The 60,948-nt window shown below is 43.4% G+C and overlaps 3 protein-coding genes and 2 non-coding genes across 6 annotated transcripts; 3 read left to right on the top strand and 2 right to left on the bottom strand.

The window, feature by feature from the left end:
* Positions 1-311: 311 nt before the first annotated feature.
* Positions 312-9,630, bottom strand: DENND10 (DENN domain containing 10). 2 transcript variants are annotated; one of them, XM_074158972.1, is made up of 9 exons: positions 9,541-9,630; positions 8,735-8,931; positions 7,411-7,490; positions 5,768-5,916; positions 5,465-5,576; positions 4,998-5,098; positions 3,734-3,841; positions 3,392-3,486; positions 312-2,707 (listed from the first exon to the last, which is right to left on the bottom strand). In XM_074158972.1, exons 1-9 carry the CDS (start codon positions 9,584-9,586, stop codon positions 2,531-2,533), a joined length of 1,065 nt encoding a protein of 354 aa, XP_074015073.1. In that variant the 5' UTR covers positions 9,587-9,630; the 3' UTR covers positions 312-2,530. The 2 variants fall into 2 exon arrangements, with proteins under 2 accessions (XP_074015073.1, XP_074015074.1); XM_074158973.1 differs by lacking the exons at positions 5,768-5,916; positions 8,735-8,931; positions 9,541-9,630 and having other exon boundaries at positions 7,411-7,438.
* A 2,802-nt stretch (positions 9,631-12,432) lies between these two features.
* Positions 12,433-47,879, top strand: EIF3A (eukaryotic translation initiation factor 3 subunit A). Its single transcript, XM_074158857.1, has 22 exons — positions 12,433-12,607; positions 16,404-16,594; positions 16,792-16,928; positions 20,068-20,231; positions 21,553-21,752; positions 23,145-23,353; positions 24,132-24,303; positions 25,341-25,445; positions 26,242-26,340; positions 27,035-27,151; positions 28,183-28,368; positions 31,103-31,450; positions 31,998-32,102; positions 33,364-33,477; positions 33,761-33,883; positions 34,871-35,024; positions 36,055-36,239; positions 37,971-38,059; positions 41,890-42,701; positions 44,036-44,210; positions 44,669-44,838; positions 46,590-47,879. The coding sequence occupies exons 1-22, from the start codon at positions 12,559-12,561 to the stop codon at positions 46,829-46,831; spliced, it is 4,146 nt and encodes a 1,381-aa protein (XP_074014958.1). The 5' UTR covers positions 12,433-12,558; the 3' UTR covers positions 46,832-47,879.
* Positions 25,923-26,046, top strand: LOC141472312 (small nucleolar RNA SNORA19). Its single transcript, XR_012463534.1, has one exon. It is a non-coding gene; the product is annotated as a small nucleolar RNA SNORA19 (small nucleolar RNA).
* On the top strand, positions 26,695-26,827 carry LOC141472311 (small nucleolar RNA SNORA19). Its single transcript, XR_012463533.1, has one exon. It is a non-coding gene; the product is annotated as a small nucleolar RNA SNORA19 (small nucleolar RNA).
* Positions 47,880-55,625: 7,746 nt separating the features above from the next.
* NANOS1 (nanos C2HC-type zinc finger 1) lies at positions 55,626-56,417 on the bottom strand. Its single transcript, XM_074159117.1, has one exon. It carries the CDS (start codon positions 56,415-56,417, stop codon positions 55,626-55,628), a length of 792 nt encoding a protein of 263 aa, XP_074015218.1.
* Between the last annotated feature and the right edge of the window lie 4,531 nt (positions 56,418-60,948).

Raw genomic sequence — 60,948 nt, 5'->3', positions numbered from 1 at the left:
TCTAAACCTTTTTTTTTTTTTGAGAGGAAACAGCAGCAAGTCATTAAGAAAATGCAGGATCATTAGGACAATCTTTAGAACGTCCTGAAGCTGAGGGAGGCCAATGCATCTTTCTCAGCACTGACAAATCGGCACAGATGACACAAAGCTGTTTGACTGGGCAGTAGGTTTCTGACCTAAACATCAACTGTAGCTTAATGTCAGTATTGCAAAACTGAGAGCCAAGGCCCGTGACTCAGCGGTCACAACTATTCAAGAATACATTTACATAAATTAAAGGGCAGACTGTTCAGGATTTTTTTTTTTTTTTTAATAGACACAAGCGTGCTAGGAGTCCAGTTCCTTAAGTGCAAAATTACATTTCATTTGCTTCGCACAAACGTCAGGGTACAAGACCTAACACAACACCAAGATTTTCAACTTGAGCATTTCCAAAAGAGAAAGCAAAGCAAGCGTTCGATAGTCAGTCTGTAACTGAGCTTCTCTGCTCTTTGTGCTTGTCCCCAACACCCTCCCTACCTTAGTGACACACCTTAAGGCTTTTTGTTAATAAGAAACTACGTGCATTTCTTCACAGTTATACCGTGGCGTTAAGAGAGCTGACAGAGCACCTTCAGGTTCTTCTTGGTGAAAGACTTTTGCTTCAGTGGACTTTAAAGTAGGTCCCGAATGGAATTTTCAGCATAATTTTTCACTTGTGCTATTCCGACTGTTGAGTCCCAAACCAGAAGCAGCAAGACTAAAGAACCATATAAGAAAAAACATTAACAGGCAAATGGGGAACAAAAAAAAAAGCTGCAGAGCACTTAGAGGTAAACAAAGGCAACTGCAGTATTTCCTCCAAGTTAAAAAAAAAAAAAGAAAGCCTGAAATTCTGTGTTCAGAATTTAAACTGCAGAGTAAGTGTTTAAGTAGAATTTTACACCCCTGAAAATAGGGGATTATTCTGAAGCACTTTCATTTACTGACTGTAATAACTACCCATTTTATACATAGATACCACACTCCTTATCCACATTTGAAAATAGATTTCCTTAACGTATGATACATAGCAACAGGACAAGCCTTTTTCCAACCAATATTGCTTGCACACAGTTATTCATGAGCTCTATCTGTCTCAGAATAGCAAACATCCAATTATTTAACAGTATAAATATTGGCTACTAAAGTTGTAATCATAAGTATAAAATCTCTATGTAAAACCACATGCTACAGCCTACCTGTACAAAGGCCAGGAAAAAGGTTATTTTTTTTCTTATATCAAAGTGCTGCTGCAGAATTGCCTGATTTGCCGTGGACGTTTCTGAAGAAAAAACAGCTTGTTTGGCTCAGAGTATTTCCCTACAAAGACTCTAAGTTCTTCTCAGAAGACTATAAAGCAGTTAGTTTCAGGTTGCTCAATGTAAAAAAAAATAATAAAAAAAAAAATCTCTTGAGTTATGGCTATGCAACCAAACAAGTAGGCAAATTTGCATTTTCTCTAAACTATTTCCTAGTTTTTTTTACTACTACTTCCAAAGCCTCCATCTCCATGTAGTTCACACAGAGCACCATCAGATAGTATCTGTGTTACAGCTCAGGCAGTTGAAGCGGTTGGTGCTCTACCTGTGGTTCCTGCCCACCTGAACATTTCTGCTCCACTAGGCTATAACTCATCTGATTTTCTATCAAATGGACGAGGAATGAATGGCCAGGTCAGCAGGGAACCCCAACAACTTCTTAAAAGACTCCAGCTGTAAAGCAGCACTTGTCTGTGACCCCTCTAGGAAGCCCCATTTTAACTACAGCAATCCTGTCCTCTTTTCCCTCCATCAGAGGCATGGGACGGAGTGAAAGGAGGAAAACCTCTAAGGCAAGAGTCCAAAAGAGGTGCTCAACTCCCACTTGAGCTTTAAAATACCTCTTCCTTTATATAGTAAGGCTACCACGTCAGATTTTCCCAGTCATCCTTTTTAACACCTAGACACTTTCAAGTAGAAAGAAGAGAACTTGTCCATTTATTTGGGGTTTCCAGGTATCCGAGTGGCTGAGACACCTGGAAGCCCAGAACGAGTGCTCAGACCCACAGCGTGCTCAGTGCAGCCCCGTGCAGAGACTGGCACATCCAAACCCCGCTGGTTTTACAGCCCGGGTGCTGCAGCCCGCGTTCCAGACCCCAGGAAGACAAGTCAGAAGAAGAACAGAGCTGGCCGACACCTGGAACCTGCAGGACAAACGGCCATCACCATAATGTCTGGCACAGCCTGGACACACGGGCCCACGCTACCTGTATATGCACCCACGTTGCGATAGGAAATTCGGGAGCCACGTATACAAAGTTATAGTTGGGGAAGATAAGGACACCAGGAAGGTTCCCAAAGATTACCTCCATATGTTCCAGGTCAAGCTCTGATATTCTGCATTATATCACGGTAAATCTGACATTCACTCTTAAATCTTTTAATTTTTCCATATAAAATATCAGGTATTCCTAGCTGTATGGCAAAGACAGTATTTTTGAATTGGTCCGTAACACTGCAGTGCATCAAAATCAGATTTTGAGCATTTGTTCAGCAGCTGCTAAATGAAAAAGGAAGTTTTCTGTAGCTGGTGGAAACCGCTTTTGTTTCAGGGCTTCAGAGTTAAGGGTTGGTTTTTCATTGCCGTCGGAAACTTCAGTCAGCGAGGCTAAAGTAGCTAAGATTTCTTTTGTCTTCAGAGAAATATCCTTGAAGAACAGAAAAACAAACAACTGTGAATATAGCATTAGGTATTATAATATTTTAACATGCAGTTACAAAAAAAAAATTAAACTCAATACAGAACAAAAAGAAAATTATAAATAAATTGTTCATTTTAAATAAAGACCCCATTTTAAGGCAAACTTGCAACAGCTCTTCAGCCTGCTCTTGTGCAATGTTGAATAAAGCCACTCCACAGGCTCCTTTCTCTGGCCTCACTGAGCTCTTTTCACTAAAACCCTCACTTGTGAAACGTCTAATGGTTTATTAGACAGGGGAGGAAGTGAAAAAACCCATCATAAAAAACAGGCTTTACAACTGAGAAGCCATTCCTTGGTAGTTTTTTTTTTAAGGTACTGACAACATTATTGAGAAGGTATTTAGCAAAATACATGCTGTGTAGAATAAAACTGGGAAACTAATTTTACTGGAAGCCTTATAATCAATACAATTTTTGAAGTTTCTTCAGCAATGTGGTTACCCCTGAAATAATATAAATCAAGTATGTCATCCTTAAAAACCTGTACGAAGAATAAAAATGCTCATTTGTAAAGAGGCAGAGGGTAGAGAGACTGACTGGTTCTCAGGGATAATCTTCCTCCTACTCCCCCCCTTCCACTAAGATTTAGCAATAGAAGCCATTCGACTAGATTTAAAAATAAAATATTAACCTTAATGACTTGGCTGTCTGATTTATCTGGATCTTCTGCAGATTGAACAATTAGTTGTCCAACTTCTTTGTGAAGTTTTCCCATTGTCATTGCCTCTGAGTAAGAGAAAAAAAAAAGAAAAAGCACACATTCACATAAAATGACCATTTCTGTGCTATCTAGAAGTGTATATAAATAACAACCCAAAACAAGGAGTCTTCTTCATAACTGCCGTGTGAAATCCTGAAACCTGGATGGAAGAAGGATCAAGATTACATTACTTGACCTACAGCAAGGTTTCAGCAATTACTATCAACTCTCAAATACACGGTCTCAAAACCCAAAATATAAAAAGCAACCAACCTTTTACTACAGGGGAAATAGTGATCTCGCTGTCTGCCAAGTTCACATACACGTCGTAGAGGTCTGGTCTGCTGCTCACTTCAGAATCTGTAAATCCAGCAATGTAACCTAGAGAGCAGAATGTTGGCAAGATTAGGATCTTCATAAATGAAACCAAACCAAGATATTGTAGAAAATCACGGTCCTAAAGTCTGTCCTAAGTGTATTTGACTATACTCATTGGATCCAAGAGATTGCTCTCTTGACATTATGTCATTAGATGAGTGTGTCCAGCAGAATGTTTCACTTCTGATGAGCTTAAAAAGCAGCTTCTAGAATTTCCTTGATCATGGATGAATCCCTAACAGAATGTGTGATACAAACAGGTTATGAATTTGAAATTTTAAACTCTCTACCTTGCTACTAAAATTATTCATTTGCAAATGAAAAAGCACTGAACTTCCTCTTTAAAAGAATCTCCACTCAGGAGCCCCTTGTCACTGTCTAAGTTAGTATCAGACTGCAAAGGAGGAATAAAACCAGCAGATTTTATTATTTATAGCACACCAGGTGAGCAAACTTAAGAGCAGCTTTTCTCTGTGGAAGATGTTTAGTGAACCGCAACAAGCTGTGTTGGTGATGTGGCAGAAATACTGAGGACGAGTAGTCTCCTTGCTCATCATTCCATACAGAGAAGCCTCTCCATGCGTCACATTAACCTCTGCATACACCAAGGGCCTCTTCCTGGATCCTGTGTTAAGTACGAGGCACACACAGCGATGCGTCACACAGATCAGACTCCTACACGGCTGAGAAAGTCTACCTGTCATTAGGAGCCAGAGGCTTCACTGGCAGCAGGCAGAATAAAAATTTGAAACTTCAGAGTTAGGAACTGAAAAAAAAAAAAAAATTCCTAAAAATTCAGTTACTAGCCAAGGGTAGAAGTCGGGGAAAAAAAAAGTGGCTTATGTAAAATGAGCTGCTTCTGTACAAGAGTAAACTTTCAGTCCCTCTGATCATAATATCAAAAAAGTCTCAAAGCTGCTTTGCATCTGCAATTAGGGGGAGACTGATGCGAATGCACCCAGAAACACCAGATAAAGCAGTTATCTTCTGACACAGTAGTTTCCTTTTCTAAAGAAAATGATGCTGTTTAACTTTTAACAACAGCATTCGTAGCAAAGTAACCATTATTTTCTCCCAAAGAGCACTGGTGCAAGACCTTGCAGCAATAGAAACTGAAATTAAACTTTCTTTATATTTTTGATTAATAAATTATCACTACCTGTGCAGGCTTTTAAGGCTTCCACTTCCTCCTCATTTAGATGTACATACGAATGAAGAATTGACCAGTCTTGTCGATGCCACACTAAAGCAGGCAAAGTCCTAGGGAAATGAGACTGGTATTTGACACACGGTAGATTTTTACCTGTATTAATTAAAGTTTCGCAGTATGAAATGCATGTCATAAGAAAAAAAAACTAGTAACGACGAGGTCTCATTTGGCATGTATACACATGAACTACAGACATTTCTGCTCTAAGTACAAGCAGAGTTTACCACTCATTCTACAGTTAAATTTCTCTGAGTTGATGTAACGTGTGGCTAAAGCCTTAAGAGGGATTTAGCAGGATTTCACCAAACAGGTTTAAGATTATTTTTTTTTCCCCCCTAATTATGGGCATTTCTCTCAATGAAGGTTCAAAATTTGTTGGACTTTGGTGGGCAGGAAGGTAGGGATTGACAAAGTACCTGGTAAACTCCTGGATAGCTTCTATTCTGGGATGGTACACTACAATTCTCTTCTTTAACATCAGTGCTGTATATAGGATAACTGTTTCCATTCCAAACTGGGATACTATATCTAGAAAAGAGGGGAAAAATATTTTATAGAAAATATACATGCTGTTATTATGATTTATTTTTTGAAGAAGCTTAATAGTAACAACACAGATAATACTGCTAGCACTATTTACTTGAAGAACGTATGAAAACCGGATTCTATTTTATATTGTACAGAAGAAATCAGAATAGAGACTTCTGGTATTAATTAACCTTTGATGGAACCAGCAAGATAAGCCTTCCGGGCATCAAAATCCTTGCTGAGGAAAGATCCGTTCTCTTCGCTTTGGCAGATGCCCTTTGTAAGGACTGCAATGTAACTCTCCATCATTTTAACTGGACTTCCATGCTTCAAGTAGATTCTGTGTGAAAAGAAGAAGAGTCTGGTATTTTGACTGCAACCTGTACCAGCAGGCATATGGAAAAAAAATAATTAAGCACAGTATCCCAAATAGTAGTACTATTGGCAGGAATTCTTATTTTGGACACCTGGTTGAGGTTTTAAATACTAAACAAGAAGTCTTTCAACATGTACATAAAAACATGTCTTTTAGGATAAAAAAAAAAAAAACAAAACTACCTTGTATTTTTACTTGAGTTTCCATTTTTATGGAAGAACCAACATTAACAACATAGAAACGTAGCACGAAGATGTAAGCAGGTGTCCAGACTAAGGACTCTGCAGAGTTGAAAGGTACCTGCTTTAAGAAAAAGCAACTACTGCAGTAGCTCCTGTTATTACATGCAGGCCAGGTGACTAGTTAGCTTTTCATTTTTTATCCAAGACTCTCTTCTATACTCTTTGCTAATGATTAAAGAAAACTATAAACATATGTCCTTGATAATCATTAAAAAAAAACAAAAAACACCAACCACACAGCAACAAAACCCATGCACTTTCAGCTGTCTTCCAGACAGCAGAAAGGCACCATAACCTATTTTATGAGTTAAGGTACTTCAGGAACAGTGCTGAAGCTCTCAACTCTCCGTTTTCCATATCAGCTATAGCACAAAGCTATGTCACATTTGAAACCCAATTACCATGTTTAGAGGTATCCACTCTGGATTTGAAAAGAAGTATTAGCTGATACATCAGCATCAATGTAATCCACAGTGAATCTAAATATTTTATGTATCAGTGAAAAAGAACAATCTCAGTTTTTCAATCCCCTGCAGAACTGGTCTGTGATACAATAACCTCACAACTGCATCCAATTAGCTGCAAAATCTCAGGGAACCCTCTTGGTATCAAGAATCAGGTCCCAACTAATTTGAGAATGGAAGGAAAAGCAAAGACAGATGTAGAGGGAGATCATGAGAATGGGGATATGGAGGAAAGCGAGCAAATGGGACAAGGAAGGAGAAGATGGTAGGCTGGTTGGAAGGAGGCAGAAGGCTCTCATTTTCCTAAAGGAAAAGCAAAAATGTCTGTGGGCGCTGTGCCTCGTTCAGAGAAGCTGCAGGAAGCTCGTGTAGTAGAGATGTTGTGGAGGGATGCAAGGTGTCCACCATACACATGGTGACCTTTGACTACACAGCACTGATGTCCTCCTAAATGTTTATACTTTTCAGAAATATGTTCTCAGAGAAAATGAGTGCGTGGGTGGGTGGTGGTGTGTGTCTGAAGAAGACACATTAAAACCTTCTGGGCATCTGACACTCACCCTACACTTACTGCATGAACTCAAGATAAATTCAAATCAAGAATTTATATCACCTGATTCACAGTTCGTAGGACTGAGTTTCCAGCAGATTGTTAGATCAAACGCAAACACAACACAATGAAATTTAATCTTCTGCCTTGGCAAGATCTAAACACACACACAGCAGCGCCTCAAAACAGCTTTTTCACAGACCTACACAGTATCCTAGTGAAGGCTGCATATTTCTCTGGGTTGAAGTCTTTGGCCGTCAGAACAATGGAGAAGTGGGTCACCTGGGTAAGACACACACACAGAAAAATACAGAGTTTATTTAATGACTCCAAATGAACAGTCTTTTTCACATTATTGAATTTACTGCAGTCCTCTCACAAGGTGTTTCAATTAAGAAAACAATGCGTGGTAGCAGCAGATCCAAGTTATTAACTGCAGAAAAGGTCTGGTTAACGGATTTCTGATGTGACTCATTTCCACTGAGCCAGATCTATCACCTACTGTCTTTTGCTTAACCTACTCTATAGGAATTGCTTTCCTTTAATCTCATGAGATTATTTTAAAAGAGAGAAAGACATCTTTTTTTCCTCACAGCAGGTAGGAAACTTTCAGAATTTGTTGCCAAAGGAGCCTGTGGAGGCAGACAGCATCAACATACTTTTAAAGAGGCTGGAAAAAAATTGCACAGATAGCAAGCCCACAAACAGAAATCCTCTTTAACTTCCTTAATCGAATGACTGTGGGCTGGGACAGTATGACGCCAAAAGTCTGCAGTGACCAGGCTCATGTGTCTTCCTTAAATAGCATCTCCCACTGCCACCGTTGGAGACAGCACTGGGACACATTATTTTTATTTATTTACACCTTCAAGTTTCATAGGAGATGTAAGCGAGGAAAGGCAGGCAACATTGTGCTGTGCAAATGCAAAGTTATGACATTATCTTTCTACTTAAAAATATAGCATGATATATGAAAACTGAATAAACTTAACAGACAATTTAATGATCTTCACAACAGGGAAAATATAGAAGATTCAAGCATATTTGCAGTATTGCAGTTATCAATGCAGCAGAAAAGGAAAGTACCGATATCACTCAACCCTTTAGGAAAAAAAAAGCATCAAGTTGGATATGAACAAGACTTTGGACATTATGAAAGACCCTTTAAAGTGCTTTTTTGACAAAAAAAAAAGAGGGAGAGACAAATTGTGATTCTGTAATTGCTGAATTTGAAGTGCAGACTAGAAATAATGGTGTGAAATAGCATCTTTATTTTAATACAAAGAACCTAAATTGTGCAATGAGTATCTCGGTCTCCCTGCACCTCCATCCAATACACATCTTGGTGAAAACCTGAACACGTGGACTAGTAAACGTGGGCAAGAGCTGCATTTGTGAGTACACAAAACCTCAAACCCCTTCCCCTTCTCTCAGCATGCAATAGGAAAACACCGCTTAAGCTGCCAGAGGAAGCTCTGCAGAAGCCTTCCCTACGTTCTACCAAAACAGAACGGAACGAGTCCTACCTTTTTCAAGGCTGGAGAATCTTGAACTTCCACAGTTGTGATGTAGAACCACGACCTTTTATACTGGCCAAAGACAAACGTGTGAAGCAGTTTATTTTCATCTGTAAGGCAGCATTTTCGCAGCAATAGACTCCTCAGTTCAGCTGTTACGGATGGATAACACCAAACCCACAAAGCATCTCCGTTGGTGTCTTTTTCTATGGTGGAAAGATGTTCACTGTGAGAATGCCAAACAGCAGCAAGGAAGTAAATCGATGGGTTAATCAGGTTTGTTTCCTGGATTCAGATTAAAATTCCACCTTACTCTGAGCCTACACACCCAGTTCTGCCAATACGGTGTAAGCCGTAGGGCAGCCCTTGTGCTATGGGTTTCATTTCTTTAAATGTTAATAAATATCCACTCTAGATCTGCTTCACGAGGGCAAAAAAGTACTAGGAGTTTGAACACACATTCATATGAGCAAAGTATTGATCAACAAGCACCCAGACCATTTACAATTACCCAGAGCGTTATTCCTTATTTTCCCTGCTTTTCCTATTTCTGATTTCATAACGGAAACCTCTGAAGACGTGAATTTAAGACATTTCGGCCGAGTCGTGCCCGGTTCAGGTCTGTACCAGGCAGACCGAGCCACCCCTTGGCACAACGGCCGGCTGCCAAGCGCCCGGCCGGGACAGGCCCCGCGGCCGCAGCTCAGCGGGGCGCCGCTACCCGCCCCCTCCTCCCGGCCCCAAGCCCCGGCCTGGTCCCCCCAGCGTCCCCCCCCTACGCCCCATCCCTTCCCCAGGCCCGGGAGGGCCCTCACCGATCAGCCCCACCGCCTGCAGCAGCTGCGCCTCGGGCTCTGCCATCTTCCCCGCCCGGCCCCGCCGCCTTCCGCCCGCCGCCACCGCCCCGCCCCGGCCCGCCCCGCCCGCGCGCCGTGTCCCCTCAGAGCCCGCCGCCATTTAGTGCGTGGCGGGGCCTGTAGCTGGCGGCCTCGCACAGCCCGGCGGTAACTAGGAGGGGAATAAAGATTTTTGTAAAAATATGGTTTTTTTGTTGTAGAGTGGTTTGGGTTGGAAGGGACCTTAAGGATCATCCAGTTCCAACCCCCTGCCCTGGGCAGGGACACCTCCTACCAGACCAGGCTGCTCAAAGCCCCATCCAGCCTGGCCTTGAACCCCTCCAGGGATGGGGCAGCCACGGCTTCTCTGGGCAGCCTGGGCCAGGGTCTCACCACCCTCACGGGAAAGAATTTCTCTGTAATATCTAATCTAAATCTACGCTCTTTTGGATTTAAAACTCTTCCCCTTCATCCTGTCACTACACTCCCTGACAAGAGTCCCTCCTCATCTCTCCTGTAGCCCCTCTAAGGGGCTCTAACGTCTCCCCGGGGACGTAACAGCTATTCCTGAATAACTCTATGCATCAATATGTTTATTTGAGAGTTAAAAGATCTTATTTTCAAGACTGAATGAACCCAAATAGCACATATGGAAGCCACAGTATGCAAACACCGCCAAGGGCACAGGGCTGCCACTGGCTGGGAAGAAGACCCTTCCAAAACGCCTGGGATCACCACAGGAGCACCAGAAGCTGCTGAAGAAAACATGCAGTCCTGGGAGAGAGGCCAGGCCTGCCAAGGATCATGCCTGGCTGGGGAACACATTAAAGAGTAGCCTATCATCTGATTTTCATGAAAGCATGAAGTTAAAGCACACACATTTAATATACTTAGCCACCGTGTAGAGAGAGACGTGAGGAGTCAGACCATAAAAGCTGCTCCTGACACAAAATCATCTGATTCAATCCTGGAGGGCTTTTGGGAACTTCAGAGAGATTCAAAGAAGTGGAGCGTGCTCCCGAATAGCAAAATCTGCTACAAACCAGAAATAAAGGGATGCCCCCCCCGCTGAGAAGGCTGCGAGGCCTCAGGGGAGGCGCTGGCTCCGGCGACACAGCGGCCTGTGGGTGCTGGGCAGCGCTGCTGGCACTCCTCCGGCAGACTTTTAAATTAATTTTATGAAGACAAGAAAAAGGACTTGTTCAGCACTATAAATAGCTTAATGAAGACTCTACTGCATGTATAACCGTGGCTTGAAACAGGAACATCTAGGCTGCCAGAGACATTTCACAATGCCGGCCGTACTAAAATACCACTGTATAATCAATAGTGTGGCCTGATGGAGAACACTGTGTACGGTACCGGCCACTGGATCTCAGAGGTACCAAGGTCACAAGGACATGGAGAAGCTCCCAAGTGAAGGAAAGCTGCTTTTTTTTTTCCTTTTTTTTTTTTTTTTTTTTACCTCTAGAATGGAGGCTTGTGCACTAGAGTGAAAAGGGATCAGTGTTACATGGATACACTGGTGGTGCTAAAGCTTCCATACAGCGACCATGTCTTTTTTGATCTTAGTTTTAACTATTTTTCTGTTTAGCAATAAAAGGTGATTACAAACCAACCTTAAAAGTGAATTTTTAAATGGGTTGTGTAATAGTTACGGAACTTTGTTGTGGCCATGCAAGATGGTTAATGTCAACAGAATGCAAAAAGAAACGAAGAAACAAATATACAGAAAAAATGTACCAAAACAGAAATTCAAAAGACAAGAACAGGCTGTCTTTAGTCTCCATAAACAGACTTCCTCTCCATCTACCTATGTATTTTTTGAAAAATCATGCTTAGACCTACTTAAGAAACCAGTGTGAGACAGCCGGGTCTGCAGAGGGTCACAGCTACAGTCACCATGTCATCAGTGATGTAGCTGCAGAGGTGTGCGTTCCTCCTGCCAGACTGAAAAGCACCTTGTGTTCAGTGCCTTACGTGGAGACACGCCATTCCCCTGTTCACTCACCCAAAATAGCCCCTTAGTCACACATCCACTTGCTGCTGTTCTAGGACTTGTATGTAATTCACACACCTTCACACAGCTCTGTCCATTGTCTCTCCATGTGCCAACGGAAATTTTCACATCAGGACTTTCGAGAAATACACACTGGCAGTAATAGTTGTCACAGGTACACTCATATGAATATTGCTCTTACTATTGTGCTTAAGACTTAAGACAAATGTCTGAGTCCGTCTGTCCCTCTGAGTTTCCCAAATTTTTAAGATTAAGGATAAAACCTGCAGCTGATGATGACTAAGTCCACACAGAAGGGCCTTGCTGCAAGTTCTTAACTGCCCCGATGTACAATTTCTGACCTGGCAGAACAAGTTGTGACAGGTAAAGGCTCAGCGTACACAGTGACTTCTTTGCCAAAATATTCTTCTGCACTGAATTATTTAGTTAATCCAAAAGTTTGAGGCTAGGTTTTTCCAATGGTTTTCTGGAGCTCCACAAGCCCACTCCCCGACTCTGAGGCCTGCGGCCACCATTGAGGGCCTGATCCAGCCGGGGTCTGCCCTGCACTGACGGGTACACGGGGCTGGTGGCACCCATCCCCGGACAGGCCGGTGTCACCGGCCTCTGGGACAAACCGAGACGGCTGCCTGCAATGGAACCCCTCGAGTCCCTGATCCTCCGCCGGCCGCCTCACGATCGCCTCACGATCGCCTCACGATCGCCTCACGATCGCCTCACGATCGCCTCACGATCGCCTCACGATCGCCTCACGATCGCCTCACGATCGCCTCACGATCGCCTCACGATCGCCTCACGGCCCCAGTGCCGCCGCCGCCGGCCGTCCCGCCCGCGCGCCGGGAGGGGTTTCCGCTTCCGCCGACGTCAGCGCGCGCGGGTGCGGGGCCGCCCTCCCTTTCCGGCCTCGCAGGCTGCCTGGCTGGAGCACGGAGCGAGCCGCCGCTGCCGCCGCCCTGTGAGGAGAGGCCGCCGCCATCATGCCGGTGTACTTCCAGCGGCCCGAGAACGCCCTGAAGCGGGCGAACGGTCAGTGCGGGCCGCCCCCCTTCTCCCTGCCGGTTCGCCTCCCGCTCCCCCTGCTGCGGCGGGCAGCGTGCACCGCTCCTGTCCTCTCCCCTCCCCGGGCCGCGCCGGGCCGTGCCCGCCCCGAGAGCCCCTTAGCCGGCCCCTCGGCGCGGGTCCTCGGCTGGCGCCTCCCTGTCGCTGAGGAGAGGCCGCCCGGGAGCGGCGCGGCGCCGTCTTGCCGTGAGGAAATGGCCGAGGCCTGCCGGCGTCGGCCGCGCCGCATGGCGGAGGCGAGGCCCGGGCGGCGGCGGGGAGCAGGCCCGACCCGGCTCCGCCTCCCTCTCCCCGGCGGGGCCCCTGGCCGCGGGTGGAGGCCGTGGCCAGGCTCTGGGCGATGGGGGAAATCGCAGCGGAGGGGGCCTGTTTTGCCGAGGGCAGCGCGGCCCGGGCCGCGCCGCAGCCTGCGGCCCTGCGCCCGTGGGAGCCGCGGCGAAGCCGCCGCTGTGGCCGCTCCGGTCGCTGTGGCCGACCGGAGAGGCCTCTCCGCTGGCCCCCGGGGCTTGGTCTGAGGTGTCTGACCCGGATTTCCTGCCCACCCCGGGATGATTTCGAACGCGGCCTGATCCTGGGCCCTGTTTTTCCATGTGGGCTTGGTATTTAGTAGTCCCATCCTTCATGTGACTCTGGTGAGAATGCAAATGATTAAACTACTTAAATGTCGCCCAGGCTGATGCATAAGTTTGCCCCTGGAATAGAAACCAAGGAGGACTGCACTGTAGCTGTCTCTCACTGCCTGCCACATATAAAGCCAAACTAGTTACATGTATCAGCTGTCTCCTTTCAGGCTACTTTTTTTATAGTATCCTATTTTAAGCACTTAGCAAGATCATTTAGACCCTTCATTGTCATAGGGCTGATTGCCCGATGACACTTAAAGGCATCCAAAAATTACAGATGATGTACGGGTCTTGAAACGACAGCTGAAGAGGCTGTGTAGTCTGGGGACTATACATAATTCAAGTACTTGGTGCCTTAACAAGAAAATGTTAAATAAAGTGCTGCACGTCCTCAAGATTTCTAATCTAAAATTCACTGTAAAAATCATTGCCCCAAAGATAAAAGACAAAGATAAAAAGATGGAAGATAAAATCAGCTTCCAAAGATGAAGTTGTGTTTTAGCAGTCCTTTTACTGGAAAAGATGAACATACTGTAGTATATAAACTTTAATTAAACTTCAGAATTCTTAGGTACAGTAAGTTGTACTTACTTGTTGAGCAAGTAAATACACTGGTGGAATATTGACCTGAAACTGCTTAAATCTGTCACTTTGTTGTTGCTTTCCTGGTATTGAAGAGCGGTTTTAAATTCACATCTCTTGCACTGCTGCAAGTCTGCTAAATTCTAATGAACTGAAGGAGTAGAGGTGAATAGAAGGATTGGAACTGAAGGGAGTGTTCTCTAGACAAACGTTAGCAATCCTGAGTCTCGATAGACTGATTGGAAAACACGACAAGCAATGTCAAGTCTTGCAGACTGCAGGGGCTAAATCTCACCATGTCCAAGTATAATAAAGGGTGAGAAGTTGCACTGAAGGAAGATTGTATGTCACAGGAGGCAGTTTAATGTTAAGCTGATGTTTCAGATTGGATTCTTCAGTGCAGTTTCCAGAGTTTAAGTGTTTGTGTTTCATATGAAGGCTTAAGTCAGCATTTAGGAGCAGTTTATGTTTCGGGTTCTCAATGACCTCAGCATGCATGGAAGATGTTTGGAAATAAGAAGAGCTTGAATGATTGTAAATATGTATAGATATGTAAGAAAGGCTGGTTTTCCTTATAAATGATAGATGTAGGTCAAAGCCAACCCTTAGCGATTGTTAATATCTGGCCTTGCTTTGTAGTCAAGGATGTAACTTTTGGGCGCGTTTTACTGTTGCAGATATTTGGTTTGCTCTCTATTAGAGATATTGGATAACGCATGACATCTTTGTCACCTTTGTAATGATGTACATTTTCTCAGATCAAAACGAGCTTACTTTGGAATTTTGGGTTGGCAGTAGGTGAGTTGTCAGTGTGTATCAGCTAGTTCAGTTGCTGTTTTGGATACCTTTTAGCATTTTAAGTGGTATAACAGAAAAAAATAGAAAAAATGTAGTTCTGACAGCTATTCAGCTGCTAAGGCTTTGCATTTTGTCTGTTACAAACCTTAGTTTCAATATCTTACAGTTTCTACTGCAAGGCATGGTGATGCATGCTGTATTCGACTCTTCAGATTCACTTTGTGTGTTCTTTTACTACAGTGTCTGTTAAATTAGCTGTAATTATTTGACTTACTGGTAAGAACTTGCTTAACCAGAGTTAATTAAAAGTTTCAAAACAATATGAATTCATGTTGTGCTTTGTCCAGTTGGTTATCGACCACTGAGAGTTGTGGTTGGAATGGCCTGGCATTGTTGCAAGATTAAACATGCCTTTCAAGTTTATTTTCATAAATAAAAAATTGTAAAGCTGAGCAGCAATTGCCTCAAAAGCAGCACTGAATTAGAATAACAGTGTAAATTAAGGGATGGAGGATAGCTTTATTAAAATTCCCTTGGTGAGTAAAAAAAATACTGCTGAATATTGTTAGTTATTTTTAAATGTAACACTTTTTTTTCTAGAAAGGAACTTGTTTGTCTTATGCAAGCTCATTATTTACATAAACTAAGCCCCGAATACACGCTATTTTGGTCCTTAAATTAAAAACACACTGCTGCTTTCAAAATATGTCTTTTAGCCATGTTTACCTTTGATTCCAAGATTCCAAAACTAGAACCTCTGTCGGATGTCTGAGCACCTTGAGCAGGCCCCTACTTTAATCCTTTCTGCCATTTTTTCTTTAGGAATGTAGTGATTTCCAAGGTACTTAAAGGGAAGTACTGACTCCACCCCTCATCCTTGAAGAATACACACATTTCCTTTTAGCTGTACTCGATCTCTCTTTATCTTTTAAACCTGTTTGCTTCCCATTCTCAATGTTTGTCTTGCTTTTCTGCAGTTAGGAGTGACTTTAGCGGAGGGCCTGTGTGTATGTTGGTAGCTGGCAGTGCTGCTTTGGTATTTGCTTGTGGATAGTTTTCTGTATTTTGTACTGAGCAGGACGTGTGGCGTATCACAGATGGGAGCTGCTGCAATGCTGAAAGATCCTGTTAGTAACAGCAGCTGCGTAGGGAATGAATAAATAGGACACTGGTTTCAGCAGCAAGGCTGGTTTAAAAAATGTCTGCCCTTTCGGTTGGACTGTAGCAGCTTTTAGTGTAGCTGTTCTATAAAATGAATCTCTAGACCACTAAGAGTTAAAAGAAAATAATTCCAAACAACTTTTCTGAGTGAAGTTTCTTTCTTTCTTGGCTTGAGGGCAGGACAGTTTTTAAGTCACATTCACTGGATGATTTGCGTCTGGTTGAATGACATTGGTAGCTGCTGTACTACAAGCCTCGTGGTGTGTGTTCATTGTCCTTGATTAAACCACCTTTAAAACTGCACGTGTTTATTTTATTAATGTGTTTAAAGCGCCCAGTCGTGCCTTGATGGATGGAGAGACATCTCTGCCATCCTGAAATTTTCCTGTTAATGGAGAGGTTTGCATTCATTTGCCAGTTATATCATTGAAAGACTGCCACTGCAGTTGCATCTGCCAGCATTTTGATATGACCAGCTAAATCAAATCATCAATGAACGTTGGTTAGAGTTAATTAAATTCTAAAAGTTTACAGTGTTAAACATAAAAACATGTGTCTTGTGGTTTGCAAATATTTTGCTAATTGGATTTTACTTTCAGAATTCCTTGAGGTCGGCAAAAAGCAGCCTGCCCTTGATGTTCTCTATGATGTTATGAAAAGTAAAAAACACCGAACATGGCAGAAAATCCACGAGCCGATTATGTTGAAGTACCTGGAACTCTGTGTGGATCTCCGCAAGAGTCACCTGGCAAAAGAAGGACTGTACCAGTACAAGAATATTTGCCAGCAGGTATGGCTTTTGAATTTTTTTTGTTTTATTTGTGGCAAGCATGGTGTGTGTCAGCTGATACGGTCTAAAAGTAACTGATCTGTCGAGTTAGAATTAATCTGTATTTTAGATGTTCCTAGTTTTTTAACATTTATGCTTTAAATATTTGCTGATTATTGTGGGTGGAAACATCTTCCCATTTTCTGCCTTTGGTGTAGGTGAACATCAAATCTTTGGAAGATGTTGTTCGAGCCTATTTAAAATTAGCTGAAGAAAAAACAGAAGCAGCAAAGGAAGAATCCCAGCAGATGGTACTGGACATAGAAGACTTAGATAACATTCAAACTCCAGAAAGGTAGGCGGCCTGTCTTTAAAATGCAGCACTTCACTGCAAAGTATCCTTATTTTCATGAAGGATATTGGCAATTCAGAGAACAGAGATATAAAGATGGTGGATGTGAAATGGAATACTAGTGGTGTTCTAGAGGTTCTAAAGGTAGGAAAAAAAATAGGAACGGTATTTTGCATTGAACAAAATTCTAAGTTTGAGTAAAGGGAAGTAAAGAAAGTAAGTAGTAAAGAATAGTAAAAACAGAGTAGGAGCGGTTGTGGGAGTTAGGTCACTGCTTTCTAGGGTCTACTCACATCCACATCTGTAATGGTATCGGAGAGTTTATCGTTGGAAGCTGCTCTTTATCAGTTGATGTACAAATGGTATTAATTATATTAGTCCAATTTAATTCCTCTGTGTGGTAACCTTCTGTCTTTCTGACCACATTGTGTGTGTACAAACAAAAGGTAATGCTACTTTATTCTTGCTTGGGTAACTGGTGAGATAATAGAAGAAAGGGCATAAAAAGTAAATTCAGGGTGTTATAATTCATTGGATGGATAATGAGAATGTAGAAGGAATGGCAAAAAAGTTCAGTAAATATATCTGCTTTAGGTTCCGTATAGATCTTCTCTTAGAGCCTGCTTAAGCAAATCATGCAAGGTTAAGTTGAAACCACTCTCCAGCTCTGCAAGAAGTCACTATTCTGTTGTCAGAATGGTTTGTGGGAGAACATCCTGATCTGCTTCAGGCAAAGGGAAGTTAGCTCTGATTGCATGTTTCTTCAGATGAATCTATTGATTTAGGGAACGCTCACGTACACTCTTATAGTACAGCTAGGTATGTGGTGACATCTCTGGAAGAGGGCAGACAAGGTGGGGGTGAAGAAATGTTTTAAACCATTCCAGCTGAGCTTAGCAGAGGCCATATGTCCATATCCTTTAAAAAAATCACAAAGTGTAGAGAATAAGTTCAAATTTCCTTTAGTCAAGCCAAATTAAAACTTGCGGAAGATATCAAAAGAATAACAAAAGGATCTTCAGCCGTAAGTGGAGAATTCCAAGAAAAATGGGGGTAAAATTCTGAGGAGGTGGGTTGAGGTTAGCTATCCTAGGTATGGTCTGAAGATTAAAGTGATACTTTACTACTGATTTTTGTAAGAATATTGATTCTAGAATAAAAGAGGTTTTTAGAGCATGGAAATTACTCTGATGTGAACAGAAAAGTCAGCTTTCTCTTCATGTTGGATGACAGTCTGATTTCTATCCTAGAGTTTTAAAAATATCAGCAGATATTATTGGTACTAAAGCTCTGCAGATATTGGTCTGAGCAGACTGTGTTTTCTCATCATCCATATGTAGGGCTGAGTAGCGGTCTGAAGAGTTGCTGATGTGTTGTTACCTTCATCATAAAAACATTCAGGTGTTTAGTATGAGTTTTGAAGAAAGGAAGTAGTACATGGAGTAAAAAATAAAATAAAATTCAGTACAGGCTTGCTGAGGGGTAGATGGCATCTGATTATGTCAGAATTTTATTTAGTAATTTAATTTTTTAGATTCAAGAAATGCTGGAAATCTAACCTGGGGAAAAGTAAAGCTGCTGATACCGTAGCAGAAGGGATGGTTCCAGTTGATTTGGAAGGTGACTAAGACATTGCCCAGTGAGAAACTAATGACATGTGGTGGCAAAAGGAGATAAGAGGCAAGAGTGAAGTTAGTGGGAATTCTTTCAATTAAAATCTTGGCACAGAAACTGAAAAAGTCAAAGTCGTATTTACTGATGGTAGAAAATTGGAAGAAATTATCAAAGTAGAGGACATTTTGTCTTGTGTGGGTGACTGTGGGGAATAGAGCTATAGTAGTCAAATAAAACTCACAAAGCCATGGAGTAGAAGGCTGTGGATTTATTTACATGTTAACAGCAAGTCTCTCTGGCAGAAGTCGGGAACTCATTGGTTGCAAAAAATGGAAAGGTTACAGGCATGTCTTCAGTAGCTGTTCCAGGATGGCAGTGCCGTTCTTGGTATTGCCGGGGCCTGAAATAGGCTTTGCTACAGAGGAACAGACATTAAAGATTGACTGACCGCTCTTTCCCTTGTTCTCTTTTATATGTGAGGACTAAAAAATGTGTCTTTTCAGTCACACTTCTTTATCTGAACAACTACAGTTTCTTTAGGTCCTGATTTCTAGACATCTCATACTTTTTTTTTTTGCTGGATTCACTGCTTGATCTGTTGGAGAAGGCTCTGCTGAAATGTCGTGTTTAATGTCTTATGTAGTAGTAGCGCTCAAGGAAGTAAATTAGAACCGGAAACAGTGTAGTAGAGAGTTAGAGGAGTTGAGACTTCGTATTAGAAGCATAGTTCAAAGAGGATTCTAAAAATGAAGGCTTAGGGAAGATGATTCTGTGTAAGTTTGTCATGCTGGGCAAAGTGTTTAACAGAAAGGGATCACGTGAGCCATAGCACTCAATTTGTCTCAGTGTTTCGGGAATGCTTTCCAGTCTTGTATTTCTGTGAATGAGGGAATGCAGTTATGGCCTCTAACTGCAAGATGATCATATCTTACTTCTGATGTCTTTAAGCATCCTTTTCATGTCAGAATTTTAAAAGAATTTGATACTTTAACATGAGTATTCCGGTTTTTGATGTCTGCAGATCGTAAGGCACACATTGCTTCTGTGTCATATGTCAGCAAGAAGGGAGCACTCTCTGGGAGCATTGCTGGTGACTAAAAAGGAAGTTTCAGCAAGTAGGAAAGTATCTGAGTAGAAAGTGATATTTGAACCAAACAGAGGTACAGTGCGCAGCTTCCTGGTAGAAGAGGAGAGGTGACAATCATGGAATAAGTTTCCTTTGGCTTACTCATGTGAAGGATACGAATGCTCCTGACATCTCTTACCTCTGGAGCTTGTACGTGTCAGTCATATATGCAGGGGCCAAAGTTTGAAACTTAACAGCAAGAAAAGTTACATACAGCCTTTAAAGGGAAAGGGAGAAATCTGAGGGACCAAACTGGAAATAAGCAATAGACGGTCCATCAGCAATTAGCTGTTCAGATTTGTCCAGTCTTATCTTAGACCTTGATAAGAAAAATGGATGAGAATTGTGGGAATAAGCCACTTTTTTTTTTTTTTTTTTTTTTCCCCCCTTCCCCAACTCTAGTGTGCTTTTGAGTGCTGTAAGTGGAGAAGACACCCAGGATCGTACTGACCGACTGCTTTTGACACCCTGGGTTAAGTTTCTGTGGGAATCATATAGACAGTGTTTGGATCTTCTCCGAAATAATTCTCGAGTGGAACGACTGTACCATGATATTGCACAGCAAGGTAAGTCAAAAAGATGGAAACTCAAAGTATAATGAGATCTAGGACTTCTGTATTACATCCTGCAAAACTAGAACATGAAAAATTATTTCTAGTTGGATATTCCTTCAGAGTTGGAAATACATTAATCTCTTAATGATATATATGTACACAGTTACTATTCTTAAAATTACAGAGGTTCCCTAAAATTACTGAGATTTCTGGGCACTGATCTTATCTTGTAAGAGAATCTGCAAGGAAGAAGTTACTTTTTTTTTTTTTTTTTTTCCTGGAGATACTGAAAATATGAGAACTACTGGTGTTTTGTCTTTATTTTTTCTAACTTACTGATGAAAATTAGTTGTGTTTTCACTTTGTTATCCAGAGTGGAAAAGGTGTCTTCCATTAACGCATTGTATGTCAGCTACCTTCAAAAACTCGTGTACACAAAAGCATACTGTAAAATTATGATGCACTATCAATTTTGACACAGATGTAACAGCAAAATATTATGCAGAAAGTAATGGGAAAAAGTCTAGTCTGATTCTTTCAGGCATTATTCTGCAAAAACTGAATTTATAAGAATGAATACTTACATGTTAATCTTTTCTTAAGGGTGAGAGATGAGCAGAAAAATGTTTTCCTTTGTATTTATAACTTAGGGCTCTGAATTTTTGAAAAAAGAGTGTTAGATTTTTAACTCTCGATCCAAATTGTGCAAGTACATCAGGAAAGATAATCATCGGATGAGTTCAAGGTGCTTTAGTGTATTTAAGTCTTTGTGCTACAGTGTCAAGACTTCCCTTTTTGCCTGCTTCTGATAGAGATACTTTAGAATTTTCAGAGTGACAGTGCAAAGCAAAACCAGATTTTTGAGAGAACTACGGGATCAAAGACAATTTGTTTTCTGTCTCATTTCCAGTCACTTGAAAGCTTCATTTAACTTCACCATATTTAGATGGTGAGAATTTTTTTCCTGTTTTACAAAGCCGAAACCTGAATTCATGCCATTAACAAAGTTTTATTTGCACATAGTTCAAAATAAAAGCTAGAATCACTGCTTCGATTAGAATATTTTTGAAGAGAGTCAAAGTGTACTCCTTTTGCTCCTTAAGCTTAATTATGTAGGAGCATCTTCATTTTTTGAGGTCAAGATGGAAGTGCTCTGCATTGTCACTTATTCTTTATGCATGACAGATTGCATCTTGTTTAATACGTCTTTGCACTCTAAATGAACATTTATTTTTTTTTAATGGTATTGATTTGCATATTTGAATCCTGTTTAGAACTACTGTGAAGTCACCATAAGTGAGCATTCTTAATTTAATATTGTTCATTTTTGCAGCTTTTAAGTTCTGCCTGCAGTATACGCGTAAAGCTGAGTTCCGCAAGCTCTGTGACAACCTGCGGATGCATTTGGGGCAGATCCAGCGTCACCATAACCAAAGCACAGCCATCAACCTCAACAACCCCGACAGCCAGTCGATGCACCTGGAGACCAGGCTGGTGCAGCTTGACAGTGCTATCAGCATGGAGCTGTGGCAGGTACGCAGCAGGGCTCCTGTAATCACACTCTAGTCTGCAGCCTTTCCACAATCTCTGCCACGCAGATCATGTTGCGTGGTACATGCTCTAAGGTAAAGACAGGATAATAGCTAAAGAATAAAGTTTTAATATCTAGAATGTGGTGTTATGTGCATATTGAACACTTAGTCTGATGTTTCTGGGATTGCTGTTTTCATATGGCATCTGGGGTTGCTTAGCCTGGAGCAAAGGAGGCTGAGAAGGAGACCTTATCTACAACTACCTGAAAGGAGGCTGTAGCGAGGTGGGGGTTGGTCTCTTCTCCCAAGTCACAGGCAATAGGACAAGAGAAAGTGGCCTCAAGTTGCTCCAGCGGATGTTCAGATGGGATATTAGGAAGAATTTTTACACTGAAAGGGTTATTAAGCATTGGAATGGGCTGCCCAGGGAAGTGGTTGAAGCACCATCCCTGGAGGTATTTAAAAGTAAACGTAGTGCCTAGAGATACGGTTTAGTGATGGTTGTTGTCAGTGTTAGGTTGACGGATGGACTAGGTGATCTGAAAGGTCCCTTCCAACCTAGGTGATTCTATGATTCAAACTAAGCTTCTGCTGGTGGTAGTTAATGGTAAAAAGTCATTTTGAGTTGTGAAAATGAGAAGTTGATGATGACACCTTTGCATCTGCCATCTTGCAGTCTCATGAACTAGATCACTGGGAAGCAGTTGGTAAAAGTTAAAGCCCTCGCATCACTGGTTGAATTATGTTAGTGTTTAGCCAGTGAGGGCACAATCAAAGCACATTTTTCAGAAGTGCTTTGCTTTTCCAGCCTTTTTAATGTCAAATTCCTTAAAAAGCCAAAGTTGTTTTTTGCTTTTGTGAATTTGGAGAATGTTCTCTGTTGTGTTGTTTCCGTTTTAAGTATGTAAGTAGTTACATGTAAGGCATTTCCAAGATTATACGTATTTTTAGGGAAACTACACATTTTTGATCACAAAAAATATTTTTGTGAAAAGTGGTAAAACTGTAAACAGTAGAATTGGTATAATAGTAAAATAGTAGAATTTTTGTTACTCTGGTTTAGGTCCCCCCCCTTCCCCTCCCCCCCCCCCCCCCCGCCTTGTAGTTTCAAAATCTGACAGAAACCAATTTCAAAAAATTACACTAACTTATCGTTAACTACCAAATTCCAAGCAGATAGTTAATGGATTTGCTGTATGTCCAAATAATCTCTTTAATAAGAAAGAAGTATTTCATTTCATGTAGCTGGCAAAACTGAATATCACAGCTTTCAGGGGCATTAAATATATTATAGTCTTACAACCTTTAGTAAATGTATATTTTTCCCTTTTTTGGGGACATTGCAAAAAATACATCCTAAAAATAGTGTGGTTTTTTTTTTTTTTCCTTTTAGGAAGCTTTCAAAGCAGTGGAGGATATCCATGGGTTATTTGCACTGTCTAAGAAGCCACCCAAACCACAGTTGATGGCAAATTACTATCACAAAGTTTCAACTGTCTTCTGGAAATCAGGAAACGCTCTTTTCCATGCATCCACGCTTCACCGACTTTATCACTTATCAAGAGAAATGCGAAAGAACCTTACACAAGAGGAGATGCAGAGGTGGGGAAAGATATTTAATGTGATCTTAGATTCCATTTTTAACCCCATAGGTTCAAAAGTAAACTAAATTGTACCCCAGAAGTAGCAGATGATGTGTATGGCTATGAGCTTAAAGGGCCAGTACTAGTTGCTTCAAAAGAAACCTAGAGCAAGGAAGGTATTTTACAAAGCTGCGGGGTGAGCAATGTAAACATCAGGATCACCTCAGTCAAGCTTCCTTCTCTGTTACTGGCTGGGAAGCTGAGCAAGTTAATTAGTATCTGTGTTTTGCTTCCTTTTTCTCTTCTGAGTAGCAGCATTTACTTCACAAGATTTCATTATAACTAGTATAAACTTTTCCTTAATAGATAAAAGCCTATATAGCCAAGTGGCCTTTAATTTTTTGGTAACAAGTGTGATACTGGCAAGGCTTTTGAGGCGTGCAGAATCATTGACTGCATTAACCTCTAATGTTCATGTACAGGCCTTTATAGAATAAGAATCTGGTAGGAATAAATACTCTTAATACTCTTAAATAAATAAATTCTTATATTCCTTTTCATCAAGGCACCAAGGTCAGAATTTAAAAATTTAATGTAATTTGTATCATTACATCAAAACATACATCTGGCTCTACTCCTATGGCGCAGTTGGTGTCTTTTCTGTTATTGCTGGTATTTTTACGCAGTTTTGCATCATGAATGCTACTTATTCCTACTCTTGAATTGGCATGTGCGTGAAAAGGAATTAATTAGCATTCTCTTGCAGTTCATCTTTTGCGGTTATACTTTGTAAACAGGATGTCTACTCGAGTCCTTTTGGCCACTCTGTCAATTCCTATAACTCCTGAGAGAACGGATATTGCTCGTCTTCTGGATATGGATGGCATCATTGTTGAGAAGCAGCGACGTCTGGCAACCCTGTTGGGTCTCCAGGCCCCACCTACACGTGCCAGTCTCATTAATGATATGGTAGGTAACGGTCTTCAGATAAGCAGCTTTTAAACACACGAGTCCTCTTTTTGGGCTGTTTTCCTTGTAGAGCACTGTGCTTAGTTATGGGACAACAGGGTAAAAGTTAAAACAGCTATATGGTTAATTGTATGACTTACAGTATAGTGTTAAAATTTCAGTTTCACAAGAAGGACTGTTTGGAAGTGACAGCAGTAACGGGAGGCCTGAATGCATGTGTGCACTAAAGAGTCAGATGCAATATTGTCCTTTATGTCACCCAAGCAACAAATGCCATTTGAAACTCTGAGGGGTCTGAAAAGGGATGTGAGCTAGAACTTCCTGGTTTTTTCCCCTACTTTAAGGTGTGTAATTAACTGAACCAAGTGTTTATATTTCTGTTTTAAATGTATTTTGTATAAGCACAGGTCATATATCAAACAGCGGACCATAAAGATCAAAGTGATTACGAAAACTTCCCTGTGTTTAATTGGAAGGGAGGCTAGATTTTTCTATCTTCAGATCTTCCCAGACATTCATAAACAAATTAGACATTGTCACAGGTATTTTCAGAGGATGCTTGCGTTTCTTGCAGTCATTTGCATGCATGCCCAAAACTTAAGTCAAGGTTCATTTTACAATTTGTGTTAATTCTTCTGGTACCTCTCCAGTTTACCTTAAAACCACTATTTAAAGCTTCAGAAGTTTACTCATGAACTGAGATGCGTGGTTTTAGTTTGCATGCGGGCCTACAACTGTGTAGTAGGCCTTATGTCTTAGAAATGGCTAATAAGTTGAGGGGTGGTGCTCTAGTCCAGATATTTATCTTACTTGTATGTTTTCTGCCTACTTTTCCATTTTTAAATACAGTTAAGTGGTGTAGGGTAGTGTTACTGTCACTGCAATTAAGAATGCTGTAATAAAAAATAAGTAGTCTCCTGTATTAAAAGCTATATATGGTGCCTGTTTAACTTCTTGAATATAAAATTATTATAACATAACTATTTGTTAATATTGCATTTATTTTGAGATCTTTGGATTTTTTTTGTTGACTGTAGGTAAGGTTCAACGTAGTGCAATATGTTGTTCCAGAAGTGAAAGAACTTTACAACTGGCTTGAAGTAGACTTCCACCCACTCAAGTTATGTGGCCGTGTCAGCAAGGTAAGTTTTGTAGCTCTGTCTCTATAGTAATTGGTCTTGATTAATAGTCTGTTATTTGAATATTGATTTGTGGTAAATACCAACAAGCTTTTTCTGTTGCCAGAATTCTCAATGGTGGGGTTTATTTGGTGAAATTCCAATGACGTGTATGTAACATCTGATCTACATAGTGCAGCAGTTTGTTGAAATAGAATGAAAATTCTTTTGGGTCTCTAGGGAGCTATTCAGGGACCCCTGTAAAGGTGCGGAGTTTTGGGAACATCTCAGAAAGTCTTGGTGGAGATGACACCGAGTTAAATTTTGTTAAAAGATGCAGAAATGAGAAAACCATGTACACACATGTGCATATGCATGTGAGCGGGTTGTGTGGGAAGTGGAAAAACACGCTGACTGGTTTTACTATTCAAATGTAGAGTATTGGGAGGTAAAATAACATTAGAGCTGTTGATTAGGTTAGTGTAAACTCTGCACTTGGTGAAGCACATCATGTTCTTTTTCTTTGATAGTGGGAACAAAGATATTTGAGGTGCTAAAAAGAACTTGAAGGTAAATTAGCAGTATGGTAAATGTTGCCAGTACTGTCAGTCGCCTTCATACAAAATTGTTAGCGATCCATTATAGATAAAAGTGTTCTGATCAAAAGATACACTTCACTAAAACAATGTAGTGTCTGGACAGAAGTGCTGTTTTTTCATGAGCTGTAAATCAAAAGCATTCAAGAAACATGCTTTGTACTTTTAATTTTGAAGTTTTCAAGAGTTGGTGCAGATAGAGTAACTTTTCAGAATTTTGGTAGGTTCTGAACTGGGTGAAAGACCAAGCTGAAAAGGAGCCTGAACTGCAGCTGTATGTTCCTCACCTGCAAAACAATACCATCCTTCGCCTTCTGCAGCAGGTATGAGCAAAGAGAATGTGTGTTCGTAAGTATACATAAGTTAGAAAATGCTTTGGAAACATGTTAAGTTGGAAACTGCCATGCTGAAATAATTTTTTTCTATTAAAGTATGATTTTGAAATGCCTTTTTCCAGTATATAACCTATATCTTCAGGTTTGTACATCATTTAGGTACAGCCACAGTAGCTATACTTAATACTGGCTGCATACTGTGGCCTAATCTCTGAGCTAGATTTTCATTACAGATCTGTGATGTCTTATTGACATCATTCATTGTTTCTTAAAACTTTTTTTGGAGCAAGGTTTGGGTGGAATGTTTTGGTTTTTCTTTTTTGTGTTTAGATGTTTTATAAAATGCACATTTCATTGACCTGCTTTCGTTACAAGTGACGAGCAGTGTTATTTCTGGTGTGCTAAAGAAATAGTTGAAGGCTAATTAGCAGCATAGCTGTATGTAGTTACTGCTGCCAGTCTCCTTCATACAAAGAAACCATTCAGGAATGGCATTTAATCTTAGGTTAAGTTTGAATATGGTACAGAAATAAAATCCTGATAGAGTATTCTCAATTGTATTAGTATGTGTACATTGATTTGTTGGCAACGTAGTAAGTTAGCTTTATAGCCCGTACAACAACTTTCATTTCTCATCTCTTTTTAATGAGGAAAAATACCTAATGTTTCTGTTCACATACAGGTGGCCCAAATTTATCAAAGCATTGAATTTTCTCGTCTGGTTAGCCTGGTTCCTTTTGTTGATGCTTTCCAGCTGGAACGTAATATTGTTGATGCAGCCAGACACTGTGATTTACAAGTAAGTGCTGTAAAAAGACTTTTGTGAGATGATGTTTGGATTCAGGTGTATTACACTGGATGAAAACTAACTGGCTGACATTGAACCTGAAGGAAGACAGTGGATTCTGATAGATGGAGATAAACTAGAGGAAAAGATGCATGTGATGGTATATCAAGAACTGACGATTATTTGCATTCTGGTGTGTACTTTTGATTTAGGTCAGCAACCATTAATATAAGTCCAGTAGAAGTAAATAAAATTTGCTGAAACTTGCCCTGTGAGCCCCAGTCATGTAGTCCAGGATATCCTGAAGGAAGTCTAACAAACAGGGATGCGAATTTCTGACTGTGCTGAGTTCGTTGTGGGAGACTGAAGAGCCTGGCAGTTGCTGAAGTTCTTTTTTGTCTAACCAAGTGATTGAAGTAAAACACCAATATCTGAGATGTTTCAGTTGCTGTTGAAGGATACAGCATTGGTAAAGTTGTCTGTATTGAAAGAACGACAGCCTGTAATGAAATGTTTAAGCTGCTGATGGGATACAAGTAGTTTTTAGTTGAGGTTGCTTCATAATTATCCATTTAGGTTTTTAGCTAAAGCTGAGTTAATTCATTTAGGTTAACGCACAACTTTAGCTTATATTTTAGATGCATTAAATTGTCTGCGTTAAAGTCATGATTGTTTTGCCTATTGCTAACGTGGAGGAAGAGGCAAGAGTGACTTGTCTTGCAGTGCTCATTTCATAGAATCATTGAAAGTTCAGCCTCTTCCAGTGACTGATCGATTGATTTTTTATTTTTTTTTTTGGGGGTGTGTGTGTGTGTGTTTTTTGGTTTTTTTGTTTTGTTTAAAAATCAAACAAACTTTTACTCACAGTGCTATTGTTCTTTACTAATTTGGCATTTCTTGTAGTCTGGTATAGCTAAAACTTAAAGTAATTTCTACTTAGAGCTTCTGTTGGCTCATATTGATCATAGGCAGAACAACGGAGAAATTATTTAATAAATAATACAATCCTCTTTCTTCCCTTTTTTTTTTTCCCCTCCCCAAAGGTTCGGCTTGATCATACTACCCGGACGCTGAGTTTTGGCTCAGATTTGAATTACAGTACTAGAGAAGATGCTCCACTAGGCCCTCAACTACAAAGCATGCCTTCTGAGCAAATTAGAAATCAATTGACTGCTATGTCCTCAGCTCTGGCTAAGGCTCTTGCAGTCATTAAGCCTCCTCACTTACTGGTAGGTCATTTTAAGTCTTCTGAAAACGTTGACAAGTTCTGACATTGCTCCCATGTGCATTGTGTGATGTTTATCTGTTGTTTTTGTGCAGCCTTTTGTTATTTTTTCGCTTGTCTGATCAACTTGTCTGTTCTCAGTGCAGTGGTAATCAATATTGTTACTGCTTCAGAGCAAATAATTGATCCTTGGGGTGTTAATATATGCAAATGTGGTGTAGCATTAATGTATTTATTAATGACAAAGTACCTTCTGCATCTGTTGCATACTCACCTGTTCTAAAATATCTAAATTTTCTGGTTTAGCAAGACAAGCTTGTTCTGAAGTTTGAGATCATACTCAAAGCAGTTACTTGCTTTACCTTTCCTTGGCATAGGAAAGGCAGTGAGCTTTCTAATGATTATTTTAACTTGACTTTGCAAGGATTTGAGTACGGAGCGATCGATGCTTTTGTACGTTTTTTTATTTTCAGAAGGATGTTGCTCTGTTTCTCAGAGGATTGTAGTAACAGTCTTTCACCTGATTTGATAGTAATGATAGGCTGCATTTATATACCTATGGATTAAGTAAAAATGTAAACTAATACCTTAGCACTTACACCGAAGCTTATATTTTCATGGATGTGTCTCCTCAGATTAGATGTACCTTTTCATTTCGTTTTTTTCAGGCTGGTGGTAGTCAGCTATCTGTGCTTGTGAAGAAGAAGAAATCATTCTTAATGCACCCAACTAATTAGTGTTTGGTCATAACTAAAATGTCAAAATGTACATAAGAGGCCCGAGTTTAAATTGCCAGTTTTGCATGTATAAGATTTAGGATATACCAAATAATAACTTACCTATAGATGGGCCTACAGAACTGGGCTTTGTTCAGAACTTTGCCTGCATTTTTGAAAATCCAAGAGCCTGCTTTCTTTATTCTTCCTGGAGAAACTGCTGTTGTGAAGAACCTGGAATGTAACTTCATAGCGGAATCTAAAAACATGAACAAATGATCCCACAACTCAAGAAGTGACCTGTCCTTGTCACTCCCTGTCCTCCTCGCTGGGGCTGTTGGCTTCAAGGTTGGACTCACCGATGAGCTCACATTTCAGGTTCTCCAGAGCCGTGTAGGTGCAAGGTGTAAATCAGTCTTGGATTTCCAGCATGCCTTGGTTGTGGCAAGTTAAACCTTCACTTCTCTTAAGTGAGCAGTGGTAATTTGTTCTTTTGGTTTATGTTTGTGAAAGATTTCATAGCAAACATATCAAATATTTTTTCCACGTGGGAAAAAAGGCTGATAGCAAGGTTTCCATGTTAGATTCTTTATACGAGTTGAAATACTAAGTAATATTCTTAAAATACAAACACACGTAGTAGGACTGTATCATGACACCTAATGCCAGCTTACTTAGCTTAGCTTAAACATACGTTAGCTCTTTTATAGTGTTGAAGATGAAAATATTTCCATGTAGGCTTTCCCCTAAAAAGATTTTATTAGTGATTGGTATCAGACAGATGGATTGTTGGTTTGAAACAACAAAACATGCTTTATCTGTGCATTCATAGATAGAAATGACAAATAGTCTTACACTTAACATGTTAGTACAATTAGCTGAATAAGACATAAATGCTAGTAATTGCGCTTGTAAAATTGGGGCACAGTATCAAGGTTAATATGGACCTGTGTGGTTAGAGAAGCTACGAAACAAGTCGATGTCCTTTTTTCCTTTACTGTTCTGATCAAAACTTTTCACTTTTTCAGGTGCTTAAAAACTTAATTTCTGACAAATGTGTTAAAATTCACGAAATTGTTAAATTAATCTAAAGCTCTTCTTTTTTGCGTTTCTGGCACCTTCATTTATCTTTTAAGTGCTTGCAGATTGGCAACAAAGAATGTCAGTGTTTTTGTTGAGTGCCCTAGAAGTGACAGATGACTAAAAATACCTCTGAGCTAACTCACATTTCACGAGCAGCGTGACTGAGGGAGTGTAGTGAGCAGTTTTGCTGCTTGCTGGGCTGATTAAAATGGGCAAGTCCCTGAGCTGGCACAATTATACCCCTTCATGTGTTCAGCAGCAATCTCTACAGAGAACTGTATAGGTGCTCTGGAGGAGAACACTGGGGTGGTTAGAAGGATTGTTAAAAAATCCTAGAGAATAATCTATATGCTAGTGTCTAGAAATCTAGTTCTTATTATTATTTAATTAAAATAGGTTTATATACAATGTTTGTACCTAAATTGTTGAGAGACAACGATCAGGTTTTTTATCGTCTCACAGACAGTGCTTTATGTCAATTAGGATATTTTTCTCTTATGTTGGTGTGTTTGGAAAAAAACCAAAACTTCAAAAACAAGGGAGCTTTGGTGAAACACAGTACAGGTGCTAACACATGTAGAGATAAACAAGATTGATCCCCCAGCCTCCTTTCAGTTAGAGTCTTAAATATCACTAACACATGGGTGTGCAATATTTTTGGACAGAAAAGTGTGAAAATATCATACCTAAGGTATGTCGCAGAATATTGTCTGATACAGACAACTTTCCCCATTAGCACCTAGTTCTAGTCAGTTGGTACTGCCTTGTTATGCCACTTGGATGAGTGACTGGGTTTGCCATTACAACTATTTCGATCCAGTTGGCAAGTTTGGAGAGTAAAACTGACCTTGAGTTTTCTTTCAGAGGCATTTGCTGTGCTTTCTGCCTTTTAAAAGAGATTCTACTTACATCATTGTCTTATCCTTAATTTAAATTCAGCAAGAGAAGGAAGAGCAGCATCAGCTGGCAGTCACTGCCTTCCTGAAAAATTCCAGGAAGGAGCATCAGCGTATTCTTGCACGTCGTCAAACTATAGAGGAAAGAAAAGAGCGCCTTGAAAGCTTAAACATTCAGCGTGAAAAAGAAGAACTGGAACAACGTGAAGCAGAATTACAAAAAGTCCGGAAAGCTGAAGAGGAGAGACTGCGCCAGGAGGCAAAGGAAAGAGAGAAGGAGCGTATCCTGCAAGAGCATGAACAAATCAAAAAGAAGACTGTTCGTGAGCGCTTGGAGCAGATTAAGAAGACTGAACTCGGAGCCAAAGCATTTAAGGATATTGATATTGAGGTAGACAACTTATTTTTCAAGTTTTGAGCTATTTTTTTATGTTTTTGGTGTTACATTGCTAGGCTGCCTGAATTTCATGTTCTTTACTAGCTTTATACTGTAACACATAACAGTTTATAAACAGCCTCTCTTAAAAATGAGGGTGTTTGACACTTATTTAATTTGCTCAACAGTGTAAGTAAACCTTAATTCTGAGTTTGGATAGGACCTTTTTTATCTGGAGGAATTAAGCCCAGCTGTTTGGTCCCCCCCAGACCCTCCCTTGTTGCTTGAACAGTGTCTGAAATACAAAATAGACTTGCAGATCCAATTTTGTAGCACCTGCACTGTCTCAATTGAAAATCGACATAAAAATGCTTTAGAGTTTTTTTTTTAAATAAAATGCAAGTTACCCAGAAGAGAGGAAAAGAAACTGAGAAAATTTGCTTAACGAACAAATTAAAAAGTTAAGAGGAAAACTGCAGAGAAGCATAAATAAGTAAATAAACAAACAAATCATATCTGTAATAGGAAAATGTTTATTTTGTATTGATAACTTTGGTTGTAGGATCTTGAAGAATTGGATCCTGACTTCATTATGGCTAAACAAGTTGAACAACTTGAAAAAGAAAAGAAGGAACTTCAGGAACGTCTGAAGAATCAGGAGAAAAAGGTACAAAGTAAGAAGGGTAGAAAACCATGTCTATACAGTGCTTTAGTTAGTGATTATGAACTCTTATATACATATATAATATTGGTGTTGAAAATGTTATTGTTTGAAACTAAAAAAGGGTAAATGGGTTAAAAACCAAGTTTCTAATACCGGTGCGCAAATCTGTTCTAATTAATGGAGTTGATTTGAAAATGGACCCTTAAGCTGTATGTGAACTGAGTCTTAGTTTGAAAGAGTTGTAATTGGAAAACGTTCCGAGAAAATTAAATGTTCACAGAAGGTGAGGCCATTACAGAGAAGCTGAATTTAATTAGTTGTATTAGTCCTCACTGAAATGGAGGAAATTCCACTGCTAGAGCCCTTCTAGGTGGCAGATAGGATCTGCCTGAAGCTTGGGTGACTACAGAAGTGTGGGGAACACGTCACAGTAAATAGAAATATATAACCCGGGCAAGATGAAACTCACCCAGGACTTTTGACGGTATTCAAGAATGAAACAGAGGTTATGTGATAGAGTTGGTAATTCAATCCACTTAAAACTGGTTTGATACTAGAAATTGGTGAGTTACATAAAAAGGTTCCAATGAGGATCTTTGACGCTGCAGGCTTCTCAGCCTGGTGCTCGTACCGGGCAAAGTAATAGGAAACTAAACAGTAGAATTAGTAGTTACCTGGGTAAATATGATCTGCCCAGAAAGGTCAGCGCAACTTCTATAGAAGAATTGTAAGCCAGGGCCTCCTCTTGCAGTTCTCTGAAGCTCTCAAAACAAACATATGAGTTAGGGTGATCTGGTTGGTGTAACTGAGCCGGATTTTCCAAAAAGCGTTTTACAGAGTTCTTCACCAACGAAAAAGCAACTGTGGGGTAGAAGGAAGAATCTTTGAATGAAGTTCAGTTTACATAGATAAAAGTACTTTGTGTAGGGAAAGCGGGGGGAAAAAATCCCTCAGTCTTTAGCTTTACATATTAAGTGACGAGCTCCAAACTGAACATGGTTAGACAGCGATGAGAACTTGGTGGTTCTGCATCTCGAGCGCTGTGTGCGGTTCTAGTCTATCTCAAAAAGGATGCGGTTGAACTGGGAGTTTGAGAGGAGGCCAACAAGAATTCTCAGTGGTTGTTCTTACGTAACAGTAATATATCAGATACATTGGACAAGTCTCCAGATATCGGGGTTTTATTTGGGGGATGCTGAAGACTGAGCCTTCCAGATTTGGTCTTTGTGTTGTGACATGCTAAAGGTATGTTGTCTTTGTTTAGATTGACTATTTTGAAAGAGCGAAGCGCTTGGAAGAAATTCCTTTAATAAAGACTGCATATGAGGAGCAAAGAGTTCATGATATGGAGCTGTGGGAGCAACAGGAAGAAGAAAGGGTAAGAATTTTTTGTTCAGAAGATAAAATCCATGAGCAGTGAATGAAAAAATAGTGGGTTTTGCAGTTTTTTCCTCAGCTCAATCCAAGGGAAGAACGGAAAAAGTTGTTATGAAGAATGAAGTGTTAGCTTTACAATTTCATTGTGCTGGTGGACAGCAGTATCTTCTGTCCATGATCTGAAAGAGGAAAAAATAATTTCTCTTTTGAGTGGCGGAGGTAGATTGAATGCAAATATATAGTAATTTTTACATTGTAATACTTTTTATATTATCTATTTTTAGATCACCACTTTGCAGTTGGAGCGCGAGAAGGCCCTTGAGCATAAGAACAGACTCTCAAGGATGTTGGAGGATAGAGATTTATTTGAAGCCAGGCTCAAAGCATCACGACGAACAGTTTACGAGGTACGTGAGATACAGTACTGTAATAAAGTACTCCTCTAAAGTGAGGAACTAAACATGTGACCCAGTGATTCTTCATGAAATCTAGAAACAAATTAGTATCCGGAATGGCTCAGAATTCTGGAATTGTTTATTTTCTGCTTCGACTTTAAAAAAGAAATTAAATAAAATATTCTTGCACCCGTTCCTAGATATTATCACTTGCAATTTTTGACAACTTCTGGAATAGCTTATATGGAAAATAAAAGATAGGTAAATTATTTATTTCAATGCACCTATTGGTGAGAGATCATTTGGTAGTGTATGAACAGCCAGCTGTGTCTGTACAAGTACTTGGACTTACTGTGGTGATGGAATATTACTGGCAATAATATCAAAGCTGAGAAATAGACAGAAATACTTGTCTGTTGTTTTTCTTAATCTTCTTGTTTGAATCTGGAAATTATTTTGATAGTCTGAGTATTTGGAACTTCAGGTTATGTTTTATTTTTGCAAAATTTAGTAACAAATTAGACCCTGAGGGCAGGGAATGAACTGTGCCTTTGTTTCTTGCTCTTCATTTTTAAAATTCTACATTTGCTGAGGCAGTTTGTAGCTTTGATTATTTGGCTATGTTGCAGTAAGAACTGATTGGGTTAAAAAAAAGGCAAAAATTATTATATTGAAATAAGTAACTGCATACGATTCTTTGCAACAATACAGGTAATTTTAGGTAATGTAGTTTAGATACAAGTAAATTATTATTCAGGTAATTACTTGAAAAAGTAGATGAAGGACTAAAATTGTGCATGCTGATTGTCTTCTAAATAGGAGTATATTCCCTTCTGCAAAATTTATTGCAGAAAAGGCTGAAATGGCAAACAGGTAGTTGTTTTTCAGTGGAGCAGTTAGTATGTTGCAGTTAGTGTTTCTGTGCAGCTTTATTTAGCAATCTGTGTAACTGTCTTGCTCCTAAATGTTACAGTTCTGGTGTTTTCATGTGTATTTCAGGATAAACTCAAGCAGTTCCAGGAACGGTTGGCAGAAGAGAGGCGCAATCGTTTGGAGGAACGCAAGAAACAACGCAAAGAAGAGAGACGCATTACTTACTACAGAGAAAAGGAGGAGGAAGAGCAAAGATTACGAGAAGAACAGCTGCTTAAAGGTATAATCAAGAATGTGATTGTTTTATCCTTTGCATCCTTGACCCATTCCAGGTGTGTAACTGGTTTCTGGTTTCCCTGTTTCACAATATCGGGGGAAGTCTCTTCGCTCGCAGTCAGTGGTGTAGACTCTGTTGTTGCTCTTAGACTAATGTACCATTACGTTTTACCTAATGCACCTTCTGAACGCTTGCGTGTACAGCACGTGAAGGTAAAGCTTTATGGGAGGAAGGGAAAATGAAAGCAAGTGAATGTTTCCTGCCCTCCCCTTCTCCCACACATGAATTAAGGAGGAGATAAAGTAAGAAAGGCTGATGACTAAAACCAGTCTCAACTTCTTGTTTAGTTTGAGTTCTGTCCACTTGTTTGTGCACAACTTAAAGAGAATGGAAAGGGAAGGTTGGTGTCAGATCAAGAACTCAAGAGTTGTGACTCACACACTTTGCTTTGTGAATTGCTTTGTCTGGTAGCCTGCTTCAAGGCTTTAGAAGAGAAGAGATGATAGGCACCCTGTAAGGGAAATTTCTGTTCTGCTTGTCACTTGGTGGATGAAGATTTTGTATATCAATAGAGTTCATAATCACACAATATTTAAAACTCAAACAAACAAAATCCAAGCAGTCCTGAATATCAAATTTCTGACACTGACAGCTGGTTTTTTTGGCTTGACCTTTTCTAAGGAAGGGATCCTCTGCCGTGCTGAGGTAGTTGCTGATATTTTAGCTGGTACATTTGTGGTCTGTACGTTGAATTAATGTACAAGTATTGGAATGTTTTCTTTGCTTTTGTGCTAGTTGTTGTTCAAGATGTCACATTAATGGGTATTTCAGGGTTCCTGTGGCTTTTGACTTAAGATACTTTCAGGAAGAAGATTCTATGGTTAAATGCAACATGCATCTTGTGAAATGCTTGGATTATTTTTTTTAATAAGGAGTCAAAGGGGAGAGATTGTATTTTGTCACCCTTCTGTGGATACAACAAAGTAACAGAATTTGTATTGGTAATATGTTCTGTTTATGTTTGTGACTCCAGAGCGTGAGGAAAAGGAGCGCATTGAGCGTGAGAAACGTGAGCAGGAACAACGTGAATATCAGGAGCGTGTCAAAAAACTGGAAGAACTGGAGAAGAAAAAACGTCAAAGAGAAATGGAGATAGAAGAAAGAGAGCGTCGTCGAGAAGAAGAAAGGAGAGGTCTGGATGACCCATTTTCAAGAAAGGTGGGTAGTACCTGCAGGTTTGTTTTCTTTTTGGCTCCTCCTTCTGTAGATTATTCATAAGAAGATGGTAACATTGAAAAATCATAGGTTAATTTTTTTTTTTTTGAAGTTGTAACATAAATGGCTAATGTACTAGTTTCAGCTCACTATCGGGATCTGGAATCTGTAGCTTAATAATAAAGAGAAACAAAGAAACTACTAAGATCTCTGAGCTGTTTAAAAAACTAAACAAATAAAGACTAAAAAGAATATTGAACAAAATTTTCTTTAACACAAAAGAAGGAAAGCTACATTGGAAGCACGTGTACTGACTCATGCCAAAGCCAGGAATTAGAGTAGATATTGAAGGAAAATCTCAGACTGAACATAAAAGCATAGTTTTATATTTTATAAGAAATGTACAATAACCTAAAACATAAAAACAAGAGGTGTGTGCAACTTCTTGTTTACAAATACAAGTATTGGGGAAAATCATTATCCTAATCTATCAGGAAACAAAGTGAAAGGTACTTGCAAATAAATGTTTAATGTTTTAAAAGAATATCACTGAGTACCATGAACATTCTACGCTCCCACTTTTTCAGAACTTTTCAATTAGAGAACTAGTTTTAAATTTCATCCACTGTAGCCATTGTCTTTGTTCAATGCAGACTCCATTGAATAATACTATGGAGATAAGTGATCAGAGCTTGTATAAATTATTTTGATAGTCTGTCAGGAAAATAATCATCACTGGTATTTTTCACATAAGAGGTTCTCCTGGCCATGGGCACATGAATATATGGAGAAGCTGAGTCAGGTTCTGAGAAATCTGTACCACCTGAAAAATGGCATTTGCAGTTTTGGGATTCTTTCTTTGCTTATGCCAGTTTGTTGACGTCATTTCAAAAGCATTTAAGTAGACAGTCATGCAGTAGTGGATGTGCAAGATCTTGCACAGCCTGTGTATTTCCCCATATTGTAGCATAGACTTTGACAAATAAAAACACTTTTCAAAGAGCGGTTTAAAAAGGGAATACCCTTTTATAAAGAGGTTGTGTGATTATGTGAAATCAGGTACTTCATGTGGTTTACCTAATTTGCTTCTTATGGTGGAATTAAGGAATAAACAGCTGTGTTAGAAATAGTTTAAATGTTTGTCCAGCAGTGGGATAGACACGTTACCTTTATTTAAAAAAAAGAAAAGAAATTATTGCTCTGTCCTGCATCTGAGCTACCTGTGTGAATCACAGATATCTCACCTGTTCTGTGCATTGAGGTACCCAGTACAAAATGGTCTCTGCTACAGGGAACTTTCAGTTTGTTCAGTTACATTTTCTGAGCTGATCAGAAAGCACAAAAACAAGTGTGTGTTTGAACTCATTTCTACTGTCATTAAGCAACAGGAAAGTGAAACTGTTAGAACCTCTATTTTGTGTTAACAGGTGGTAGCTATGGCTAACTGTAGCTATTGTTCATACACTTGTTCATAAACTTTTTAGTGTATTTGCATATATCCTGCCCTACTAGTAAAGTGTGTGGCACAAAGGGAACCATACTGTGTTTTCAAACTCTGCCAGAAGCAATAAAGTTAGTTAAGACCATACTTAAGTTATTAAAACACCTGATAGTTCAGTATTCTCTACAGTGTAACAAAGGAGTTTTTAATGACATAGTATGCTCTGAAAGGAGTTGAAAATCTTCATTTTAAAGTATTCAGAAAGAATGTCCCTAATTTCTTTTGATACACAGGAATCTCGTTGGGGCGATAGGGAGTCTGAAAGCTCCTGGAGGAGAGGTGGTGAGACAGAATCTGAGTGGCGACGAGCACCAGTGGAAAGGTAATCATTGGGTTACAGAGCACCAGTTGTACTGGGCTCAAAATGTGATAGGCTCCCTTTTTATTGCTACTGCTAAAGCTGCACTGAGTAGTATCTCATGCCTTTACATCTCTGAGAGTTACTTTCTATTAAAAAATTGCGTTGTAAGGATCTCAGAATGAGAGGTTTTATCTTGGATTTGCATTCAGATAACATTCCTGTTTTATTTAGCTTAGATATGTGAAAGCTCCCAGATATCTTCTGCATAGGATAAACAAGTTCCTTACTTGGTTTCTTTTTTAAATGAAAAATATCTGTCCTACTCAAACAGTGGTGTCAGCTGTATAAGTACAGAATGGGGAAGGATGACAAACAAGTGCAGGGTTCCTAGATGATGAAGCTGTTTGAGAATTTTCTTTTAGAAAACTGACAGTAATACATAGGAAGAGTAAAGTCAAGTTCCAGAGTGAGTCACAGAGCAGAAAATATGTGCCATAAACAGAGTTCTAAAAGACTGTATTGAACAGAGAAGGAAGCAGAGAAGGAAGGATTTCTGAAGGAAGAGTATTAGAGTATTCTGAAGGTACTCCGCAATTTAAAAAAACTAAAAAAAAAAGGCAGCTTGTTCACAGCTATATATTTGATGGGGTTTAGGTATGTTCAGTAATAACAAAGTTGTAGTTTCTGTAGTTGTAGAAAATAAGATCTTTAACATTTGTCCATCCCTCTGCTCCAGAACAGGATGAGCTGTATCTAAAATATTTCTGGTGGTGCACATCTCTGTTCTTAAAAGCCTGTGGTGATGGAGATACCACTGCTTGTTCCAGTTGGCAATATGTTCTATTGCTTAATTAGCCTTCCAGCTGGATAGATTTTTATAAATGTCTAAACTTAATTTCCAGTGCAGCAATTTAAATCCATTACAGCTTACTTCTGACTCCAGTGAAAGCAAATTAATTTACTATTTCTCTCTAGTAATTTCTTATAACATAGTTGAAGAGTATGATCTTTCAATAAACAAAACAGTCCTTCAGTCTTTCCTTAAGAGCTGTGTTGCCATTCCTGCTAGTGATCTGCTTCCTTGTGAATTGCAAAAATCAAAAATTGGATGTAATTCCTGGGTGAATCCTTTAACTATTAACATATTGCAGGAGTGTTTGATGCATCTATGTGTATGCTTCAATGTGATTTTTTTTTTTCCACAACAGAGTTATACAGGTCACCCATATTCGTTTTTGAATCACTGTGGCATAGAGTTTTTCTGAATGAGTGTTGTCTTAGTCATTTCTCATTCAACTGTTGTAAAAACTGAGCCGAATGACTACTGACAAATGACTAGGCATTTGTCCTGGTTTTGAGGTAGAACAGAATCAATTTTCTTTTCAGTAATTTTACTTTTCAGGACAGCATCCTTTGGATTATTATGTAGCATGTTTGATAAAACTTCCCTTCTGTCTTTTAGTAAAAGAAATGCACTGAGGAATACTAAAAGGAAGTACTGATAGCCGTCAAAATTAGTATTTTTATGGAATTTTAAATAAAGCAATGTTTCAGTTACTTTTTGCAGAACTTAAGAAATAACAAAGTAAAAGTGATTATGTGCAGACATAATTGCAGAAGAAAGGTGCAGTTCTGCATTCTTTAGTAGCCCCTAGTCTGCCTTCAGTTGGCTTTTAACGCTACAGTGAAAATGTGTTGGATATTAATGTGTTAAACTAGACACTTGCTCATTGAAACAGTGAAATGACAACCAATATAGACCAGGTATTCACTAAAAGTGGCAGGGCAGAGCTGCAGGCTGTCATAATTAACACAGCTCATTAGAGTTATTACTGCCACAGAGTGCTGTCTCAAAGGATCAACAAATGCTTATGTGCTTATTGTCAATAAATATTATAAAAGCCAAAATGTACAGAAAGAAAGGGGAGTTCACCTCTATTTTATGTCTATGCTGTTTGTGCCTGAATTAAAAGATGAGAAAAAATAGTTACAAACCTGTAACAGTGGTAGAGAATATAGTGTGAACTTTGCCAGCAAATTCCAGCGTTATTTAGTAAAGCTGTCTGCTTGTTTTCAGCTCTTGGAGATCTGTGTGTAAGGTTTTTAGAAGGCATTGAAAAATGGCTTCTATAATAGAGACTGGAGTGCGTTACTAACAGCGACTGCCATTCGCTGATACTCTTAATATTCACGTATCTCTCTGTTCTTACTCATTTATCAGATGCTGTTTGACTCTTAATTTCAGTGGGAAAGGACATAAGCTGAAAAATGAGCACTAAACTTGTCAAACGAGAGAAAAAATGTAAAAACAAGAGACATAATTTCACCTGCAAGTAATAGTTTTAGAATTAGAGTAGCAATAGTTTAAAAATAGATTTAAAAATCCTAAACCCCTGAAACAAGTATGAATGAATGAAATACTTGTTCATTTGATGAACTTTGTAACCATTTCTCTACATGTCTTTTACGTCAAAACAATCAGATTTTTCAAAGGAGAAGATTATCCAATTTGAGTCTAAATGGAAGTTAACAGTCTCCATGTCTTGTTTTTATCTCAGAGCTCAATGGTAATTACGTTCTCCCTTATTCTTCCAACACTAGGAAATATGCTGCTCACAATTCCTCAAAATTCTTGCCATGCAGAGTTGTCACAAACTGTTGCCTCTTTGTTCTCACTTCTTGGAGTCCTACATCTGTTGTTTTGTAGCAAGTCATTGCTGTTCTTTTGTATACATTTTAGTAGCATAGTGGATGTCTAAACCTGTGGGGTTTTTTTGTTTGGTTTCTTGTTTTGTTTTGTGGGTTTTTTTAATCCATGAGATTCAACTCCAGTGCAGTTTCTCTTCTCTTGCCAAGAAGCAGGTACCAGTACATCCCTGTGCTGTACTATTGCTTGTTTGTTTTCATTGCTGAGGAACTAGCTTAGGAAGGTTAATTTCCTGAAATAAACAAGCTAATCTGGTGGCAAAGCCAATGTTCATGGTCTAAAAATATGTGTAAAATCCTGTAAACGTTAAACTAAATGGCGTATCCAGAGAGTTGACAAGAGTGGAAGGCTCTAACTGTTGCACAGTAGTGTCTGGTCTTTTCAGTGTTACAAATTCAAACGTATTTCAAAGATGAACTGATGACTCAAAATTCTTGCCAATTCTTTCCACCCCACATCCGTCCTAGTAAGGAGAGTCTGAGCAAGCGCTGATGGCCGGCCAGAGCCCGGCACCCTGCTAGCTGTCAGGGAGCAGCAGTGGATCGAGTCATGAGTTTCCTACATTGTCCTGCCACCCCCAGTTGTGGGTGCATGTCAGGGAAAGTATTGCCAATCTGTTGGGCTGAAATAGTGCCAAAATGTATGAAAACAGGGATTGGCCTGTAGGATTGGCACATGTGTGAAGAAGGGGGTATCTGCTTGATGGTTGTGGGATTTTTAATACTGGTTCTTTGAGACCTAGCTCGAGTTTGTCAGATGAGGCTTGGTGTAAGGGAACCTCTTCTCTGTTGTGTTGCAGCAGATAACTCGGTCTTCAAGGTCCCTTCCAACCTGAACTGTTCTATGATTCTGTAACCAACAAGGGACTGTAGTTACCCCCTTCAAACTGTAGTTTTGAAGGAGATAATAAACCCTTCAGTCTTTAGTGAAGCTGTAGGGGTGGTGATCACCACTTTCCCATAGCAGTGAAGGCAATTAGAACGTGTGCATTTGAAAACTGCAAGCTCTGTAAGTGTGTTTGCAACCACACATCAAGGGGTTACATTCAGAAATGGCCTTGAGGGGTTTGACACTGTCGATCTGATCTGTAAAGCTTTCCTGGATGTTAGCTTCTACTTTTTGCTCATTCCCTATGGTTTTACAGAGATTGGCGTCGAGGAGAAGCCAGAGATGATGACAGACCTTTCCGGCGAGGAGATGATTTACCCCGGCGAGGGGATGATCTACCCCGACGAGGGGACGATCTGCCGCGACGTGGTGCTGCAGAAGAAAAGGAACGTCCTTCTATGGAATCATCAGAGGACAGGCCACCTAGGCGTGAAGGGGATGAGGACAGGCCACCTAGGCGTGAAGGGGACGAGGACAGGCCGCCCAGGCGTGGATTAGATGACGACAGGCCACCCAGGCGTGGATTGGATGACGACAGGCCGCCCAGGCGTGGTTTGGATGATGATAGAGGGAGCTGGCGGGCTGCAGATGACGACAGGGGTCCCAGGCGTGGAATGGATGATGACAGGCCACCCAGGCGTGCTTTGGATGATGACAGGCCACCCAGGCGTGCTTTGGATGACGACAGGCCACCCAGGCGCGGCTTGGACGATGACAGAGGCAGTTGGCGTGCAGCAGATGACGACAGAGGACCCAGGCGTGGAATGGATGACGACAGGCCGCCCAGACGGGCTTTGGATGATGACAGGCCACCCAGGCGTGGGCTGGATGACGACCGGGGCAGCTGGCGCGCCGCAGATGACGACAGAGGTCCCAGGCGCGGGATGGATGACGACAGAGGTCCCAGGCGCGGGATGGATGACGACAGGATGTCAAGGCGTGATGATGACAGGGGACCGTGGCGTAGTGCAGATGATGACAGGCTCTCCAGACGAGATGATGACAGGGGTCCATGGCGTAGCGGCGATGATTCAAGGCCAGGTCCTTGGAGACCATTTGGTAAACCAGGTAAAATATGGTAACATAATATTCTAATCTCCAAAGTGTGTGTTAACCTGGTACATGATGGATGTGACGTGCTTGGTGCCAGAGATGGGAGAATCAACTCTGAAAATGTCTGGATTTATTTGGCTAATGTGGACACTCCTTTACTTAGCATAATTAAACCTTTTCATTTGGTTGAACTAAAAAAAGAAATAATAATGCAGCAGTGTCTCTTGGTTGCCTGGAAGATACCTAAAGGTCCCAGAGTGATGCTGGTGATTTACCGATGTGCGGAGACAAAACACACAAGTACAATGCTGTGATGGGAGAGAAACGTTCTCACTAGGTTACCACATCTTGTTCTCCTTCCCTGCCCCCTTGATATATCTGAAATGAACCTCCTTCTACGGAGGATATTGATACATCATTCAAGTGGGTCTGGTTTTGATAAGCTTTTTTTTACATGTACAAAGATATTCCTGGTCTTACCATGCCTTTTTTGCTTTTGTGTTTACCTTTCTTGAAAATCCTGCTTTGAGCAGGAGCTTGGACCAGGTGACCTTCCGAGGTCCCTCACAATCAGAATTATCTTGTACAGTTTGTTTCTAATCTTAAATCTTGTGGATGGTGACTACTCCAACAGTTTCTGATTCTTTTCAGAACTGTTGATGACATTTAAATGTTAGATGTGATTATGATTTTGATTTCCTGGTTCTTTTTATTCAGATTTATGTGCCACATCAACTTGATAAAGTGGGCACTAATTCTGTAATCCAAACCTGGAGCAAAGCTATCATAAATCTTGATACTTGCACTCCAATAAGCTCTCACCTTTTTCCTATTTTAAGAAAAAGCACGCTGCATAATAAAGAACTCCCATTCAAACATAACGAGATTGCAGGATGCACTGTAAATGATAGTTGGATTTTAAAGTAGCGATTTAAAAAGCAGTATACATTCATAAAAATTTGCTTGCCTAAAGTCTCCTCACTTGGAGACGTTCACAAAGGAATCTGCTCTCTGAGCTACCCCCTTTACTTCTTGTTTTGCACAAGACTGAAAAGAGTTTGTTGTTTCTGACTGAAAACTGCAGGCTGTAATCTGCTCTGCTAAATGTCCCAGGCAGGCAGCCCCATATAAGAGGTATATATTTACTATTTTCATTTTAAGCAGTTTCTACAGTGTTTTTTGTCTGTGGCTCCCCCTCAACGTGCACACTTTTTACAAGCATCTTGAGCTGGATCCTCAGGGATCAAAACTTGAAGAACCAGTTTCTCTGAGGGAAGTAAAGGCTGCTTTGTCCACACAGAGATCAGAGATCAGTCACAAATTCCTTTGACTCTCTTTCTTTCTTACAGGGGGATGGAGAGAAAGAGAAAAGGCTCGAGAGGACAGCTGGGGACCTCCCCGAGACTCCAGACCTCCAGGAGACCGCGAGTGGGATAGAGACAAAGATCGTGATGAAAATGAGAAAGACCGTGAATTTGACAGGGATAGAGATTTTGATCGAGATGATCGTTTCAGGCGTCCCAGGTTTGACTTCTCTTTTTAAATACTTCTAGAATGGTTCTGTTAAAAAAAAAAATAATTAAAAAAAAGGTACCCTGCTGATAAAGAAAGAATGTGACATCACCCAGTGAGAGGAACAGCAGTTGGTTTGTACGAATTTAAGCATATAGAGGCATTAAATGGGTAGTGGCATTTTGGGGGCTTTTTGATTTGTTATTTTTAAGATGACATTAACTGTTTACAGAAGGAATCACAAAAGCCTTTACTGCTTTGTTGGTTTTTTTTTTTAACCTGTTTTCAAGAGAATTTCGTATTAGGTTCCAGAAAAACAGAAAAGGTTTGGAATAAGTCAGTATGTTAAATAGAGACCCACTGGGCCTGAAAATATCTGTGTTGTGATGTGTTATTGCTTCTTTCCATAGTAAAGGTAAAATCTTAACGTTTAGTGTTTGTTTTTTTTTTAATGTTTTGAATGGCAAAAGGGATGATGCTGGTTGGAGAAGAGGCCCAGCTGAGGAGACTTCTAGCTGGAGAGATTCAAGTCGTCGTGAAGAATGGGACAGAGGCGGTCGTGACATGAGAGATCGACGTGCTGATGACAGAGATCCACCCCTCAGACGAGGACCACCGCTCAGATCCGACCGGGAAGAACGTACGTTTATTTTAGTGTTCCAAAAGGGTTACATTCATTACAGGGCCTTGACGGTGCTAGGATGTGACAAAATGGGAGTAAGTTATATCTTCAGCCACTTAAACTCCCTTGGCATAAACCAAGTAATAGAAAGAAGGTTTAGTGTAACTGAGAATTTTTCCTTGAATCTTACCTTTTTTTAGTTGTACTCTTTTCTATCGTAGTAGCATTTCACATCTGCAGTAGAAGGGTAACATTTTTAGTATGCGGTTTTCATAGTAGGATTATGTTCAGGGTGAATGAAATCCTTGTACTTAAATTATCAAGGTAGATGTCCCAGAAAGTGATTTCTGGCTCATTTGTTAAGACCGTTAAAATGTGAGGGAAATGTTTCCAAACATGGCCTTGTGGGGTTCACACTATTAACGGTATTGATTTTGATGAATAACCTATTTTAATTACATACCTTACCCTGTTTTAATTATGTACATTTATTAATCCTCCGCTGTGTTCTAAAAATACAGTAAGGGCAAGTAGATTTAGCCTGAGATACCACGTCTTCCAGTTCTGGCATCCTCGGGTTCAGAGTCCTGTTTGGTCCCTGCCCCGAGCGTGGGTGCTCCCTGGGGAGGGAAGGGTGCCGTCAGGGGGTGTCTCGGGGAAGGGAGGGTGCCGTCAGGGGGTGTCTCGGGGAAGGGAGGGTGCCGTCAGGGGGTGTCTCGGGGAAGGGAGGGTGCCGTCAGGGGGTGTCTCGGGGAAGGGAGGGTGCTGTCAGGGGGTGTCTCGGGGAAGGGAGGGTGCTGTCAGGGGGTGTCTCGGGGAACAGATCGGAACAGAGCACTCCATACAGGCGGAACTTGAGTTGGCGGAAAGGCTGAGGGTGTTCTCAGTGTGGGGATTTGTTGTTTTTAATACATCAAGAAGTTTTGGTATTTGACTGGCTGGTTTGCTACCTGACACAGCTTTGTTTGCTCACAGCTGAGGTACAATTCTTAACATCCTTTTGGTGGAAAGGAATGATTTTTCATGTACTAAAGGATGGTGAATGCTGTTTGCAGTGGAATCCAGTGCCCTTTGTACCTCTGATAACATAGAATCATAGAAAGGTTTGGGTTGGAAGGGACCTTAAAGGTCATCTAGTCCCAACCCCCTGCCATGGGCAGGGACACCTCCCGCCAGACCAGGTCGCTCAAAGCCCCATCCAGCCTGGCCTTGAACACCTCCAGGGATGGGGCAGCCACAGCTTCTCTGGGCAAACTGGGCCGGTGCTTCACCACCCTCACAGGAAAGAATTTCTGTTTTTCTGAATTTTCTCTCCAGTAGGCTGCAGAGTAATGTGCTGTCTTTTGAGGCAATGAACACCTAAACATTTTCCACAAGTGTTTTTAAATTAGGATTTTTCTCTTGTCAGAGTTCAGTCATTTCTAAGGAGACGCTTTTGTGCTTTTAATTCTGATAACGATATAAGAATATATTTTACATCATAAACCCATCTACATCAATAGAACATTCTTACTACAGTTACTGTGTTTTAAAGATGACACTTGAGTGGCTCAAAACAATTGTGAGTCTGAAAGGAGGCTTGAGTAGTTCCTGTCTGTTACTTCACTACAAAATTAAGCTGTGCGTTTGGCTGTCATCAGCATATTCCCTCTTGGCAAGACTGAGAACCCATAAATCAGACTGTCGGAGCCGGGCATGTTTGTTTAAACTCTCTGAGGCTGCTGCTGGAGCATGACAAAGGTTGGTTTATTGTCTTTCTGTGTTTGCAGCGAGCTCCTGGCGACGTGCCGATGACAGGAGAGAGGACCGCGGAGAAGAACGCGAAACCGTTCGGCGATCGGCTCCGGCTCCTGCTGCTTCTCCAGCGTCTGCTCCCCCACCAGCATCCAAGGATCGCGAGAGAGATGGGGAGAAGGAGAAGGGCTCCTGGAAAACAGAGAAGGACCGTGAGCCCGTTCGCCGCACTAAAAATGAGACAGATGAAGAAGGTTGGACCACTGTACGACGTTAAGTGAAAAATCACAGAGTTTAACCGATGTTTTAGCTTTGATTTGATCGAATCCACGGATTATATTTGTGCTTATAAACATTCTGAATTGGAGTTCTTTAACAAATGTTTTGAGGTAACATGAAAGCATGAGCTTGAATTACTTACTCATATAGATTGATCATGCACAAAACTCACAGCAGAAGGTTGGAAATTGAATGCCAGTTTTTGAAATTTCAAATGATGCTTATTTCATGGGTCATTTGTTGCTAAAATAAAAAGAAGCAAGCCCAACAGCTGTCTTGAGTAATGCTTCTATCTCGCACCAAAAGAGGCTGACCTTTTTATTTTTAGTCTTTCTTAATTTGGAATGGGGTATTATCGTTACAGAACATGCATTTGAAAACACTTCTGTTCACGCAGTGGAACTATTGAAAAGGCAGAGCTGAATCAATTTCCATAATTAGCCAAAAAAAAAAGAAAAATATAAAAGCCCTCTTCTACACAGGTATCTTTGAGGGCAGGCGGTTTCTGAGAGATATATTTTATTGCTATCTAAATTCAGTAAGTTGTTTAAATTTGAATTAAATACAATAAACGTGATGAGCACTAGCTACACTGGGATACTTTCTGTAGATTTACTTGAAAACATACCGCCTGGGAGGCCGTTCGGCTGTCATTGTTCCCGTGAACAGTACCTGCTGCGGTGTACAACCACAAAACTTCAAGCTTTTACAATTTCAGTGTTTTGGTAAGCATATGGCTATGTATTTTTCTGTTGCCAATATCACAACCGCTTTTTCCATTACTGGATAATTCATGCCTTCCAAGGATTTATAAATATTGTCATATTTAAAATGTGTGGTTTTGGAGAAATTGTTGAATCTTTTCCCCCAATTCTTTGTCTTCAGGGTCAATTCTTCCCCTTTCCAAAAAGTGATTTGTAGTAATGGCTGTGTTGACTTCAATTTTGGGGTGCGGTAACAACCATTAATTATCTGGTCATACTGAAGCCAACACAGAACTTGCTGCTGTGTGTTTCTTCAATGATAAATAAACAACTTAAGGAATTAGCTGCTGCGGTGTCTTGACTTTTTAGTAACTTCCTGCAGTGTTCCTTAATGCAGAGCAGCTGTTGAACATCTTTCCTGTGTCCATGCCTGTTTCTGTGCCAGCTGAAGGAGAACATGAGGCCACCCGAGATGGTTTCTTCCCTGAAAAGGTGCTTCAATTTTAACATGGGTGAGCAAAAGTTGTGGTACTCCTCTTGGCCGCCTCCTGTCCTTCTGAGCTTCCCAGGTCCTGTTCACTTCTCAGGAGAAACTCGCTCTCATAGTCATCTGCTGAGGACCAGATCTTTGCACCTTTGGAGCCTCTTGGAGTCACTTCGTTGCTTGTTGAGTCACAGAATTCCTTCAGAACAGTAGCGTTTTCTAAACACACAAACAAAACCATTTCTTTGTGCCTCCTACAGCGTTACAAAGGATGGAACTAGAGCGCGGCAGCTATCTTAATACGAGGGAGCGCTTTCTGGATTTGGGGTGGTGGGTGTTGCTGCTCTTCAGCTACTGTCCTTCCATTTGGTGTCAAGAAATTACGGGGTCATTCCTGCTAAGAGAGACCCCTGGAGCTCTCCAAGTGAAGTCAGACTGTTCCTCAGAACCACATTTCTGCAGTGTGGCCTTGAAAACCTCTAAGGATGGAGATGGTACAGCCTATCTGGGCAACCTCTTCCAATGCTTGACTGCTCCCACAGCAAGGAAGTGTAACCCTCTCTCTTTCTTTGGCATCTACCCATTGTCTCCCATGCTCCTGGTCATGCGCTGCTGGGAAAAGCCTGACTTTGTTTTCCCAGTAACTTCTGTTTGGTGCTGTTGGTATCTCCAAAGCCTTCTCTTCTTCAGGCTGAACAAGTCCTGTTCCCTCAGCCTTTTCTCCCAGGCAGGTGCTCCAGACCATGACCATCTTGTTGGCCATCTCCTGAACTTGCTCCAGTTTGGCAATATCCTCATTGTCGTGGGTGGATATGTGACCCAGAACTGGATGCAGTAGTCAGGATGAGGTCTGCTGTGTGTGGGGAAGAGGGGGATGCTCTCTTCTCCCATCTACAGGCTGTGGTCCTGCTCGAGCAGCCTCAGATCTGCTGGCTTGTGCTCAGCTTGATGCCTGCTGGGGCTCTGGAGGCATCTGAGCCACCCTCAGCCTGTCACTGCAAGGGCTTCTGCCCTTCTTCCTGCATGTCATCAGGCTCCTGCCCAGCCTGTCTCAGTCCCTCAGGATGGCAGCCCTGCCCCAAGTGGTCCTCCCAGTTTGGTGTCATCCACAAACCTGCTGGCAGGGCACCCTGCTGCTGCCTCCAAGTCCTTGAGAAAGACGTCAGGGCAGGTCCCAGGAGAGACCCCCGTGATACCTCCATAGACCATGATGAGCCTGAACACCCAACCAGTCTTCCTGTCCAGCTGTCTGGGCTGTAACATCCTAACTTGGGCACAAGAACATTGTGTGAGACTGTTGAAAGCTAAAGTTGAGCTGAAGAACATCCACTACTCCTTCCCTTGTCTGCAAAGTCAATTTGTTGTAGAAGGCAGGTAAGTCAGGCAGGATCTACCCTCAGTAAATCCATGCTGACTGTTCCCGGTCACCTCCTGCGTGTGCCCAAAAACGTGCTCAGAGAAGGCTTCTGCCATGGTTTTCTCAGGGGCTGAGGTGACACCATCTGGCCTGTAGCTTCTCAGATGGTCCTTTTGGCCTTGTTTGAAGCTGGATGCAACATCTGCCCTTCTCCAGTCATGGGGGAGATGTAAAAAGTGGTTATACCTCCAGTTACTTAATTTTAGCCAAACAAAGCCATTTTAATATGGAGATAACTGTTAGTCATTGTTGTACCAGCTAAAGCTGTTCCCAAATTCGCGTCCTTGACGCTGAGATCACGTTGCCAACACGGGAGAAAAGATCTGCGAGCTGTGAGCGTTGCAGACACCCCAGGGTTTATTTTACTGCTTTATCGTTTCAGACACAACCCCGACTACAGCGACCAAATCCCACCGCTGACCACGTCCAGCAGCTAAAACCTCCTGCTGCTGCCGCGATTACACACCAGCACGACGTCTGGTTACCTGATGTTGGTGAAGTGAGATGAATTCTCTGTCAGGCTTTGCTGTTTGATGGATTCACGGCCACTTAAACATCTAAACTTTTCCGTGAACCTCAGAAGAATACAGACCGTCCGCGCTGTGGTTAGGAGGCAGAACGTGAGCTTAAACGGCTGCAAACGTCGCTCAGTTAAAATCCCCAAGAGCAGAGCGAGGCGGGTGATCAGGTATGGACAGTCCAGGTTTGTTCCCCACTCCCGGAGCAGCCCAGAGACCGACCCCCAGCTGGTGGGCAGGGCTGAGGACCACCAGGCTGCTCAGCAGAAGTAGAGCATAGACACTTATAAGTATCTAAAGGGTGGGTTGAAGGAGGAGGGAGCCAGACTCTTCAGTGGTTGCCAGTGAGAGGACGAGGGGCAACGGGCACAAGCTGGAACATAGGAGGTTCCACTCAAATATGAGAAGAAACTTCTTTACGGTGAGGGTGACAGCCCTGGGACAGGCTGCCCAGGGAGGTTGTGGAGTCCCCGTCTCTGGAGATCTTCAAGACCCTCCTGGATGCAGTCCTGAGTAACATGCTCTGACATGCTCTGGGCAATCCTGCTTTGGCAGCGGAGTTGGACTAGATGATCTTTATGGTCCCTTCCAACTCTAAAAATTCAGTGAAATTCAGTGAAATTTCCGTTACACTTTCTCTAAAGTGCCTTTGTTCTAAAAAAAAAATACCATAAAATCAGTATTTTAGGAGAGCTGGCAGAGCAGGGCAGGGGCAGTGAATGAACTGGTGCCGCTCCAGGCTGGGCACAGCCAGAACCTTCTCGGGACACGCCATGACCTCGGTTAGAAGGACCTCAGTGTGGTCATGAGGAGGATCAGGAGCACGTTGGGGAGCTACAGGTGAGCTGGTGGCCATCTCAGGCAGGAAGAGTACTGGGACTCTTGTCTGGCTGTAAATTAAATGTAATATCCATGGGCCACAGGCACTGACAGGGACGGCTGCATTTAAGCAAGTTTTCCTTCTGTAACTAAAAGGTGCCGTTAAATTGTGTGAGCCCACAACGTAAAGGGCAGTGAATGCGAGATTCACAGTGTACCTGTTATTCAGGCCATTCAGGGTATTTTAATGCAGAATTGCAAGAAGGAAACACACCAGGAGCACCTGAGCCTTCCTATTGTGCCCTGGCAGGAGCAGTTAGAACTGATCTACACTTTGTCTGGTCCTGCTCTTGAAAAGAATTATTAATGCATTTAATTATGGAAGGATGGAGGGTCTACAAGCCATTCCACTGCTTTTTGCTAATCAAGATCTCCCTCGCTGCAACTCGAGCTCTGTTGTCCTTTCCCTCCTGGGCAGGAGGACAGTCACTGGCTCTGCTACCTCTTTTTCCACACGTGAAGATTTAGCACATCACTCTTCTGCTCTGCCCAGACTATTGGTATATGAGGAGTAACCATCTTCCTCCCCATGCGGCTATTAGCAGACTGTCTCTGCTATAGAAACACAGACTGGGGGATGAGGTATTGGAAAGCAGCCCTGAGGAACGGGACTTGGGGGTACTGGTGGACGAGAAGCTGGACATGAGCAGGCAATGTGCACTTGCAGCCCAGAAGGCCAATCCCATCCTGGGCTGCATCAAGAGATGTGTTGCCAGCAGATCCAGAGAGGTGATTCTGCCACTTTACTCTGCTCTGGTGAGACCTCACCTGGAGCACTGTGTGCAGGTCTGGAGCCCTCAATATAGGAAGGACATGGACCTGATAGAGAGGGTCCAGAGGAGGGCCACGAAAATGATCAGGGGGTTGGAGCACCTCTGCTACGAGGACAGGCTGAGGGAGCTGGGGTTGTTCAGCCTGGAGAAGAGGAGGCTCCGGGGAGACCTAATAGCAACCTTCCAGTACCTGAAGGGGACCTACAGGAAGGCTGGGGAGGGTCTGTTTCCAAAGGCCTGCAGTGACAGGACAAGGGGCAATGGTTTTAAGATGGAGAAGAGCAGATTTAGATTGGATATTAGGAACAAGTTCTTTACTCTGAGGGTGGTGGAACACCGGAACAGGTTGCCCAGGGAGGCGGTTGAGGCCCCTTCCCTGGAGATACTCAAGATGAAGCTCGACGAGGCCCTGGGCAACCTGGTCTAGTTGGGGGTGTCCCTGCTGACTGCGGGGAGGTCGGACTAGATGACCTTTGCAGGTCCCTTCCGGCCTGGACCAATCTATGAATCTGTACATTTGTTGGGCCAAACGGGCACACCTATGGGAAGGGAAGACGTTTTATAGCCGTGATGGTTGGGTCCCACAGCAGCTACTGTAGCGCTCGGGTCAGCAGTGAGACCGAGCACACTCTGCCCAGACAGGACTTTCCCTGAGGACGGGTACAGACACACCTCACTGCAGCTGGGTCAAGTTATCTACGCACCTGAAAGTCATTTTTAATTACAAGCAGCTTGCTTTTTGCCAAGACTAGTATCAAACTGAGGATGATTCCGGGCTGTCCAATACTCTCTGTTCATTCCTTCTACCAAAACACCACTAGGGAAAAGCTTCCACCACTTACATCCTTAAGAATATTTCCCTGTAATAAAGTGATTCTCCAAAGATAAAATATTTGGTTTAAACAAGTCGTCGTAATCTTTTGAGTTGCAGATGCCCCTAGAATAAATTAAAATATCAGGCTTTTCTTAGACCTCTTCTGTGGAGCATATCAACAGCTTCCAACCTGGGCCGCTTTTGGATTGAGCTCTTTGCTGTTCCTAGGGTTTAAGTTACAAACGTAAATTGCTTCCAGTAATTTAAGGAATCAAAGTAACCCTGTAAGCACCATCTGCCCTAATACCCTTTTCAGAGTCACCACGAACGAGCACGTTTCTGCTTACTCAGTGCCACAAGGAGTGTGCTGGTGCACAGGAAATCACAGCAGCTTACTTAAAAAAACCCCAAAACCACAAACCAAACAAAACCCCGAAAGGTCCTTAAAGGTTCACTTTTCATAAAACACTGACTTGCAAAAGTTTAAAGGGCACGTTGTCCCGTTGAATGATGATGTAAAGTAACTGAAGAGCCTTGCTCTCGGGCTGCCTTTTGCCGATTCTCAACCCTGTCGTCTCCTCTCTGGAATAGTTTGGGGTTTCTTTCCCCCCCTCCCAACCCGTCTTCTGAAGCTCTCGCTCCACCCCCTTACCTGCCCAGACTCTGATGAGATGCCTAATGCCCTGTCGTGGCTACGACAGGCTGCGAGTGTGTGGAGGAGGAGAGAGGAGCCGGAGCGACGGGCAGGAGCAGAGGCCGTGGATGCAGCAGTTTTCCTCTGGCACAGGCAGAGGGAAGGAACGGGCGCTGCAAAACCCAGCACCATCCAAGGCAGGGGATCTTCTGGTGTCCTGATGAACTTCCAGGCGTTGCTATAGGGCTGGGGCTACGCAGTAGCTCAATGTAGAGATGAGACAGGAGGGGTGGGCACACCCCCAACACCACCTCGCAGCCAGCCCTGCCAGGACTGCCCCTCAGAAAGCACCTGAGAAAAATTTTCTTAGATCTTTCTTGCTTTTTGTGTCCAGCAACAGTCAACGGCATTAAAATCTATGTACTCATCTTCAAACTTCCCACAAAGGAGGTAAGAAAAGTACAGAAGAAACCTCTTCCCGTGGCATCGCACCGGAGCTGGGTTCTAACGTGGGGTGGATACAGATTGAACCTGCGTGGACCAGACATCACAAAACCACAAAACATCTCACTTCTAACAGCCCGGCAGAGCCCGGGGTGCAAGCCCCACAGAACGAGACAATACACAACCGATACTTAGCACGAGGAGAGCGTAGCCGCAGGCACCATGAAGTGTTGTTTAAACGCCCCACTGCATTCGGTAATTAGACCTGACACCATCTTTGGAGCCGCGTGATGAAGATTTAAGAGAACGCTTCCACACAAAATCAGTTTCTCCCTCGTAATTGCTGCAGCTGTGAGTCAACAGCAGTGATGAATAACGAACCCTGGGCCTTCCCCCCTGCACATTTTGACTCCATTCTCCACTGTCCTGTTCCCCCCCCCTCTCCTGCCCCCATCTCCCACCCTCTTGAGCAGCTTTATCTAGCTTTAGCCACACAAGCAGGTGTCACCTCTCACTTTCCTACCTCCCTTTTTCTGTTGGGACCCCATCTCCGGGGCATCACCATCCTCCTGGTGATGCCCTAGCTGTTCCTGCACAAGGTTTTCACCACCTCCCTGCTTTTGGCAGGGCCACCCTGGCAAACCAAGCACCCCTCCACGTCCCAGGTGTTGGTAAAGCCTTCTACAGCACAACCCTCTCTGCGCTGAGGACTTGGGCACCTGCCTTTTGGCTCCAGAGGGCTCCTAAGCAAACTACAAACCTGCTGCTGCTCCTTGTCCTGCCTCCGAGTCACAAGAAAAGCCATTTCTGATCTCTTGAGGATTCGAAGCAACGCAGCCCTGTCTGACACTCGGTACCACCGAACTGCCATCTCCCAGGCTCCAGCTCCTCAGCATCAATCCTACGCTTTGTACAGCCTATGTAGCCGTAAGGACATTTGTTAACCACACGGGCAGGTCCCCCCAACCTTGCACTGAGTTAAACCACATTCTCTGAACTCTTAAAAATATGTCACCTCCCCTTTCAAAACGCTACAGTCACGCCTTCCTCCTTTGCCCAGGTCTTTTCTCTCCAAAGGTTTCCCATCACCTCCCCATTCTCCACCACAAACACAAGCCGCACCAAAGCTTCTTCTCTGCCGCACTCGCCGCCTGTCCTTCAGCAGAGAGGGCTCCGTTTGCACCTCAGCCCAGCGTCATTCCGTTTTCAAGCAAACACATGGATGCTTTCTCCTCTCAGATATGAAAGCCGCGTATCGGAGACGGGAGACCCCGCCAGACCGTCCGCACTCGCTGCTGGAACGGTTCAAGGGTGACGGTGGGGCACGGCTCCGCTCTCCCATCCTGCCAGGTAGGATGCTGCGACTTCGGGAAGGAGACGTTAATTACCAAGCCAGTAACCGAGCGCAGGTTCGATGATGATTTGCGCCCTGGTTTTAAGAGCGGCAAAGAAAATTGCTTGGATGTTGACTTGGAAGACCTGAAGCGCGGAGCGTTGCACCCTAATTAAACACCCTGCTATTAACAGGCAAAACCACAGCTCTCCCGCCCGGCCCCCACCGTGCAGCATCAAGCTGAACACCGCAGCCGGACCCCCCCCCCCCCCCGGCCCCGACACCACGGAGCGGTGCCCCCCCGCCCCGGGGGGAGGCAGAGCCGGGCCCGGGCGGTGCTGCCCCGCTGCCAGCGCCCGGGGAGCCCCGCCAACCGCCCCCCCCCGGTCCGCCGCTTGCTCTAACCCCCCCCTCTCCCACTTAGATCCCGGCCGTAAATCCGTTTCCGTAAAAATCACATATATGTATATATTTGGTTGGTTTTTTAGGTTTTTTTTTGGTGGTTTGTTTTTTTTTTTTTTTTTTTCCTTACAATAAACAAATACAGTGCATCTGAGCTGCGCAATTCCCGCCGCCCGGCTCCGCGCGGGCCAGCGCGCACCAGACGCCACGGGCGGCACGGCAACCGGCCCGGCGCCCCCGCTCGCCAGTCTCCGCCTTTAATATATATATTAATGTGTGAAAGAACAAAACAAACCCAAAGCAAACCCAAACCGCCATCCGCTTTAAAGACAAAAACCCAAAGGAAAGAGACGGGAGGAGGCCGGGGCCGCCCCCCCGGGGTCCCGGCGCCTAACGGCCCTTCTTCCCCAGGGCGGTCCGGGCGTGTTTGAGCTGTTTGGCCGCCTGCATTTTGGAGAGGGGACAGTACTTGATGGTGTGGGCATTGTCGCCGCTGGCACCGCAGAGGGGGCAGGTGTAACGCCGCAGCACCGGGCAGAGGACGCGGCCGTCGGGTCCCTTGAGGATGTGGGTGGTGTAGAGGGCCACCGCCTCCTTGTTGTTCCGGCAGAAGACGCAGACCTGCAGCTCGGGTTTGAGCAGGCGGGAGGCGGCCCGCGGGTGGGTCGGCAGCCGCCCCGCCACCACCACCCCGCCCCAGGCGTGGGGCGAGCCCTCCCGGCCCGGGTGATCCCCCGAGCAGTCGAAGACCACGGCGGCGGCGGGACCGCCGCGCCCGGGGAAAGGGCTGAAGTCGGCGAAGCGCTCCTCCAGCAGGCTCTCGCCGTGATGGTGGTGGTGGTGGTGATGATGGTGATGCCCGCACAGGTCCAGGTCCTGCAAGTCCAGCGCGCCCTCGAAGTACGGCCCCGCCGCCTCTTCCTCCTCCTCCTCTTCCTCCTCCTCGTCCTCGGCCGGCGGCACGGCCGCCGCCACTACCACCGAGGGGGGCTCGGCGCCGAAGCCCTTGCCGGGGCGCACGGCCTTGGTGATGAGGGTGGCCAGCCCCAGGTAGTCGTTCCAGGAGTTGAAGACGTTCCCGCAGGCGCTGTGACTCCGGCCGCCGTAGCGGGCGCCCGGCAGGCACTCCACGGCCGGCAGGTGCCGGTGCTGCTCCAGCTTGCCGCCGGGAAAAGCCTCCATGGGGGTGCCGCCGCCCGGGAGCGCCCCGCTCCCCCCACCCCGGGTGCGGTGCGGGGCTCCGCCGGCCGCACCCCCCCTCCCCTCCGCTCCCCGCGCCGGGCTCCGCTCCCGCCTCTGCCCGCGCGCGGCTCCGCGGCGCGCCTCAAATAGGGGGCGGCGGCGGGAAGAGGGGGGCGGCCGCCGCGCTGCCATTGGCCGCCGGGAGGAGCCTCCTGGCGCTCATTGGCTGGCGGGAGGGGCGGGGCAGGCGGGGCGGGGCCGGGTGCGGCTCGCGGAGGCCCCGCGCTGCTCCCGCTCCCCCCGGCACCGCACGGCGCGCGGGACACGGAGCGGCCGAGGGGACACAGAGCGGGGGCGGGGGGGGGGGGGGAGCGATCCGGCACAGCACAGACACCACCCCCCCGGGGAGGAGCGGTGCCGCTCGGAGCGGGCAAAGCGCCGGCTGGGACGGGTCTGCATAGGATCATGGAGTAGTTTGGGTGGGAAGGGACCTTTAAAGGCCACCTGGTCCAACACCCCTGCGATGTCCCCGCCCCCTCCCGGGACATCTCCAGCTAGATCAGGTGGATCTGAGCCCCGTCCAACCTGACCTGGAATGTTTCCCGGGATGGGACATCGACCACCTCTCTGGGCAACCTGGGCCAGTGTCTCACCACCCTCAGTGTAAACGTTTTCTTCCTTATATCTAATTTAAATCCCTCTTCTAGTTTTAAGCCATCACCCCTTCTCCTGTCACAACAGGCCCTGCTGAGAAGTTTGTCCCCATCTCTCCTGTAGGCCCCCTGTAAGTACTGAAAGGCCCCTATATGTTCTCCCTGGAGCCTTCTCCAGGCTGAACCCCCCCCAACTCTCTCAGCCTGTCCTCGCAGCAGAGGGGCTCCAACCTCTGAACATCTTCCTGGCCTCCTCCTCTGTACCCCCTCTAACAGGTCCATGTCTTTCCCGTGCTGAGGGCTCCAGAGCTGGGTGCAGTACTGCAGCTGGGGTCCCACCAGACCTCCATCTTCAGCAGAGCCACGCAAGGCTAAAACAAGTTTGGTAATATTCAGCCCCAAATGGAAAGCAATTAGCACCTAGTAAGCTCATTAAGGGCAACAGGTGCCTTCCTCTAGGTGCTAGTAAGTTGCATGGGGCAGGGGTGATTTCTTCTTTGGGCCCTTCTGAAGAAGTGGGTTTGATTATTATCATCTCAAGCTAATGAAGGTTTTGGATCGGGTCTCGGATGAGGTACGTGCGCTCACCGGTTCCTGCTGCTTGGCTCTGGAACCGCTCCGGTAGATTCAGCCCCAGAAAGGGAAGGGCTGACCCGTGCTCTGGCTGTGAGCACATCGTGTGGGTGCTGCGTGAGGGACCCCAGACAGCAGGATGGGCACGGGTGTCCCGCAGCACCCACCCGGGGAGTCTGATGAGTCCAGGTTTTGGTGGCCAAGCTCTTGCCCCTCTGACTAGTGCTTCTGGAGCAGCCACCACGCTGCTGGATGCAGGGCCGTGGTGGGGACACACAGGTCCCCTTTCCAGCCCCTGATGATTCCCACCTTCTCTGGCCCCCCAGAAACCAGTTTCTCCTCCAGGAAGCATCACGTGCGTGCTCTTCCATTTGGGCAAGAGGAGTTAAAAATGCAGCTGCAATTAAAAATCCTATTAATTTCCAGCCCCTGGTAAGAGCTGCCGGGCTGAGCGCGGTGGGTGGAGTTTTGTCAGTCGTAAATCTGTCTCCCCTCTGCAGGACCTTGATTTGTAGGTCCGACAGGGGCTCCTCTGGCAGGTAAACAGCTTTGTGATGTGGTTCGTTTGCAGCTGAAATCGGGTTTCATAAGCCCAGGTATCAGAAATACCTCCCGAGGGGCCGGCTCCCTGCGCCGCGAGGCCTCGATACGCTTCTCCCGCTGTGTGAAGTGCTGGGAAGTGGGTGTAGTGGGGACCAAGGAACAATGCGGAGGGACGTGGGGAGCAGCACTGGCTGGAGAGAGCGTTTCAGAGCGTGAATGCTCTGGTTGGAAAACAGGGCTCCTTTTGGTACCGAAAACATTTGGAAAAGAAGTCCTGTTTGTGGTGGGACGTGGTTCTGCACCAGGTGACCACAGGGACGTTTCACAGCTGTGTGGTGTCAGGCTCAGCCCAGAGCCCTTCTCCAGTTACATGGCAGACCCTTTCCCTCTTCACTGGAGGGTTTTGGGGCCCATCCAGTGAGGCGCAGGGACATTGCCTCTCTGAACACCAGCGGATGGCCCAATTTTCAGGAGGGGCAGGCACTTGCAGCTTGTGCTGGAGGCAGCAGGGAACGGCAGAGGTGACAGATGGGTGAAACAGCACAGGGTGATCAGTTGGAGTGGTCGGGCATCGCATCCTGGGGCAGCTGTTGTTGCTCATCTTCTTCTCTAGACGTTTTAAGAGGAAATCTTGGAGAGTGAGTAATTTCACATCTCTTCATGCAATAGCGGTGTACGTAGCGCGGGCAGAGAGGAAAACGCTCCTGTTCCTCTCACTGCTAATGCAGGGAGAATGAAGAACCTGGAGCACCAGAATCCTCACACCGGCAAATTACCGTGAGGGATAGATACTGGTCACCAGCACTGCAGTAACAGCACCCTCTGTCTGACCCACAACAGCTCTGGCAGAGCTCGTGTGCGCTGGCAATCCAAGCGTACGAGATGTGCTGCAGAAGTTATTCTGCCCCTTTCCCTGTCCAGGCTTTTTTAAACGACCCCTCACGTTCCAGGTGTTGAGCAAAGACTCAACAGCTCGACTCAGGGGTTGGGTCTCTGCAGAGCTGTCAGGTGTCATCAGAATTCAGTGAACCTCGCTCACTGGGTGGCTTATCACAGTGCAATAGTTGACATTGGAACCAGTCGATGTCTCGGTGAAATTCTTTCATCAGACAGTTTCAAACCATAAACAAAAATACGGTCTTGAACAGCTAATGGATAAGTAGCTGCTTCCAGGAAGGATGCAGCAATGGCATTTTGGTCTTCTTAGAAAATGGTTTTCATTTGAAATGTTGAGAACCGCATGAAAAACTACTGCCTTGTCCTCAGCTGGAGGTGGGGACTATTTCTGACTCTGTCCCAAACTACCCTTCTGGCAACCCTTGCAAGGACTTTGTCAGTGTAAGACCACAGCTGTCTTGGTGGTGTCTTCCGTGAGCTTGCACGGGAAGGCTGCACATCAACCCTGCAGAACCATCGGCAGGAGCAGAAGTGACAAATAGCTGTTGGCATCGCGAATTCAACACCAGGGGCCAAACTCTGCCCAGTGAAGGGGAAAGTTTTCTGCAGTCCCTCAGAGCAGCGAGAAGCCGTGTCACAGATTTAAGCCGATCTGAGTGTAGGAAGACACTGGATCTGCTGGGAGTGAGTAATCTGCCTGGGGGGACCGGTATGGGAGCACCCGTGGGCTGTAGGAGTTTGTTGAGCCCAGGATTGCTCCTGGGAAATAAATAATAATAAAAAAAGTATATATGAAAACTATGGAGCCATAGAGCTGTGGTAGTGGACACCAGTGTATGTGTCAACCCGCTCCCGAGGGATGGAGCTGTGGTGCTCGGGGTCACCAAACCACGTCTGGCTGCTGACTGCCACCGGGATAGCCTGTCTGGGCAGGGTGCCGTGGGTGCCATGATGTCCCTGGGCATTGCTGCCTCCCCAGGAAGCCTCTGAAACCTGTGGGGCCGAAGCAACGTGGTGCTGCTCTTGTGCACACCACCAGCAGGTCAGTGCGGTCTTTGTACAGGGTCGGAGGGAAGATTTCTTTCTTCATATTATAGGAAAAAATGATCTAACAAGTCGTTTAACAAGAATGATAGAAGGATTTAAGCGCAGGGGGTTTTGAGTGCATGCAGGACAGCTGTCAAGTTTAGAGAGGAGATTAGCGGTTCATTTGAGAGATCCATTAGGAAAAAGAGCTTACTCCGGGGGGCTGTTAGCTCCCTTGAGGCTGGGGAGGATTTAGTGTCTGTAAGTGTTGATGTATTGTGCACGTTATGAAGCTTGCCATCCCAGCAGCTTTGATATGTTCCAGCTTTTCTTCAAAACCCCTGTGGATGTTAAAGTGACTTTTATTTAACGTGGGAGATGTTGACAAGCTCCCCCAGGAGGCTGGCGAGTTCTCAAAAGGGTCTTTTAAAATATTAGCTTCACCGCCACTTTCAGATTATTCTTTTCTCCCCTCTGGAATATCAAGGAGTGGTTTGTTTCTGACAGCACTAAAAATACATTAGGTGTCTGCTGACAGAGGGAAAATATGCCCTGGGCTGGTTGGACTCCCAGCCTAGTGTTGGGGGATCCTCTCTAAAGCTTTGGCCTTAACGGATGATGCTTGTGTTTGGAAAGCTGAAGTTTATAGCACAGAGTGATCCTTCTGTTTAGAAGATTGGAAGCAGCTGGTGGGACTAACACGGGCGCGTTAGGTTTCAGCGGAAAATACAAACACAAGGCATGAAAGCAGAGCTCCGGCTTGGAGCCTGCTCGGAGGCTCCAGCGCCGATGTTTGAAGTGCCCATGGGCTAATCGCTTTCCCCGGTTTGTCCCTTTTC

This window comes from Numenius arquata, chromosome 15 (assembly GCF_964106895.1).
Source record: "Numenius arquata chromosome 15, bNumArq3.hap1.1, whole genome shotgun sequence".
In the NCBI taxonomy this organism is placed as follows: domain Eukaryota; kingdom Metazoa; phylum Chordata; class Aves; order Charadriiformes; family Scolopacidae; genus Numenius; species Numenius arquata.
The sequence above is the reverse complement of the archived record's forward strand: the minus strand, read 5'-3'. Positions and strand labels throughout refer to the sequence as shown.

Excerpts from the sequence above, each read along its gene's own strand:
- NANOS1 (XM_074159117.1), bottom strand. The coding sequence starts at position 56,417 with ATGGAGGCTTTTCCCGGCGGCAAGCTGGAGCAGCACCGGCACCTGCCG.
- EIF3A (XM_074158857.1), top strand. The coding sequence starts at position 12,559 with ATGCCGGTGTACTTCCAGCGGCCCGAGAACGCCCTGAAGCGGGCGAAC. Across the intron at positions 32,103-33,363 it reads TGAAGAATCAGGAGAAAAAG|ATTGACTATTTTGAAAGAGC; the intron begins GTACAAAGTAAG and ends GTCTTTGTTTAG. Across the intron at positions 33,478-33,760 it reads AGCAACAGGAAGAAGAAAGG|ATCACCACTTTGCAGTTGGA; the intron begins GTAAGAATTTTT and ends ATCTATTTTTAG.
- DENND10 (XM_074158972.1), bottom strand. The coding sequence starts at position 9,586 with ATGGCAGAGCCCGAGGCGCAGCTGCTGCAGGCGGTGGGGCTGATCG. Across the intron at positions 5,577-5,767 it reads TCTTGCTGGTTCCATCAAAG|ATATAGTATCCCAGTTTGGA; the intron begins GTTAATTAATAC and ends CCTCTTTTCTAG. Across the intron at positions 3,842-4,997 it reads AGCCTTAAAAGCCTGCACAG|GTTACATTGCTGGATTTACA; the intron begins GTAGTGATAATT and ends TCTGCTCTCTAG.